At 41.8% G+C, this 72,089-nt stretch overlaps 5 protein-coding genes and 1 pseudogene across 7 annotated transcripts; 5 read left to right on the forward strand and 1 right to left on the reverse strand.

Moving 5' to 3' along the window:
• The first annotated feature begins 1,378 nt into the window (after positions 1–1,378).
• On the forward strand, positions 1,379–5,095 carry p2ry12 (purinergic receptor P2Y12). 2 transcript variants are annotated; one of them, XM_080771967.1, is made up of 4 exons: positions 1,379–1,485; positions 2,129–2,192; positions 2,670–2,933; positions 3,704–5,095. In XM_080771967.1, the coding sequence occupies exons 3-4, from the start codon at positions 2,682–2,684 to the stop codon at positions 4,529–4,531; spliced, it is 1,080 nt and encodes a 359-aa protein (XP_080628093.1). In that variant the 5' UTR covers positions 1,379–1,485; positions 2,129–2,192; positions 2,670–2,681; the 3' UTR covers positions 4,532–5,095. The 2 variants fall into 2 exon arrangements, with proteins under 2 accessions (XP_080628093.1, XP_080628094.1); XM_080771968.1 differs by lacking the exon at positions 1,379–1,485 and having other exon boundaries at positions 2,019–2,192.
• A 4,047-nt stretch (positions 5,096–9,142) lies between these two features.
• Positions 9,143–12,256, forward strand: LOC308321209 (P2Y purinoceptor 13-like; annotated as a pseudogene). Its single transcript has 2 exons — positions 9,143–9,987; positions 12,248–12,256. The product of its transcript is annotated as a P2Y purinoceptor 13-like (transcript).
• A 29-nt stretch (positions 12,257–12,285) lies between these two features.
• LOC308321210 (P2Y purinoceptor 13-like) lies at positions 12,286–13,215 on the forward strand (the record flags this gene model as incomplete). Its single annotated transcript, XM_080772050.1, has 1 exon — positions 12,286–13,215. One exon carries the CDS (start codon positions 12,286–12,288, stop codon positions 13,213–13,215), a length of 930 nt encoding a protein of 309 aa, XP_080628176.1.
• Positions 13,216–19,022: 5,807 nt separating this feature from the next.
• On the forward strand, positions 19,023–22,626 carry LOC308321080 (P2Y purinoceptor 13-like). Its single transcript, XM_080771871.1, has 5 exons — positions 19,023–19,136; positions 19,327–19,382; positions 20,110–20,311; positions 20,530–20,925; positions 22,098–22,626. Exons 3-5 carry the CDS (start codon positions 20,129–20,131, stop codon positions 22,548–22,550), a joined length of 1,032 nt encoding a protein of 343 aa, XP_080627997.1. The 5' UTR covers positions 19,023–19,136; positions 19,327–19,382; positions 20,110–20,128; the 3' UTR covers positions 22,551–22,626.
• A 3,995-nt stretch (positions 22,627–26,621) lies between these two features.
• On the forward strand, positions 26,622–37,464 carry mfsd1 (major facilitator superfamily domain containing 1). Its single transcript, XM_080771764.1, has 16 exons — positions 26,622–26,878; positions 27,091–27,143; positions 27,255–27,367; positions 27,461–27,503; positions 27,613–27,680; positions 27,858–27,966; positions 28,060–28,162; positions 31,117–31,215; positions 31,546–31,657; positions 34,230–34,286; positions 34,465–34,621; positions 34,872–34,969; positions 36,343–36,455; positions 36,562–36,609; positions 36,860–36,926; positions 37,324–37,464. The coding sequence occupies exons 1-16, from the start codon at positions 26,692–26,694 to the stop codon at positions 37,325–37,327; spliced, it is 1,431 nt and encodes a 476-aa protein (XP_080627890.1). The 5' UTR covers positions 26,622–26,691; the 3' UTR covers positions 37,328–37,464.
• A 3,204-nt stretch (positions 37,465–40,668) lies between these two features.
• LOC308321211 (P2Y purinoceptor 3-like) lies at positions 40,669–41,664 on the reverse strand (the record flags this gene model as incomplete). The annotated part of the gene is made up of 1 exon (XM_080772051.1): positions 40,669–41,664. The coding sequence occupies one exon, from the start codon at positions 41,662–41,664 to the stop codon at positions 40,669–40,671; it is 996 nt and encodes a 331-aa protein (XP_080628177.1).
• Positions 41,665–72,089: the final 30,425 nt, after the last annotated feature.

A 72,089-nucleotide genomic window follows, 5' to 3' on the forward strand; every position in this document is an offset into this window, starting at 1 on the left:
ATGGAACTTTCCACTCATGCTTCAAGGCAGCCATCATTGTCCTGGTGTTCCAATAAAGTAAGTAAGGTAACAAACCTAAAAGTCAGGCATTGCCGTCACTCCCATTGAGCAAATGCTTTCAGAAGCATGCCAAGGAGATAATCAGTAGCAGGTTATTGCCCACCATATTGCTTACTGGTCAAAACAGATCCACATCGCCCTCACCCACCTGCAGAAGAACAACTGATGTGAGAATGTTTTTGGAAGACAGCTTAGCCTTCTACAACATCAGCAACAGCGACAACAGCGCAGTGGTATATTAGTATCACAACGCGAGGCTAGGACTAAACCCCAACCTTTGCAGCTGGATACTGATCTTTCTTTTTTCTCAATGCCGGGTAGTAAGTGTAGGAGCCATAATGTTATTGCAGATAAACGCAACACTAATGCATAGTCTTGCGTTTATTATTGTTGACGTATGGTATGCACACTAAATTGATTGATTGGGCACCTCACTGGTATTGGGTAGTGGGCGTTTTCACCAGAGTTGTGGCTCTGGTGATAACGCCCTCCAGAGCCATGATCCTGACGTTTACCTGGCACTAGAGTTGGGGAGAGGGGGTGATTGGGGTTGATTGATCTGTTGACCGCAATAGCGCATGTTAACATCCACGGTAGTATTAATAGCATATGGCTGGGAACTGCTGTACTTAACTGTGAAGAATAATAAAAGGTCAAACCTATGGCTTGGAGTGGACCTGAATTATTTTGCGTGCACGTCATACGAGTGTATCTAAACTTTCATGCTTAGCCCCTCTCAGCCTTTTGAACAGCCTTACAGCTGCAACAGTGAGGATGGGCTCCAGCAACTCTGCCCCACTTACCTTCAATAGTGTTCTAAACTGTTCCTCTTCCATTCTATGAAAGTTATACATATTTCAAGTCGTATAAAACATGAAGAAAAATAAATAAATAGTGGAGGGGTGGAAAAGGCGTGCAAAGTTTGATGCTGATCAGCACTGTGCGCGTGCGCACACACACACACACACACACACACACACACACACACACACACACACACACACACACACACACACACACACACACACACACACACACACACACACACACACACACACACACACACACACACACACACACACACACACACACACACTCTTTCGACAGCTAGCCTCTGACACTGATTATGCAATAAAAGCAAAGAGGATTGAAGTCTCTTTTCCTGTTGATCTGGATCCGGACGGCCAGACACTCTTTCTTCAACACAGGAAGGAGTAAGGAGAAAGCAGAAGAGAAAAAAAGAAATGTCCTTTAACAGAGTTCACACCTCCCACTATAAAGGATGGTAACATTCTGTATAACAGCCACAGATTAGACAGACTACTGTATATAGCCAACTAGACAGTTGGACGAAGTACCATTAGAAGAAACTCTACTGCATGGGACGCAGCTGGAACTTGATGGTAGTGGAACGAAAAGAAAGAGGTCGGTTAAACTAAATAACATATCAAGACATGCAGTACTCGAATAATATTTGGCAACAACCTTTTATCTTTTTAAATAATTTTATCTTGTATTGTTTTGTAAATCTCACCCATTTTGAGTTGTATGTACTGTACATTACTACAGCCGTAAGAAAGAGATTCACAACAGTTTCTGAAAGGTTTCCACTATAGTGACTAAAAGTAAAACACAAAGTTTTTGTTATTTTATATGCTGCATTCAATGGGACGCATGATAAAAAATATAAACAAAAACAAAGAATGAAGTAAATCTTTCAATGCTGTTGGCAAACTCATCCCATTAACTTGTCACAAATCTCTCTCTCTCTCTCTCTCTCTCTCTCTCTCTGTTTCTGTCTTTCTGCTCCGTCCACTCCCACTGTCCCACATTACCATCTCACCTCATTCCCAACACCTGTCTCCAGTTACACACCTGTCTCCATTCTCTCGTCAGTCTTGCCCCTTGCAGTTGCCTGATAACAATAACTCACCTTTCCATTTCACTGTTCAACTCAAGCCTATAAAAATGATTCTGTTCACTCACTGCCAGTTGATGTTACATGTCTTTGCCTGCCCTGATGGTTTCTTGCATCAAGTGATGTAAGCCTGTTCTTCCTTCATTAAAGTAGGCCTATTACTGGACTAGTTGATCTGTTTGCCGTCTGCTTCTGGGTCCTGAACTGACACGTTGTGAGTGACACAAATTATTTTACTTGTTTTTATTTCTATTTTATCATAATGCAGTATCTAATTTTTACTTTTGTTTTATTCATCCTAATGTCATTTGATAATTGTGCTTCTTTTTTGTTTCATGTTCTGGGTAAAGCACATTGAATTGCCTTCTTGTTGAAATGTGCTACCAATAAAAACTGACTGCATGACACTTTACATAAAGCCTTCCCCTTTAAAGAGATGAACCCTTGACAAACAAGCTAAGGGTGGGCCTGAAACCTCTGGGGGTAAAAGTGATGGGCAGATGGCAGACACAGAGATGGATGGCAACAGGAATATTTGCATTAACAATCTCAAAACTTATGTGAATTGGCAATATTTATGAATATTAACCAATGCAGCGTCCAACGTTTATTAACATAAATCCAGAACAGTGTCATTGGGAGAATGAATGAAGAATGAATGAAGAACAGGTTTCTCTGGATTTCTTTTCAGACAACTTGCAGAATGGACAGAAATGCACGCTTCCCCTTCTTCCCTGGGAACCATAGCAACAGCAACAACACGTGTTCCCGTGACAACGTGCTGAAGACTGTGGTGTTTCCTGTTCTCTACTCACTCCTCTTCCTGTTTGGCCTGTCACTCAATGGCCTGGCTGTGTGGGTATTTCTACGAATCCCCTCACGGTCTCACTTCATCATATACCTGAAGAATATTGTTGTGGCTGATGTCCTCATGACCTTCACTTTCCCCTTCAAGGTAACACAAAAAAATACACAATTTACTGTATGGCAGTGGTTCTCAAAAGGACCCCCAAATTGACACTTACAGGCCATGGGTCCTTATTTAAAGGAACACTTCGCCACTTTTCAACCTATCTTCATATAATAGGTCCTCACTAATAATCATGCCACCATTTTTCCCCTACTCTAGTCTGTCTCTTATAGGAGGGCTGTGGGCAGTTCATTTCAGAAACCCGTCCACCAGTGACATCATCGATGGGGAATCCAAGCTAATAGAAACGGCAGGCTTTCTATTCCTGAAAAGTTGCAATGCAATAATGGAAGCCATCGTTCTCACGATAATAAACATCTAACATTTTTGTAAAATATCTTTTTTTAAAACATATCTGCCTAACGATCACCACGTCACTATGGTGGACTTAACTGCCTACAGCCCTCCTATGAGAGACAGAGTAGAAAAAATTGTGCCATTTTATGATTATTAGTGAGGACCTATTATATGAAGATAGGTTGAAAATAAGTGAAGTGGTCCTTTAATGGCATTTCCCCAATTTATACTCAAAGATCAATATTAATTTAACTCTGAGAGTGTACAAATGTAACCATCCATTTGTACACTGAGTTACAGAGCAGACCGGGTATCATTTAGCTGGGGACCCCCTGAAACTCCCTAAAGAACCCCTGGGGGTCCCTGGACCCCACTTTGCGCACCATTGCTGTATGTCACCAATGTGGAATAAGAGTTTAACAAAACGATTATAAAATCCAAATGCTGTGTGCTTCCAGGTATTGTCCGACTCCAACATGGCGTCCATTGGGCTGCGTGTATTTGTATGTCGAGTCTCCTCTGTACTGTTCTATCTCACAATGTATGTGAGCATCCTCTTCTTTGGCCTCATCAGCATCGACCGGTGCAGAAAGACCCTCTGGCCCTTCAGGGGAACTAACACAGCACGGCTGACCCGAAGAAAGCTCCTTTCTGGGGTCATCTGGGTCTTTCTGCTGGTTCTGTGTCTGCCCAATGTTCTCCTAACAAGTCGTACCCCCACCTCGCTATACTTCAAGTGCAGCGAGCTGAAGACGGACGCTGGTCTTTCCTGGCACGAGGTGGTTAATCACGTCTGTCAGGTTATCTTCTGGGGGAATCTGGTGACTGTGATCATCTGCTATGTCCTCATAACCAAAGAATTGTATTCCCGCACAAAAGCCCGCCACTCTGGGGGAGTGGTACGCAAGGCCCCAAGCGAAGGGCCACGTCAATCAAGGAAGAAAAGCGTGAGTGCAAATGTGTTCCTGGTTCTAGCCGTGTTCTTCATCTGCTTCGTGCCTTTTCATTTCGCCCGTGTGCCATACACCCTGAGCCAGACGCAAGGGCGTCGCTTTGATTGCCAGCTCAAACTGTTTTTCTTCCAATTAAAAGAGAGTACTCTCTGGCTGTCATCTCTGAACTCCCTCCTGGACCCTCTCATCTACTTCTTCCTCTGCAAGTCCTTCAGGATCACACTGTTTAAGACCCTGCAGTTACCTCCTGACACTTGCAGCTGCCTCACAGGAAGAGCGTCAGAAGACAGCTCAGCTGGCACCCCACTGGCAGAGTCTTCAGTATGTACTTAATGAGAGAGACAGTGGATGCATGTGCAAGACTATACTGCCCTGCTGTGGAGAGTCAGCAGAAATGTAAATTCAGCCCTTAGACTAAACATGAGAGGTGGTACTGTAGATAGATCACTGGTGTATTGTCAGTCTTAATCAATGTTGATTGGGAATATGTTGTCTTTGCAAGATGGGACAGGAAGCAGGGAGAGAGAGACAGGGAATGACGCAGCAAAGTCCTGATCGGGATTCAAATCTACTACACTCTGTCAGCTGCATTTGAGAATATATGTGGTATGCGCCTGGACCGTTAGTCTGGCAGGTGCCCCAACGAAAGTGAAATGAATGTTTTTATTTAATTTAAACTTAACCTGATATTTTGAGGTATTCATGTTTGCTTGCCTTCTCAAAACAGCATTATGCATTTATCAATCAGCAAAATTATCAAACTAATGGACACATTCTGTTTTTCCATTCATTATAATCAATGTATTCTTTGCAAAACTATTGTAAAATTATAAATATTTTTCATTTCAAGCCAGAACTGTGCCAGGTTGTCGAGTGATGTCTGCCATAACATATCAAAGAGGAAACTAAATAAATTTAATGCAGATATTCCAGATACTTGTATCAGATGTGGTGGGGACAAAGGTACACTTTTCCATTGTCTGTGGGCATGTCCAAGAGTGAAAGAATTCTGGGAAGAAGTGAGGAGGGAGATTCAGAAGATATTGTCGATAGATATTGAGCTTGACCCAAAACTGTTTCTTTTGGGTCTTTGCCCACCTGGCCATAAGATTCAGAGTAGCGAACAAAGATTTCTGGATTTATGTTTACTACAAGCCAAAAGGGCTATAGCCTTATCGTGGAAAAAGATAGGCAAACCCAGTATTGCTCAGTGGTTTAGGGAGTTATCATTGTGTCTACCTCTGGAAAGAATCACGTATACTTTAAAGAATAAACAGGAGTTGTTTGATAGGATATGGGGAAAGTTTATTCAGTATATTACGGTTAATGACTTGTCTTATTTAATGGGGGAAATTGTTTGATCTTGTTCTCTGCAGCTATTTGTTTTTGGTATTGTTTGTTGTTTGACTCTGTTATTGTTGCCATTCGAGTGCCATTATTATTATTATTATTATGTACGTACTGTATGTTGTTGTTTTGTTTTGTTTGTTTTTCATTTTGGGTAATTGTATTGTCTGTATTGTGTATTGTTTTGTTTGTTGTATTGTCTGTTTGTACAAAAAAAAAATGCAATAAATATATTGTTAAAAAAAAAAAAAAAAAAAACATATCAAAGAGACAACAGTAGAAACAAACCATGTTAGTCCATAATATATAAATGGACTATAACAATGTCGTTGAACAAAATGTGCTTACACAGCACAGACCTCTGTCGAGGTGAGAGTTTGTCTTTAAATGGTGTCAGTATCAGTTGCCAGGATACATTCAAATCCTCAGGTGACGAAAACAAATATCCAACCTTTGAATAATGCAAATCAAGTTCAACTGGACAGAACTTGGATCCCTTCCATACTTCCTTCACAGGTGTTACCGATGATACTAATGAAGGCTCCGTTCCAGGTCAAACAGAGGGGGACGGCCCATAGATCCGAAGTCCCATTAGTCCCGTGCTTGCGGTTATGTTTATGTTAGAGATAGGGTTAGTAATTTCGGAACCTTCTGACTAATGACATTCCCTTCTCTCACCTCTCCCTGTAGGGAAGGGGCCCGGAAGTAGGAAGAGTTATTCTGTGTACATAGAGCCCATTAAAACAAAGTAGGCTATAGAGTAAATGTCAAAGGCATTTTATTAGGCTTAGTATTATAGTGGAATTCTGGATAAATCAATATAATCGATGAGGCAAATAGGAGTCGACTCGACAGTATTCTCAGGGGGTGATGTTTATGCTTTATGTATGATATCATGGGTAGAAGCACAATACACTGTATACCCATGATATCATGTTACAAATACATTCCGGTCAGTGGTATGGTAGTTCTGCCAAGAGTGCAAGGCAGAAATCATAGTTATACTGCATGTGGCTGCTCCAAGGACAAATGAACCATAACAAGAGGCTATAACATAAACAATACTAGGCCCATGCAGTGGAGACATCCAGGCTCCCACAGCGACCAAATATCACAATGTATTATACAAGCATCATCAGTGATGGCAAAATACAAAGGTCAGATATAAGCAACCATATAATTCTTCCTCAGTATAAAGTCACTATTAAGCCTACTGAACTTCTCTGTCTTAATATCGGATTATATAATGACAACATGTGTCACTGAACGCCCTCCATTAGTCCGTTCAACTTTGACACAGTTAATGTGGCTGTCTGCCTCTCCTGGTGTTCCCCATATTGCTGCTGAATGTAGTAGCAGCTCCGGTCCACATCTACCTTCATTGTGAAGAACTTGACCGTGAAACTGGCAATCCCTTTATCAGCCAGTAACAATGTTGATGTAATTTTCTTTTGCTGCTTATACAAATATTGCACTCGTCAGGCAAGATATTGGCACATCCTCTGGCAGGTTTTTGAGTAAAATGCTGGTTTTATATTAATCATGTGACCATGAATCATGTTAACCACCTTGATGTGGCTAGTGATTTTTGGAGGTGGATGTTTCCAATTCAATAAAACATGTCTGTAAAAGGTCTGAATGAGTTTTCATGAGTGTGTTGTTTTATTTAACAGGTTTTTCTCCTAGTCTGCGAGGTGATTATGAATAATGTATCATTAGATGTCCCTGATTTACTAATTTTGAGTCCGAAAATAGAAGCAGGCCAATAAATAGGCCAATACAATTTGCTTCTGTGTGTTCCATAAACTTGACTTGTAGTGCCCTCTATTGATCTTTAAGGGACTATCAGCCAGCAGCCACACATCTTATACAGAAAATAATAACCCAAATACAAGTTTGTTTGTTTTTTTGTTTGTTTGTTTAGTTGTCTCAGTATCTAGCTAGTTAGCTACAGTAGTACTTTACAGCAGAGACATCTCTGATTAAACTAGGCTACAGTAGTAGTTCGTACATGTGCAGCTGAAAATACAAGTTTATAAACATGGCGATTCAATTCACAGCATAATGACGTTATACAGGCTTGCTCGTGTCTATAATTATTTTTGAATAACTAAATGTCACTACATTTTAGTGTAAATAAAATCCTACAGTTCCATTGCTTTTGTTTTGGTCGGTTTCTGCTGCTATGGTTCTGTTTACATTCTGACACAGGCCACAAGTAGCCTGCAGGCTAATAAGCCAGACGTGAATCTGCCTTGGGAAAAAAACAGTGTAATATGAGTCTGACTTATTAGCCAGGCTAGGGCATGAGGGCTTTACAAAAGTATATTCTGACATTGTGGCTACCTATTTTTCCTATTTTTGCATCATGCCAGAGGAAGCGTCTGACTTGTCACAGATGAAATATTGTATTGTACATTAGGCAAATGAAAGGTTTTGTGTCACAGTATTAGCACTACTGTGTAGCATACAGTAGGCTGAAGTTGGCCACATCATGATCAAATAAATGGTGAGCACATTTTAGTACCACCTATAAGTTTATATATTTTTAATGAATTGTCTCATTAGCTGAAAATTTTATTTAATTTCAAATACTGTTAACAGATATTCATGTGCTTTGCTATATACAGTAGACATTGATACATCAATGTATGAAGAAATAGTTTATACTTTTTATTATTCGTATTATTACTTAATAATAGAATCACATTTTCTCTATACTCACTGAATGCCCTCCATAGGCAGTTGCCTATACTTCCTGATTGCAGCTCCGGTCCACCTCGACCCTCATTGAAGAACCTAGTAGCTTCTGACCCTCTCATGATATTGACAATGTCAGTCATTAACCTCCCACGAGTGCAGGTCAAGTTATTGCCTGTCATTTTTCTTTGCCTGTCTGTATAAAAATATTGCTTTGATGGCATATAAAACATCATATGTATTGATCGATCTATCTATCTATCTATCTATCTATCTAATTAATTAATTATCTGATTTCTAACTTTGAGGTGAAACTACAGATACAGATACCGTTACTTCTTAAACAAAATGGACTGACATCGTTTGTATTATTTTGTATAACTAAATGCCACTAAATCTGTGTGAAATCCTCAATGTTTTGGTTTTCTGTGGTGAGGCTATCTTCTGTTTACATTCAATACAAGGGCTTAACAAACCTTTTGTGGGAGGCATTGGCTAAGGGCCAGTCATTTTTCCTATTTTTGCATTTTGCCGGATGAAGTGACCAACGGGTCACAGATGAGCACATTAGGAAAATGAGAGGGGTTTGTTCTACAGTAGGCCTAATGCAGTTGCTGTGTGAGTTAGTTTTCAGGTGAGGTCGTGTTCAAGAGGGAAAGCAAAGTTTCAGTAGGCCTACCTACAGTCCACCTGTACAGTAAGTTGTTGAAAGATTTATATTTTCTAATCCTATCAATAGTTGATAACATAACATAAACATAAAATACTAGATTGAGTTGCAGGTTTTGACACGAAACTATGAAGAAACCTTTTTAACTATTTGCATTTTTTCCCCCTATAAACAAAAAAATATATAACTAAATGTATTTGATCTCTGTCTTAATACCAGATTTTATCATGACATCTAACAACACATCATCTCCCTCCACTGAATGCCCTCCATTCAACTATGACACAGTTGACGTGGCTGTCTCGTGCCTGTACTTCCTGATCTTCCCCATAGCACTGCTGCTGAATGGAGCAGCAGCCTGTATCTGTGTGCAGCTCCGGTCCACCTCCACCTTCATTGTATACCTGAAGAACCTAGTAGCTGCTGACCTTCTCATGACACTGACAATCCCTATAACATCAGCCAGTTCCCTTCCGGGAGCACAAGTCGAGTTAAAAGTGCTTGCCTGTCGTTATTTTGACGTAACTTTCTTTTGCTGTTTATACGTGAATATTACTTTGATGGCACTCATCAGCCTAGACCGCTTCTTCAAAATTGGATAGTGATATTTGGTGGCACAGGTTTCCCGACCATGATTCTAACAGACCAGGACCCCGGCAATCTAACAACAGACTTCTGTATGTCCCTAAAAGGTCCCAATGGGCTGAGTCTTCACAAGGGTGTTGTTATATTTGTCGACGTTCTTTTCTGGTCTGCCAGCATGGTGATTATGGTTTGTTACATCTGCATCACCAACACGGTCATCCAATCCTTCAGAAGCTCTGGGAGCAACAACAGCCAAGGGAAACAGAAGACCAAACTGAGAGTGTTCTTGGTTCTCCTGGTGTTCTTTGTATGTTTTGTTCCTCTCCACATAGTACGGATTCCATTCACACTTCATGAACTGACGGACACAATCTGCCCTGACAATTGGCTACAAATCTCCAATTATGTTACCATTTGGCTCTCAACAACTAATGTCTGCCTGGACCCACTTCTGTATCTCTACTTATGCAGAGAGTTCAAAGACAAAGTAGTTAATCTTCTAAAAGCTATCAGAGCCGCATTCAATTCAGACATAACATAAAACTACTGCACTGTAGAAAAAGTCTTCATCTGGACTAACTTTGAGTGAGTGTGTGTGCGCGCGCGTGCGTGCGTGCGTGTGTGTGCGTGTGTGCGTGTGTGTGTGTGTGTGTGTGCGTGCGTGACACACACATTATGCTTCAGTGGACTTGTGTTCCATAAACTTGACTTGTAGCGTCCTCTATTATTGCTCTTAAGCAGATAGACATGTCCACTATGGAATCCTATAGATTAGACAAGAACTCAATTTTAAATAAGTCTGATCATCTGTTAGGATAAGTATTTGATGTCTTTAATACTATTATACTATACATGATATAAATTGTATTTGAAACACATCGTTTATTGTGTTATTATCCGTTCATTTACTACGTCTAACTACTGTACGTCTAACTAGCTATTTACAAAGTATACTAACAACTAATTTCACAGCTTAGAAGTGATGTTGAAGCCTGGGCCGTGGCGCAGCGGTCCAGGCACCTTGGCCGGTAGCCCGAGTCCGGCAGTGTGCCGCGGGCTCGACTCCCGATCCCGACAGCCTTTACTGCATGTCACTCCCCCATCTCTCTCCCCCATTTCCTGTCAGCCTACTGTCTGTCCCTCTATAAGAAAATATAAAATATAAAAATCTTTAAAAAAAGAAGTGATATTGAACTGTTATTTGTGTTGTCTATAGAGCGTTGCAGTCCCCCCTCCTTTCCTTTCAGAATGACAAGGGCCCAGTTTACACCGCAGACCGTGATAAATCATGACAATAAACACAATGTTTTGGGCAGATCAAATAATTAGTAAGAAGAAAAACAAAACAAAAAGTGTTGTACCCTGCCTTTTTTTCCCTTCTTACTAATTATTTGATCTGCCCAAAACATTGTGTTTATTGTCACAACAAGAGTTGGCTTTGTCCGTGGCGTAAACGTCTTTAAATGAAAACTTTTTGAAAAGTCTATGAGGAAAATGAACGGGAATTATTTCCTATGGGACCTCGTCGGGGGCGGGACTGATGCTCTATATGTTGTGCAACTAATTGTGACTTGAGTGTGAATAAAATCCTCAAGATCTGTTGATAATACTTCATTATTTTGCCATTTATTTGTGTGTACTTTCTATCGTATTTACTGTATATGTCTACAGTATCTAACTAGCTACAGTACTTATCTAAGCTGAAAATGTAGCTGAAAATATATAAAAAAGGAAGGAAAAAAACCACGAAATTAAATATTTTCACAGCTTAAGTTATGTTGAACTGTTACATTTATTGTCCTGTGGATCCACTCTTCGGTTTACATTCAGATACAATATGAGGGCGTAACAAATCTATCATGGAATTGGCTAAGGGCCAGTTATTTTTCCTAATTTTGCATCTTCTCGGACGTGGTCACAGGTGAAATATTGTATTCCACATTAGGAAAATGAAAGCATGTTCTACAGCGATACATCTGCTGTGTGATTGCATCGTTAGTCCTCAGTTGAGGTCCTGCTCAAGAGGGTGAACAAAGTTCCAGTACCACCTGTAAGTTTTTTGAAAATATTAGTTTTTTAATCCTCTTAATATTGTAGTAGCGTTGTTTTGCAAGGTGTTTCTGGGGTTTTATTGTATAGTGGTTACACCACACATGTGGTAAATTATAAGTCAGACCAGTCATATATTTAAATGTCCAATATTGGCAATTGTATCAATTTAACTTAGTATATAGTTTTTTATATTGATTGATTAATTTGAAATTGCTCAAAATGTCACATGATTCGAAGTTGATGATATATATAATGTTATATATTACTGTATGTAATAGTGTTTTAAAATTCAATGTCAAGGTCAAGGGTGGATACAAATTGATTAATTAACAAGCAATTGAATTTGAACCAAATCTGGTAGCAAAAAAATAGTAATATTACTATCCATAACCCTAAGCCCTGTGTGTTAACTGATAATGACATCAAATGCCATTGTGGAAAAACGTCAGTCCAGTTTCATGCTCTAACCAGTTTCTCCCATTACTTTTTAGTTTATATATTATAAATAGCTTTTGAGTCCAGCTGAAGTCTATATTCATTGCTTCCTTTTTCAAAACTGCAAACACCACCGGCAACATTGAATGTAAACACATTCCATAAGTCCTCTTATGGCTCGACAAGTAGCCTAGTTCAAATATTTTTAACCACTTTTTAGTGTGGTTTCTAGTTAATTTATGTCTGTCCATTTTTCTCAGGTGCAGTGATGACATCTAATCTTACATATCATGGCCATATGGAGTGTGCCACTTTCAAACCCAACTTCTTGGCTATCACAATCATCTACTTCCTGACATTCCCTATAGCTCTGATTACCAATGGAGTTGCTGCCTGGGTCTCCCTGCGGCTCCGGTCCACGTCTACCTTCATGGTGTACCTGAAGAACCTGGTAGCTGCTGACCTTCTCATGACGCTGACATTCCTCATCAAAGCGGTCAGTGATCTTCCAGGTGAAGCACGCCAGCTGCACATATTTGTCTGCCGCTATTCTGATGTCGTTTTCTACACGTGTATGTATATAAGTATCACTCTAATGGGTCTCATCAGCCTGGACCGCTTCTTCAAGATCGTCAGACCATGCGGAAAATTGTTAGGCCAGAACCTTATTTTTGGCAAACTGATGTCCGCCCTGGTTTGGGTGATACTGTCTGGATGTATGGCTATACCGACTATGATTCTAACTGACCAACCTGCCAATTACACAGGCACAATCACATGTATGTCTCTAAAAGGACCAGCCGGAATTCATTACCATGAAAGCATAGTCATTGCCATGAATGTTTTATTCTGGTTTGTCAGTGCGCTGGTTGTGGCTTGTTATATCTGTATAGCTAAAAAGGTTATCCAGTCCTTCAGAAACTCTGGGAGCACCAACAGCCAGGGACAGAAGAAGACCAAATTGCGAGTTTTTCTGGTTCTTGTTTTGTTTTTAGTGTGTTTCGGACCATACCACATAGTGCGGATCCCATACACTCTCCTACAGACCAAAGGACAGGAGGGCTGCCTTCAAGTCTGGTCCAAGTTTGCTAAGTCATTTACACAATGGCTAACGACTACAAATGTCTGCCTGGACCCACTTCTCTATTTCTTCCTGTGTAGACAGTTCAGGGAGAAACTAATATCTATGATGAACAATATGGGGATCAGATCCCCATACTGTAAGTAGCTTAGAAGGCAGAACAGAGAACATTGCACCATAAAGATGGTGATGATTGATGTTATGTACCTGTAGAACAGTGGTATATTGATGTTATGTACCTGTAGATCTACAGGTACATAACATCAATATACCACTGTTCTACAGGTACATATACCACTGTTCTACAGGTACATAACATCAATATACCACTGTTCGAACAGTGGTATATTGATGTTATGTACCTGTAGAACAGTGCTATATTGATGTTATGTACCTGTAGAACAGTGGTATATTGATGTTATGTACCTGTAGAACAGTGCTATATTGATGTTATGTACCTGTAGAACAGTGCTATATTGATGTTATGTACCTGTAGAACAGTGCTATATTGATGTTATGTACCTGTAGAACAGTGCTATATTGATGTTATGTACCTGTAGAACAGTGGTATATTGATGTTATGTACCTGTAGAACAGTGGTATATTGATGTTATGTACCTGTAGAACAGTGGTATATTGATGTTATGTACCTGTAGAACAGTGGTATATTGATGTTATGTACCTGTAGAACAGTGGTATATTGATGTTATGTACCTGTAGAACAGTGGTATATTGATGTTATGTACCTGTAGAACAGTGCTATATTGATGTTATGTACCTGTAGAACAGTGCTATATTGATGTTATGTACCTGTAGAACAGTGCTATATTGATGTTATGTACCTGTAGAACAGTGCTATATTGATGTTATGTACCTGTAGAACAGTGCTATATTGATGTTATGTACCTGTAGAACAGTGGTATATTGATGTTATGTACCTGTAGAACAGTGGTATATTGAATCTGTTATGTACCTGTAGAACAGTGCTATATGTACCTGTAGAACAGTGGTATATTGATGTTATGTACCTGTAGAACAGTGGTATATGTACCTGTAGAACAGTGGTATATTGATGTTATGTACCTGTAGATCTACAGGTACATAACATCAATATACCACTGTTCTACAGGTACATAACATCAATATAGCACTGTTCTACAGGTACATAACATCAATATAGCACTGTTCTACAGGTACATAACATCAATATACCACTGTTCTACAGGTACATATACCACTGTTCTACAGGTACATAACATCAATATACCACTGTTCGAACAGTGGTATATTGATGTTATGTACCTGTAGAACAGTGGTATATTGATGTTATGTACCTGTAGAACAGTGCTATATTGATGTTATGTACCTGTAGAACAGTGGTATATTGATGTTATGTACCTGTAGAGCAGTGGTATATTGATGTTATGTACCTGTAGAACAGTGGTATATTGATGTTATGTACCTGTAGAACAGTGCTATATTGATGTTATGTACCTGTAGAACAGTGCTATATTGATGTTATGTACCTGTAGAACAGTGCTATATTGATGTTATGTACCTGTAGAACAGTGCTATATTGATGTTATGTACCTGTAGAACAGTGCTATATTGATGTTATGTACCTGTAGAACAGTGCTATATTGATGTTATGTACCTGTAGAACAGTGCTATATTGATGTTATGTACCTGTAGAACAGTGCTATATTGATGTTATGTACCTGTAGAACAGTGGTATATTGATGTTATGTACCTGTAGAACAGTGGTATATTGATGTTATGTACCTGTAGAACAGTGCTATATTGATGTTATGTACCTGTAGAACAGTGCTATATTGATGTTATGTACCTGTAGAACAGTGCTATATTGATGTTATGTACCTGTAGAACAGTGCTATATTGATGTTCCACATACTGTAGCTAGCTCAAGTGTGCCATTCATTAAAGTAACTTGCCCTAGCCTCAACCTTTCAGGCTTATGTAAAGGCTACAATGTAATTTAGATAGCATATTATGATAGATGCCAGGTCATTTGTAGACCTGGCATCCTATAGTGTGTATAGTTTCAATGTACAGAAAAAAGATTTTTTGATATTATACTACTTTCGACTAATGATAAGTTCTTGGTTTACCCCCTGGATTACTATTTTATGTTTTCCTTGCTTACTGTAAATCGCTCTAGATTAAGAGTGTCTGCAAAATGCATAAATTGTAAATTTGTAAATAGTTAAATCGAAACAAAATCAAACGCAAAATTAAATATAAGCTACCGGTAGTTTAAAACATATGTATGCTAAATAGTCAAATGTTCTCCAGGGCTAGTGTTGTAGCGATGTCTGGAGAAGGATACTCCCTTCTTCTACTGCAGCTATAATTTACTTTGCTGTACGGACAGTTAGATAATTGTTATTGTATGAAATAATTCTGAATGTCCAAGCAAATAGTTCAGCCACGTATTCGCCTTGTGCAGGCTGCAGCAAATGAGTTTCAAATATTCAGAATCAAAACATATTCAAAAATTGCGTTGACTTTTCCAAACAAAGGAAAACTTACCTACAGTATGGTATTTCATGGAAGTGTGTCATACATGAAATACGAGAATTGGTGAATTAAGATAAGTTGGTCAACTTTTCTTAATATTCAAAATGGCACCTTACTTCAGTGTTTCCTGCAGGAAAAAGCTTTGGCATGGTGCTGGGCGTGGGGGGTATATGGCGCGCGGCCTAAGGCCGCGCGTCGAAAATTTTGATTAATGGCGCGCGGCCTAAGGCCGCGCGTCGAAAATTTTGATTAATTAATTAATGGGATTAATAAATTAAGATTAATTCGTATTATTGCTCTTGTATTGCTATTGGAGACACTGGGGGGACACTGGGCAGGCACTGGGGAGGCACTGGGAAGGCACGGGGAGACACTGGTCAGGCACTGGGAGACACTGGGGAGGCACTGGGGAGGCACTGGGGAGGCACTCAGGGGAGACACTGAGGGGACACTGGGGAGGCACTGAGGAGGCACTGAGGGGACACTGGGGAGGCACTCAGGGGAACACTGGGGAGACACTGAGGGGACACTGGGGAGGCACTCAGGGGAACACTGGGGAGACACTGAGGGGACACTGGGGAGGCACTGAGGAGGCACTGAGGGGACACTGGGGAGGCACTGAGGAGACACTGGGGAGGCACTGGGAGGCACTGGGGAGGCACTGGGAGGCACTGGAGAGGCACTGAGGGGACACTGGGGAGGCACTGAGGGGACACTGGGGAGGCACTGAGGGGACACTGGGGAGGCACTGAGGGGACACTGGGGAGGCACTGAGGGGACACTGGGGAGGCACTGAGGGGACACTGGGGAGGCAATGAGGGGACACTGGGGAGGCACTGAGGGGCACACTGGGGAGGCACTGAGGGGACACTGGGGAGGCACTGGGAGACACTGGGGAGGCACTTAGGGGCACACTGGGGAGGCACTGAGGGGACACTGGGGAGGCACTGGGAGACACTGGGGAGGCACTTAGGGGCACACTGGGGAGGCACTGAGGGGACACTGGGGAGGCACTGGGAGACACTGGAGAGGCACTGGGAGACACTGGGGAGGCACTGGGAGACACTGGGGAGGCACTTAGGGGCACACTGGGGAGGCACTCAGGGGGACACTGGGGAGGCACTCAGGGGGACACTGGGGAGGCACTGGGGAGACACTGGGGAGGCACTCAGGGGGACACTGGGGAGGCACTCGGGGGGGGGGGACACTGGGGAGGCACTGGGCAGACACTGGGGAGGCACTCAGGGGGACACTGGGGAGGCACTCGGGGGGGGGGGACGACACTGGGGAGGCACTGGGGAGATATTGGGGAGGCACTGGGGAGACCCTGGGGAGGCACTACTGGACATTTCATATCACACACACACCATGATTCACTAGCCCCCTTAAAAAAAATAAAAAAAAATAAAAAATTTGTTATATGATAGCTTGGCATGGCGCAAATAATTCCAGGCATGGCGCAGCGCCATGCCAAGAACATTGTGCAGGAAACCCTGTACTTAAGAATCTGGGTCTCACCCATTGTTAGTGGGTAACCTTCAGTTATGGTTTAATAGTTTTGTGTTAACATTGCAGAAAATCGAGAGGGGGTGCTTATAAATTAATTAAATATGTTGCTGATGTTGCGGTCTCATGATTTAACTCCATTGCCTATTACTTCAAACCTAAAAAACTAATTTATTTTTTCTATGTTCTTCTTTCTTCATTCTTTGCATGACATTTTAGTGTGTAAAATAGTCCAATAATGTAATAAGGTTGTGTCTGTATGAGTAAGATTTTTGAATGGATGATATATTATTTATTGTCTCTTATTGCTTTGCCAAAATACCAATAAAAAGACTTAGAAGTTTGAACAAATGGCATCTTACTATCTATCCATGTGTGTGTGTGTGTGTGTGTGTGTGTGTACATGAACATGCAGGTGAAGTAGAGCATCAGCACTGCATCACAAGTGTAGTACACTGTACATTTAATTGGTCCTTCAGCATGCCTTGTGTCCAAGAAAACACCAAGTAATTTTATATTTCCATATTCAACAATATGTGGAAAAAAACAAAGTGGGTTGCAAATGTAGTCCATCAAAAACAATCATAAATTTAACAGAGAACAAGGACATTATATTTGTTGATGTTGATGGCAAAAGAAGAAGATTATAACCTTTTAATTTATTGAAATGAAGAAACAGATTAATTACTTTTTATATCACGCAAACATGGACAGATGAGACGGAAGTTTCATGTAGAAAAAAACCTGTCAGAACCTTCTCACAAGGTTTGGAATTTACCAATGAAAACAGGTTTGGATTGACCAATCAAAGCTTATTTAGACTATTGTATTCTCTCGGCACAGAGACAGCAGATATTGGAAACCACCAGCGAAATGGATAAAATCATAGGTGTCATAGGATAAATTCACTTGGTAGGTTAGTGTTCTAGTCTAGCTTAAGCGGTGTTGACACACTCATGTGCAAAGAGGAGTGAGGGCAAAGAGGAGGGAGAGGTTATTTTCAGTGTGTGTACTGTGATTGAGAGGCAAACTCCTGCAACCCTGCTACATTAGCTATGCTTGGTGAAGACTGTGATTCCTGTTGTTTTAAGTGACGAGTGCGAGAGAATAGTATACAGTAGTTTTCAAAGCCTACTAGTAATTTTGGTCATTGTTTTGCCATAATAGGACAAAAGCAAATGAGGGCCAAGTAAGTCCCAACAGTTGAGTTGAATGGAATTGTGGAAAGAACTGTGTAACGTTTGTTTGGCCTGTGGGATTGTATGTCATGGCTGTGGTTAGACAACATTGCATGCCATGTACGCTGCACGCGCGCACGCACGCACGCACGCGCGCGCGCACGCACGCACGCACGCACACGCGCACACACACACACACACACACACACACACACACACACACACACACACACACACACACACACACACACACACACACACACACACACACACACACACACACACACACACACACACACACACACACACACACACACACACACACACACACACACACACACACACACACACACACACTCTTTGTGTCAGAGGATGGTGACCTTCATATACAGGTTCGTGAGAAACCAGCCGTGAGAAAAATACATGATAGTTGATACATCACAACCACAGCTGGTATAGCCTATATATGACATTTGTATTTGTCTCTCTTATTTGGAGGTTAGCTGCAGCCGTAGTATTGCAGTATGGTTTGAACGCCGGAAAAGAGGAGGTGAAGGAACTAGGACAAGGCCAGGGGGAGGAGCAGAAGGGGGGCAGGAGGTCTCTAGATCTGGCTTGAGAAATGAGTTCATGCCTTTAGTGTTCAGTGTTCACCCATCAACAGCCGCAGTGCCAGAGACGAAAGCTACATGTGGCAGGCGGACTGGCACGGAGCAGAACAAACCTCTCAGCGGACAATTGGAACAGGAAGCTCAGAAGGAAAGGGTCTTTCACTGAGAGGAAGACTGGAAACCTCATTGGGATTGTGACAAGACAGCCACACATTAGCTTCAGAGGCCGCCCATTGTAAGGGGATCAAACAAGTGCAACACACGCGTGCACACACACACACACACACACACACACACACACACACAGGAACAGGAGTTTTTCTTGGGTGCCGAGTGAGACCAAGAGTGTAAAGTTGCAAGCCAAAGCAAAATTAAAAAGCTTTGGGACAAAACTGAATTGGATATTTAATTTTTTCAAATTTCAGGGATATATTCTTCTCCTGAGGATTGTACATAAACCAAAGAGGACAAGGACACAGAGGTAAGGCTAAATGTGGGTTTTCAACTTAAGATAATATATCAATGGCTATACTAGTCTCATGGTGTATAAAACTGTCCGAATTAGCAAGAGTCTAATTAGACTCTTAAGAGTACGTCTTGGTTGCCCTAGCACCGGCTTCTGCACTGAATGTTATTTGCAACTTAAAGTTTTCAATGTAAAGCTATGTAGATGTAGTGCCATGTTAGTGACAGAGTCAGAATTCATGGTGAATGGGCCTCAGGATGTTAATTGGGGCCCTAACTAGGCTATAGAAAACATCTTTACATCTGCTGGTTTTGAGATTTATTGTATCATAAAACTGTAAAAAACATAATAACAGCTCAGGCTGCAACTGATGTCTGTAATACATAAAGCTCCATGAAATGTCATCTACATAGGCCTATGTAAAACATGTTACTGTACATACATTTTTAAAGGTTCAATGCTATGTCTATTTATTTATTCTATTTACATATAAGGATGCAAAAATACTCCTTTCAAAGGCAAAACAAATTATAGACTAACTTGCAGATAAGTCAGCCAACAAAGTACACTTATTTACTGTTGAAAACATGAACATGTGTCTAATTTACAGTAATTACTAATTCTTACAGCAACATTTCATCCAGTAACTAATTCATCCTCCATCATGTATCCCAAACAATAAATTAATTCCTCTCTCTGTCCTTCATTCCATCATCTCTCTTAACTCCTTTCTACACTCAAGGTCCACCAAGGTTGTGAAGATGAACAGCACAGTATCCAATAACTCTATGAAGTGCTTTCGAGATGCCAGCGTGACAGCAGTGGTTTTCCCCTGTCTATATAGTATCCTCTTCCTAGTGGCCCTGGCACTGAACAGCCTGGCAGCATGGATCTTCTTTAACATCCCCACTACCTCCACTTTTATGGTCTACTTAAAAAATGTGGTGAGTGTAGAGATTTGTGCTATTGAAAAATAGCAGATCTACAAGCTCATAGCGCGCCACCGAGTGGCACACTATGAGCTTGTAAGTCTGCTATTCTTGAAAAAATCATGAAAATGTGGCACAAATCCTGAAATTTCAAATTAGAGCCTATTAAATTTGTGAGTGCAAAACTACAGAAAGAAAGTTATTAATCATTATGATCCCTCGCCAATCAATAGGTGGTGGCTGACATGCTCATGACTCTGACCTTCCCCTTGAGGGTGATGAGTGACGCTGGCGTGGGCTCGTGGCAATTGCGTGTCTTCTACTGTCGATACTCGGCCGTTGTGTTCTACATCACCATGTACATCAGCATTGTTTTCCTGGGCCTCATCAGCCTGGACCGCTACCTGAAGATAGTCCGGCCCTTTGGGAAGTGTGCCCTGCAGAAGGTCAGGGTCGGTCAGGTGCTGAGTGCAACTGTTTGGGCAGTGATCTTGTCTCTAACGCTGCCAAACGCCATCCTGACTGACCAGCCGCCTCCGCCACAGCTCTCTGGAGGCAAACTCAAGTGTGCCTCCCTGAAGAGTGAGTTTGGTCTGCATTGGCACGAGGGATACAACTACTTCTGTCAGGTAACACATCTTAACTTTGTAACTGTAAGTATTACTGTTTTGCATTATAGTAGGGTAAGGAATTAGCCTTGTTACTTCACTCTAACACAGACTGTGCATTATTAGAGTGAAGTATCAGTAGCAGAGGAGGGAGCACAAACCTTAACCTTTGACCCTATGGCCCTTTTGACCCATGACACAACACAACCCAGTATCGTATTATTCCAAACAGTGAATTGACAATTAATTGTTTGGGTATTATTGACATGTATGTAAAAAAGGCAAAAGCATGCTCTATAGAGCATAGAGACGACGCCAAGCCTAGGAAATGAATCCCAATGCATTTTTCCCATAGACATTTCAAAACGTATTTATTTAAAGACCTTTTAAGTGTCGTACGAAGCCAACTCTTGTCGAGACAAATCATGACAACACACACAATATTTTGGACCAAACAAATAATTACAAAGAAGAAAAACAACAAAAAAAAGTGTTGTAACCTGCCGTTTTATTCTACTTTCTAATTCTTTGTTTGGCCCGAACTTTGTTTGTTGTCATGATTTGTCACGACAAGAGTTGGCTTTGTCCGCGGCGTAACCATCTTTAAATAAATACTTTCTGAAAAGTCTATGAGGAAAATTAACATCTTTTCCGGGTCTCTCGAGGGGGCGGGACTGCGACGCTATTGCACTGGCCTAATAATGGGTCCTTAAAAACTGCTTAAACATTCTGAGATTTGTATTCAGTTTATTGGCCACTTGGAACTTGGAACTGTGCACATTGGGCATGCAGTCCTATAGTAGGTAGAGGCAGTAGATTAGGGGGCTCAGAACACATCCCTGTTTGCTGCTAATTCGTGGTAAATAAAAGTATGTAAAAAATAAATGTATCGAGTGCTGCATGGCTGTCTTCTCCTGATACTTTGTAGTGGCATTAATTCAGAGTACTGTACATGTCACTGTTTACTGTATGTTACACAGGGCGCTGTTCCTTTCTGGCATGGGACACCGTGAAAATTGGCAAACGTAGAGTATATCGTACCCCGAAATTATTCCCTTGTAGTAGTAGTATGAGCACAACTTAATTAACCAAAGGCGATTGCAGTGAGTGTGCATGGAAGTAAAACAAGTTCCAAACACTTTTTCAGTGAAGTGAATGCTTTGTTGTGCTTTCTATTGATGTATTGTGTCCAGGTGGTGTTCTGGGGCACTTTGGCTCTGATGGCGGTCTGCTACACCTTCATCAGCAGGAAGGTGTACGAGTCATTCAAAGCCTCCAGGAGCAGCTCCGAAGCAACCAGTCGCAGAACCAAAGCAAAGGTCTTTGTGGTGGTAGTAGTATTTTTCATCTGCTTTGCACCCTACCACTTTGTCCGTGTTCCCTACACACTGACCCAGACCCGAAACACAGAGAAAAGCTGCAGAGCAGAGCACGCCCTCTACATCGCCAAGAATACCACCTTATGGATGTCGGCCACGAACGCATGTCTAGATCCACTCATCTATGTGATCCTGTGCAAGGAGTTCCGGAAACGACTGACGACTACATTCAGCCGCAAGCTTGTTTCAAAAGTCACCATGGACACGGTATCTTCAACGCAGCTAGAGATATCACAGTATGTGACAGGAAAGGCTGTTAAAATGTAGTCATGACTCATGAAGGCTCAGAGGTTCTTCACAATTTTGACTTACATCACTAGTGTGATGTGACATACTGTAGTAATTGTACAACAGATACATATCTGTACAAAGATATATATCAGTACATCAGTGATTCTCAAATGGGGATACATACCCCTAGGTGTATGCGGAGGTGCTACCTGTGGTACGTGAGAAAGAGTGAACATTTTTATATACTGTTAATGCTTAATGATACAACATTGACTAACTTGAATTCTGTGAAATCTGTGAATTGTTGAACCAAATTAAATGAAAATCCTGTCTAGCACAATAGTTAATGAATAGTTAAAGAAATACGTATTTGCTGTTGTGCTCTTTTATTTTGAACATATTCATCTAAACTAGACTTACAGTTTTAAATAAATCTGCTCAGGATGCACCAATTGTAATTCTAATGCTGCTAGTGTAAAATATCTGGAAAAACACACCAAGGTGGACATCTTCAAAGGTACCAGGGAATTTCAGGTGTAAAAACATATACCTTTTTTGTACACAAATGCGGATAACTGTTCAAAACAATATGGTATTAGCCTATAGTAGGTATTCGCTTATCATGTAACTCAGAGTAGTACAGTAGCCTATATGGATAGAGAGATGATACTAGCATGAACAGTAGATTACTCGATGTTGACATAAGAACACCATCCAAGCAAACATTATGGGCATCTGTTCAATAATCTGGGCAATAATTGTTCTTACAGATTATGTTTTTCAAGGGCATTACTCATGCAAACACACTGCTTCTGTGATTTCAGAACTGAACTATGTTGACTCATTTCCTAATTCCTACCTGACCTGTGTGACCTCAGCTCCTATCTGAGTATCTGACAGACATTATATTAACAAAACAGCAGGGGGAACCAAAGCCACACCTAACTCCAGAGGGCAGACTATCTTAGCTGTGATGAATCTGAATGCCTTGCTTTGCTAGACTATCCCTTCAAAGTTTTAATATTGCTCCCAGTCAGTTCTGTCTACTGTGTGTAAAATACTCCAATTTGTTACAAGGTATAGTTTGATTTAGTTGACAGGAATCATCACAGATTCACAGTCACTGATGACTTGCTGTGGAATTATGGTTGCAGAATTTTCTAGCATCAATGCATAAACGCAATAGGCTATAGCCTACTGTATGGTCTCATTGGTCTGGCACAAGTTGTAATGTTGAAGCAGTGGAATACTTCTTAAATGTGCAGTCTGTTTACTCAATTATACATAGTAATGGAGTTGTAAACGGTTCATATGTGTAATGTCAGCCAATTGTGCCAATTTACCTCAGGCCCACCTACATGTCTCTAAATTATAATCAGCCATGCTGTTGTGTTGTACCTTCTACACAGGAAGGGTTGGAGTCTCACACATCGGAGCCTTGTGTGTGACAGGTGGGGTCAAAACCCTCTGGGGCAACACGGAGGGGCATACCTGCCCTACGGGCTACATAGCTTGACGATGATAATAATGGAAGGGTTTGAGACCCGCCTTGTTTCCAAGACATTCACCTCTACCTGACCAAGGTTAATAGATTTAGTTCATTTTGAAGATATTTTTTCTTCATTGAGATTTTTTTGAAAATGCTAATAGTTTTAGTAAAAAAAAACATTTGTTTTTACTAGTCCACTTGCTAGAATGTGAACCATGTTGAGTACACTATTATTTTAGAAATGTTGAGCAGGCCTATGGGTCCCCAGCATGTACAAATCTCACAAATGTGATGTCAACACATTTTGGGCAAGTGGCTATAGCCGTTTTTAGCCCAATGAGTGTTTATATATATATATATATATATATATATATATATATATATATATATAAACCCCTAGTTTGACATGTCACATGCTACATAAAGCATGATGACATGTTTTGCCTTCTATAGGTTGTTAACCACTTGGGTGACGCACGTTTTGCAACAGGGCGGAAGATTATAATAGACTTAAATGGTTGGTTAATTGAAAATATGTTGCTGTTTATGCATTGCTTAAAGTTATGTTTTTTTGTAATCATTTTAACAAAAGGGAAATAAGCAATGCATGTTTTCCCTCACTATCATTATGGGACAGAGTAGTGACACCCTATGGCCACTAGAGGCAGCTCTAGGCTACTATTAAATAAAACATGTATTCAAAATCAAGCCCTTACCAAAAGAAGGCCCTCAACATTCACTGTGGTATAGTGGCAACTGGCAAGCACAACACACAATCTATCCCTAGCCTTTTACTTTTGCAAATGTATTGCACTGATTGCAACATGTAGGTTCCTCTTCAAGCTGTCACCTTGGACTAATAGCTGATGACCCAGAGTGAAAAGCTCCTATGCTCAATTTCACCTCCTAGTTTATGTCAATTCCCATCGTGTTTGGCATCTTGCGTTTCCTGTGTCAAATACAGTGGCTTTGCATAATCGATTATTTGATTTAGCAGTATGTGGGCAGAAGGAGACCAGAAGCAGATGGTTAAAAGAACCAAACTCAACAGAATCAATGGGCTGTGAATTGCTATTGTTAAATATTGTGGTATGTGAAAATATTTGTATGTTGTAGCTAGTGTGTGAACATAAAAGTATTGTTACTTGTAGCAAATTGAATTGCCAACTCGGTTGGCTCAGAATGACTTACTGTAATCATCAAGGAACAAGGATGCAGCAACAAGCCCATCGATGAATCATATAGGAAGGCAGTCGTCAGAGGGTCGGTTCCTGCTCCTTCATGCAGAACAAATGTTAGACAAAGAACAGTCCATTACAGAGCAATGGTGGCATGGAACCTATTTTTTTGATCGCAGAGAATGGCTATAAATTATCAGTTTTAAGAAAAAGTTAAAGTTGTTTTTGTTCACACAGGAGATGTAAAGGAGATATGAGCTATACAGATCCCGATATATAATATGGAATTTGTTTTGATGTTATTGTAAAGACTGAATTGTACTTGGAGCTAGCTATCAAATGTATTAGACATGCTATGAGGTGATGTTTTGTGTTGTATTCTTGTTGTGTTGTGTTGTATGAATGGTGTACTGTACTGTATGTAATGACATGAAAAACTTTGTTTTTGATGATGGTTTTGAGACCCCAGGAAAAGTAGCTGCTGTCATATACAGCAAGCTAATGGGGATCCAATAAATAAATCAAAATCAAATAGCAGATGAAGGCTAATTGTAATTTGTTTTCTGGTTCTCAAGGTGGGGTCTGGGGACCCACAGGGGTTCCAGGGGGTCCCCAGCTAAATGTGTTACTGTGGCTATTTAAAAATAGCACATATACAAGCTCACTGCTCACGGTGTTTGGCCATGTCTCGTGACTGCCGCTGAGTTTCAAGCACAACTCAATACAAAAACTGGACGACACCGCGCATTACACTTAGGGCCCACCATTTTCAATTCATCATAACATACAGATGTACAAATATACACTTCTATAAAGCCAAAAACAGGAAATCATCATAGAGGTAAAAAAGGGGGAAAAACATAGGCCTACACCCTACAGTGAGGGGAAATGGGGGTGGAGGATTCAGATTTTAAGGGGGCCTGCAGTTTCGAATTGCAGCCAAATTGAGGAGAAACTGTTCATTAGGTTGGGCCATTTCTGGCCACCACATCTGAGGGCAGTCCAGTAGTAGCCAGAGTAGTAGTAGGTTATCAATTTGATCTCTAATAGTTTTGATTTTGCCATTACAGATAATAGAATGCACTCATGTCAACTACTGCATGCCCCGTGCCCGTCACGTACAGAGAATGTGGGCCCCCTGTGAAACTCAGGATATATTTGACTAAATACACAAATGGTAACAACAAGCACTTTAGGCTACTCACTGTACTAAATGCAGGTGATACAAGTGTGATCGACGTTCACAGCAGAGCTCAGGAGCGGCCCATGACATGGGCATGGCATCATAGAGCTATACATACATGGCATGCATGCACATTGCACACTCACTGCACTTTCCAGTTTGCGCATTTAGTCTAGGCATTACCTTACAACTGAACTTCCGTAGACTGCTGACATCATGTGACATGATCACGTGGCGTGGTGGCTGGTCATATGATCGACCGCTGCGCCGCTCCATCACTTCGCTCTTTCCTTTATTTACGTTTGGTCCCGAATCGATTAAACGAACATGGCGGATATTGAGGATCGGCGGAGTTTGTTAGGAGATGACGAGGAGGAGGAGGATGATGATGGTGTGTCTTCCTCGGAACCGCGAAGTGCCAGGGGACCCGGTAGACCGATGTCAGCCATCTGCGACCCAAGTCACTTACTGCACCGAATCGTTGTCCTAAGTTTGATGTGCTTCCTGGGATTCGGTGAGAGCAGAGAAAGCCTAACTTTCGTAAACACTGCAGCCCAATTGAAGTATTGAACGAAATGCCTTATCGTTGACGTTTAGATAACACACACTTGAACTGTTTTTGTAGGTTAGACTGCTATCCCACATGAGATGAGACACAAACAATGACTGTTATCATTATGGTTATTGAATATTGAATATTGATACTGATAGTATAGTTCATTTCAGGAAGCTACTTCTGTTATGATAACCCTGCCTCACTACAGAAAGAGATCACCCAGGTAAATCAGCTGAGCATTTGTTTTTAACACATAGAGAGATCTATCATCTATATACACGTTAATAATAAATCGAACATCATATCATTTGTAATTCTTCCCTGATTGTACCAGGATATGAAGCTGAACACTTCTCAGTTCATGCAGCTGTATGCTTGGTATTCCTGGCCCAATGTCATTCTCTGTTTCCTGGGAGGATTCTTAATTGACAGGGTCTTAGGCATCAGGTAGGAGTGTTTTCCAGATAAATTGTGAAATGAAAGTGCCACTGTCATGTATTTCCTGCTAATGGATGTTCTCTGTCATTTTTTACTTTGTAGGCTGGGAACGATCATCTTTTCCATCTTTGTCTGTGTAGGACAGGTAGGTTTGCTTTGCAACTTAGGTCTGTGACTGGTCTGGTACTGAATGAGAATTGCAGTCAATATGTAGGCATTTTCTCCAATAGATATAATCCCCCATCTATGCACAGGTAATATTTGCAGCTGGAGCACTGTTGGATCGCTTCTGGTTAATGGAAGTTGGCCGGTTTGTATTTGGGTAAGAATAATTGTTCTATCTTTTTATTTTTTACAAAATAAAACCAAATAATATGATGTTTTAGTTTTGTACCATCACAGTATTAGCTTCTAAATGCCCAGGAAAACCTGGTCCTATCCTTCATACCTCACCCTGTGATCCAGCTTGAATGATCTTCCTAATGTCTTTTATGGGTAGAATTGGAGGAGAGTCCCTGGCTGTGGCCCAGAACACCTATGCAGTCAACTGGTTCAAAGGAAAGGAGCTCAACCTGGTGTTCGGCCTACAGCTTAGCATGGCTCGATTGGTGAGCACAGAATATACTATACAATGTTAAAGGAATTACATATCAGTGATTGAAAACATGGTGTCACTTCTCCCCTTTGCTCCGTTCGTGCAGGGCAGTACAGTAAACATGAACATTATGGGCTGGGTATACAACAAAGTTGCCGACATTGTCGGCGCCCCAGGATACACAACACTTGGTGCATCACTCATGATAGGTAAGGCGCACATTTCTGGCTGACAATGATATTAAATGGATCCAAAATTATAGATGGGCTATGAGCACACCATTACCATGTTCACAGCAACATACTTGGGGAATGTATCAGGGAGGCCCCTGTGGATTGCTTAAGCCTGAGTTATATTTAGTTGCACCAAAAATAGCCCATCTACAACCTCACAACGTGTCGACGCAACACATTATGAGCTATTTTCTGTGTGCGACCTGTGTTGCAAATGCATTCACACAGAAGCACAGTATTGCTATGACTGATATATCGGTCTAGCTGATATCGGCCATTATTTGATGTTGTGGACATTTCCAATCAAATCGATAACAATTTTGGCCATGACAGATCAGTAATCAGTGGGCCATAGACATCATGACAATGATGCGTGTGTTGCAGGAATGAGCAGAGACATTCGCTAGTCTTCTCTTCAACATTATGACTCCAGTTACATATAATATATTAATATCTCTGACATAGACAGAAACTAATCTTCTCAGATAACTGTAAAAAGAGAAGTGAGAAGTAAAACTGCTGTTGGTTGGCATTGATGAATCACTTGCATAGAAGAAATGTCTGTCCTTGTGCTTTTCTCCACTTCTCTGTGAGCACATTTCTTTCACTTTCATTTTAGACACTACCCGTTCACTGTCCCTATCGGCACTGTTCAAGGCTAATCTGGAATGTAGCAACACAATGCATTTAGGCATGCCGCAATGTCGCATGCACACATGGTAAAGACAATCTGCTGCATTTCAAATCTAACATCAGCAGGGGAAAGAGAGGTTATTTAAGTGACTATGAATGTGGCATGGTTGTTGTTGGTGCCAACTGACTTGTCTGAGGAATTCAGAAACTGCTGATCTACTGGGATTTTCCCCCAACAAGTGGGCGAAAAAGTTCAGAATAGAATGGCCAGACTGGTTTGAGCTGACAGAAAGGCAACCGAGGTATGCAGAATGGCATCTCTGAATGGTCGAACCTGGACCTCAAGGTTCGACCATTCAGATGGGCTACAGTAGGCCAGTCAATCAGCTAATAAGCTAAAAATCACACCCGTGTGAAGTGAGTGGTGCAACTCAGTTACTTACTACAGTAACTTTTATTTCTGTAGTAGAGGACCTAAGTGGAAATAAGTCTTTGGACTTTACTGTGTATTATGATTGCTTTTCTAAATAAATCAAATCAAATAAAAAGAAAGGGCAAACTAATATTGTTTATGCTGTTTGCTTTGATGGAATAATTGATTTAACACATACGCTGTAATATGATTTGGGTGTTCTAAATAAAGTGTTTGTGTTGATTATTGTGTGTAAACTTGAAACATATACTGTAAAAATGTCTATTTCCCTTGATCTTTATCTTTTTTAGTATAATAGTATTAGTTTACTATAATTAGATTAATACATGATAATCAACACTAACACTTTATTTAGAACACACCCAAATCATAGTAGTACGTATTAAATCAAAGCAAACGGCATGAACAATATTAGTTTGCCTCTTCAAGGCTGCATTCTGTCATGCTTGCCAAGCTGTCATTATATCGTACTTATATCGTATTATTTCCCGCCCCAGCCACCACCGCGCTCAGGGCAAGGGGACTTTCTCTCATGCCGAACCAACATGAGGCTCTCTCTGCCTTGTGTGTTCTTGGGGGATAGCAGGCACAGAGGTCTCTAATAATAATAATAATAAAACTTTATTTGTATAGCACCTTTCATGACATGAAATGCAGCTCAAAGTGCTTTACAGAGCAATGGAGAAAGAAAAGCAAGGCATAAAACATAAAAAAATAATAGCAGTGAGGACATGAATAACACAAAATTTTAAAGATCAATTAAAAGCAAGAGTAGAAGTGGTTCTTGAGCTGTGCTTTAAAAATCTACAGAGGCTGCCTCGAAGGTACAGTGGGAGTTTGTTCCACGAATCCACCCCGTCGGCCCGTAGAAGCAAAAAGCTGCATCACCGGATTTTTTTAGTTGCCATTTCTTTTGACAAAGCAAGCAAAAGTAAAAGAATTATAAAATCAATCCTAAAAACAACCGGAAGCCAATGCAGTGAAGCTAAAATTGGAGTAATATGTTCTCTCATCTTAGTTTTAGTTAAAACTCTGGCTGCCGCATTTTGGACAAGTTGTAATCTGTCAGTTGTTTTCTTAGGCAGTCAGTGCATTGCAGTAATCAAGCCGAGGATTATGGTTAGCCTCCTGCCAAGTGTCCTACGTCTCACCAGACTGTTTGTCTGTGTGGTGTGCATTTGTCCGTCCTTGCGCACCGCACAGAGGTAGGAGGACATCACATTAAGTGAAGACGGCTATATCAGTGATGTCACATTCTACTTAAAGCATAATTAAGAATTTGCCTTTTTATATAGGTTTTCAGTGTTACCCCAACGTTCAACCCCTGAATTTACCATGATCCACAATTTATATAATCACATTTTAACGTTATTTGGATGAGCCTAAGGATCATAAAAAACCTTGAACGATTACTATTGCAATTTATTTTGGGTCAAATCTTAGATTGACTGGCCTACAGCAGCAGAACACCACACAGGGTGCAACTCCTGTCAGCTCATCAAAATCGGACAATATAAGATTGGAAAGATGTTGCCTGGTCTGATCGTCTCGATTACTGCTGCGACATTCGGATGGTAGGGTCAGAATATGGCGGCTACAACATGAAGCAATGGATAACCATCCATGTGTACAAATGCCTACCGGTAAATGCATTGAGTTGCTGCTGTGTAACTGGCTGATTTGAAATTTACCTTAACGTGCTGCACAGGCGTACATAATAAAGTGACGGGTGAGAGTGTGTATTAATATATAAATATATATAAAAAAGCAGGCATGTGTTAAAACTCCTTGTTCATTTTTATTGCCAATAACATCCATTAACTCATCCATTCTATCACATTGTTTTTCTTTCTTCCCTCTATAGCTGGATTTACATGTTTATTCTCTCTGATCTGTGCTCTGGTCTTGGCCTTCCTTGATAGACGAGCGGAAAAGATCCTCCACAAGGAGCAAGGCAACGCAGGTCAATAATCCTTTATCGTTAACTCCTTGACCTACACTTGACGATAGATAATGAATAAAGTAGTCTACGTTGTCAGTGTTGACGCAGATAGTGTTTTTGTTTTCCTTTTTTATCTACCTTCATTGACATGCCTTCTAAAGGCTAATCTATACTTTGCTTTCACTTGAAAATACACCATTTCTGTGGAGCAACACCAGAGGGGATTACCGGTATGCAATTAGCTTTTAAAGTTGAATGGAAACCGAATCTTCTTTATTGTATGTTTAGAGAGATCTGATGAAAACAAACATTCTACTGTATTTGTGTTTGTTTGTTTAAATGCATGTTTAGGTGAGGTGATCAAACTGACAGATGTGAAAGACTTCCCCTTCCAGCTCTGGCTCATCTTCCTCGTCTGTGTTGGCTACTATGTAGCTGTCTTCCCCTTCATTGGACTAGGACAGTAAGTAATACCAGTTCTCACCCATACATCATGCAATATACTATAACACTTAGTTGACGATATGCAATTTATTTTATTTCCAAGAACAAAAATATAATATTTATATATAGAAATGTAATTACAGTAATCATTCAAACACATTGTTTGTGCTAGCATTGACAACTGACGCGGATTAGTCTCCCCGACACACGCCTTATTTTTCTGTACAGTTTGTGGTATGTACTGTACCCTTCTCATTATTGGCCGAATAGTCGAGTGCAGTACTTTCTACGCATGTAAGATTTGACAGTATGCACGCAGAGTAGGCATTTGGTAATGAGAATATCAAGAAAGCATCCATGATTCATCCATCTGAAAGCTGGAAGACAGCTGTAACTTCATTAAAATAAAAAATCGCACCTGCGTGAAGTGAGGGGTGCTCTTATCATCATACATCATCATGATGTAACATGTATTTGCTTTGACACATATGATGTAAATTCTCCATTCATTCTTTGTGTAGGACGACAGAAATAGAAATATATATATATATATATATACCTTCTCATCGGGAGCAATTAGGGGTTCAGTGTCTTGCTCAAGGACAGTTGCATTGGGGGGGCGGGGGGTAAGAAAGTACAGTAAAAGTCAGACTCGATGAATTACATCTATGGTAGTCTTGATCCAAGGCATAGTAATAATCACTCGCACATAAAATAAAGCATTTATATAAAGTCACATTTTCTGTGCTTTTATTTGGAACAGCAACTCTTCCTAATAGGAAGGAAGGCAGTGCTTTCTTAAACTTCTTTTTGGATTATTATTTGAATATTATGGCTGTTGTCACTTTAAAACACTTTTAAACACTTTAAACACTTTTTTAAAGTGAAATACACCTTTAGGGCACGGTCACGCCACACTTTTATTCTACCTGAGGGCAGATTCTGCCAATGCATTTAAATGGGAATGGAGTAGGGTTGGCAGCAAACTGCTCCTCCCATTGTCTGCATCGGCAAAATCCGCCCTCATAACCAGAATAAAAGTGCGGTGTGATCGTGCCCTTAAGTTTAAAATAATAGAGGATAAATTTGGGCCTTGGGTTTCACTTCAGAACATATTTTCTTTAATGGACGTGGCTAGCAAGTCAAGGGCTTGAGCCAGACTAGGCTCCGGCTGTAAAATATCTTGACTCCCCCTCATTCTGCCTTGTCTTGTCTTGTTTGGGGAATACGTCTTATATTTTTCTTTTTCCTTTTTATTATAATGTAATCCTCTCAACCATGGAATGAAAAATAAACCCTCCTCAAAAGAACATAATCGTTCAGCTACACAAAGCTCTCTTTTAAAACGACCATAAAGTAAGAGAGAGTTAAAGAGATTGCCTCACAGAGAGAGAATGGTTGGTATAGAAAGAATCCAATTGAGCCTTGAGAGGGTTTATCAAATCCCACATTTCCTTCCCTGAAAGGCACTCTCGAATCACTTGGCAACCAACATGATTTTTCCATTGATGGTCAGTGCTGAGTAAGCACTGCTTACTGAGCAAATACTGTAGATGATATGCAGAACAGAGCAGAACAGTATGCAATGGTGAGTTACCTGAATGCAGAGGCCAGCTTGATAACCACTCGCTGTGGTGTTTACCTCAGTATCATGGCCATGTTACACTCTGTGGTAGACAGTGTGTATATTAAACCCTATACCTGGGCTATATAGTAGGTCTACTTCTATTTACCTCTAAAACTAATCTCTTTGGCTGCGTTCAAATTCATTCCCTATGCCCATAGTGCACTACTTTGGGGTTCCGCCATTTTGTTATGTGTAGTGAGCATTTTTGCACCCTAATGTAGTGGACTGAAGTATCCCACAATGCACCGGGAATTGTAGGGACCATCCGATGGTCACTACAAAAACGCAGCGAAGCAAATTACCCCATTGCGCAAGCTCGCTCTTGAGCGCACATGCACGCGTTTGCGCACATGCGCTGCTTCTGCATGCATGCGCTCCAACTCGGAAGAGGCAGAAGTTGAACCGAAATAAATCAACACAAATGTACTTTTTAAACGTTTGTTTTCCCCTCTCTTCTTTCCTGGCTGTTTTACAAAAGTAGCCGATCTACAAGCTCACCATACGGACGTTACGTAGCTTATATATCTTTTGGCGTATTCATAGCGGGGTTTTTCATATTGTCAAGGTGGTGCACTGTTTTCATATAACATGGATATAATATTAATAGGCCTATGTTATTTTAAGAGAATAACCTTTTTATCATAATTATAGGCCTAAATGGCCTGCCAAACATTTTCATTAACCTATTTATTCATTAATTCCTTCCTTCATTCAAGTACATGAACCCGCAGACCTATAGCGCCCTCTACCGATATTGACGTCAAACTCGGTGCTCCCCATACAGGGAGTATTGTCCGTCATCACTATTAGAGTCCACTGAGTCTGGATCCCCGTATGGGGAGTAGGGAACAACCCTAGCAATTCGAAACACAGCCTTTGACAAAAATAGCATTTACGCATCATAGATCCCAGTATGGGACCGCTTAGGTTCATGTGGTTAAATCATCAATTTTTGTTCTTTCAGGGTGTTCTTCATTGAAAAGTTTGACTTCACCCCTACTGAAGCCAGAGCCATCAACAGGTAAGCTAGGTAGGGGTGGAAGAAGTACTCAGCCAATACCAAGAGAAGTATCAACAATACCTTTAAGTGAAAGGATTGTATCAAAACCTTAAGTAAAAGTACAACAATATTGGCATCAAAATATACTTGCAGTACCAAAGTAAAAGTCAACCTATCTCTGCTTCTTTCTAAATCCCAGCATCGTGTACATCATCTCGGCCCCTGCCTCTCCGGTGCTGGGCTTTATGGTGGATAGGTTGGGGAAGAATGTGATCTGGGTGATGTGTGCTGTGGTCACTACCCTTACTGCTCATATGATGTTGGCTTTCACCTTCTGGAACCCTTGGATAGCCATGGTAAGGCCTACATTTAGGAGAATAAATATTTGCATGTGATGGTATTCGAATTTAAATATGAATTGACCGAGGAGTCCCCCAGGGGTCTATACTAGGCATCCTATTTAATTCATCTTGTCACTGAAAATAGCTGATCTACAAGCTCACGTGTTGTGAGGCTAGACTTCATGTAATTAAATGTTCTTTTGTGTGTGTGTGTGTGTGTGTGTGTGTGTGTGTGTGTGTGTGTGTGTGTGTGTGTGTGTTTCAGTCCCTGCTCGGTGTGTCCTACTCCTTACTGGCTTGTGCTCTGTGGCCCATGGTAGCCTTTGTGGTGCCAGAACATCAGCTGGGGACTGCCTATGGATTGTATGTACCTACAGTATGATCTATGGATTGTATGTACCTACAGTATGATCTATGGATTGTATGTACCTACAGTATGATTTAGGGCTGCAATTATCACTTTTTCATACATCAAATTATAGAGAAGCAGGATATTTTTGATATTTGTATTTATTTGAAAGAATCAACCCTATGTTATACTTTGTCACACAACAGTTTCATACAAATAGTGAAAATAGCCGATCTAAAGCTTGTGAGCTTGTAGATCGGCTATTTTCACCACAAATTACAAAATAATTTAAACTTAACCCTAGTCCAAAATTTGGATCAGTTATTAATTGATTTTTATGATTTATTTTAATCAATTACAGTATAGATTAATGAATTAGTACGATTAACTATTGCACTCCAAGTGTAATCTCACTGGTATTGTGGCAATTGGTGTGTGCCGGTATTGATTGATTGATTTATTAACAGTTTGCAGAATTCCAGTACATTTCAAGTACAACTCAATACAAAAACACTATTAACCTTGGGTTGTAGACCAAAATGATTCATTATCCATCTAGGATCTGGCATGTTTAAAATGGCTGATAAATAATGTAACTTTTCTTGTGACCACCGCGCTCTGACTTTGTGGTGCGTTACCCGTTGAAAAATAAAGGTAATGGAATGACAGACGTTTCGGCAGTCCACTGATGATGGCTGGATAACCGAAACGTCTGTCATTCCATCATGCAAAAAAAAAAATGCAGTCTTGGTGTGTGCCAATTACCTTTATTTTTCCAATGTGATAAATAGATAATAGATAAATAAAGAAATTAAAATATTATATATAATCGTTCCGCATACAATACTGTGCTTCTCTAGCAGTTTTGTTCTGCTTTTCAAAGTGACTGTCGGCAGTCATGAGACTGGATGCAGTTTTAATATGGGATGCACTGCTTCTTCTAACGAAGTCAGCGGAAATGACAGAAATGGCATTGTGCACCACTGGTGACACTACTGATGACAGGGCCAAAAAATAGTTCCTTTTTAGTGGTCTGACATTCTCTGTGCAGTAAAAACCCTGTACTCAACTTAAAACACAGAATATTGATTTGGACATCCAAGATGGTGGCTAACACATCTAAGAAATGATCATTACAGACATATGTTACGTGAAGTGCTCTGATGGAGTTATGTTGAACCATCCTTTAATATTAATGCTATCCTGATTCCTGTGTGTTGTTTCCCTGTGATGTGAACTGCAATTTTAATTGTATTTACTATTTATATGATGTAATTCTATGGGTAACTACAGAGAATGACATTCCAAGTTTACATATTTACAAAAAAGGCCCAATCACCCATTCCTAAATCCCATCCTCATCCAGTGTAACCTAATATTTCCTCAGCATGCAGTCAATCCAGAACCTGGGACTTGCTCTCATTGCCATGGCAGCTGGAACCATTCTAGATGACAAAGGATACCTCTTTCTAGAAGTCTTCTTCTGTGCCTGTGTCTGCAGTGAGTAACTTGTGAGAGCTTCGTCTTTGAACCTTCTCTTAGACCCCTATGACTGACATAATCAATAACTCTTAACAATCTCTCCATCGCCTCTCTTTGCCCACAGTCGCACTAATAGCAGTGGTGATGCTGTACTTTGTGGATTATCTCCGAGGTAAGAGAGGAGAGTGCTGTAGCTGTCACATCATTATACCACTTAGTGTCAAGCGTAGCTTTTGATATTCTCTGAAGCATGTGACCTGCTCTCTCTCATTGGTCTTAATATTATATTTTCTCTTCAACATACTCTTCATTCCCTCCCTTTCTCCAGTTGTCTCCTTTCATGCTTTCCCTTTATATTATTATATTTATTTCTGTCTCCCCTCTCAACCCTCTCTTTTAATGTTTTTTTTCCTCTTGGTCAGGAGGAGATTTGAACCTGTCAGCTTCAGCCAGAGCCAAACTCAAGAAAGAAGCCACGTCAGACTCTGAGTGAGTAGTTATTCCATATTCCATTCTTCATCCCACTTATCACTCACCCACAGACATCTAGTGTCTCAGTGAGACCGTGAACAAACAGTGTTCTTAACAAATGAACTGCTTCTGATGGAGTATTCCGTCATATATAATCCAACCGTCAGCTGCTTCTGATATGCTCCGTCATATACTGTAAGCTTTTTTTAATGATATAAAACGGGGTTGCTGTAATCTTCTTTTGTTTTAGTTTTTGCTTGGCCTTGCCTTCTTCAGCGGACTTCTTGTGTTTTACGCATGTGCACTGCCGTTCACTTCTTGTATACAGGCCGACTGAAAAGGCTCTAAATCTACGGCGCTCTCCATGGTTTTGACTTTAGCTTGCTAGCATTGACACATAATTGCTATTTTCCAGATGATGACGATGAGCGGTAACACACACGTGGTCCTGGGCTTGAGAGCCAGCTGAGCCACGCATTGCATTGTCCACCCCAGACCTGTCAATCAACTGCCATGGGGAAGGACTGCACAACTGACTCTGCCCAGTACAGTCATCTGTGCCTCTTCCCAACAGAACTCTGACTGTCTGGCTGTGACAATTCTAAACGGTGTATTTTTTAATCCAAACTGACCTCCCTATCAACACACTGACAAGTCAAAGTTTAGACTCAGTTGCACTCACATACTGACTCTACCACCTTCTCATTGTGTGTGTGTGTGTGTGTGTGTGTGTGTGTGTGTGTGTGTGTGTGTGTGTGTGTGTGTGTGTGTGTGTGTGTGTGTGTGTGAGTGCGCGTGCATACTAAAAAGTATGAACCTCTACAGATTTCAACTGATATCCTGTGGTATAGATTTTTACCAACCTGGTAGGGCAAGTGCATAATGCATCCTAAATATTATATTATATTTTGGTAACTATCTTGGTTAGGGGTTAAATTTAATTATATTTGTTTTTTTATAAATGTAAGTTGTTTTAGCAGGCATTTCTCTTGCCTTATTTAAGAAATAATGGCTATGAGTTGCTGCATGTGACATTGGCTAGTAATCACTAATTACTATGTCCCTCTCTAGACTGCATGGAGCTCTCTTTTGCGTTTGCACATAGTGAGTTCATATTCAATTTTAATCATATGCATCATTGACCGTTTATGGTGGTGGATCTCCGAAAGAGCATGGCTCTTCGTCGTTCAAATCTTTATGGCTCAATTCCTTCATTTCTTGTATCTCGATCTCTCTCTCTCTCTCTGCTATCTTCGCTGTCCCTAAGGTTCATAAAAGTTTATTTTCTATAGCACCATCAAATTGGACATTAATAAAACAATAAAAAGAAAAAAATAGAAAAGGAGAGGGGCACACTTTTGATTGCACTTACCATGGCATGTAATGACATTCACTCTTCAACTTTTTAAAGCAGTAGTTTTAAAAATACAGCTACATCTTGACCTTTACAAGATTACCTGGCTTGTAATGTCTATAAAATAAGATCTTACGTAATGTTATAACGTATCTATCCATACGGACAATATGTTTTGTTAACCTAATTGCTGTAATTTACTAAATGTACTGAATCAAATCGATGTGGCCTGACCAGGCACAGGACAATTTAAACCATTTTATGGTTTAATTCAGTTTTACCTTGTTAGCAATTTGTATAAAGCTTTGTCTCTTTGTATTGCTATAGGGTTTAACGTTCACTACCTCTGCTCAGCAAAGTAGACCTGAGCAACACATTGGAGCAGTGGAATGAGGCCAGAAAGGATTATAGTATATAGCTTACTCCACAAGAGTTTGAGGATTTAAGTGATTCTAATAGTGGTACCATCTGATGCAGTACTACTTTCTTCGCCAATCACTATGGTATTGTGACTGCAGTGCAGTCTTTATGTAGACTAGATTGCGGGAGAGGCACATTGTGTTCAACCGCCTAGTGTTGCTGATCATTACATTGCTTTATTTACATGTTCTTACTAATTAAAAACGGAAGTGCCAGTACAAATAAAGAAGATTTTCATTTGAATGAATTGACCTTTTATTGTGTTATTCACAAAACAGTGACATCAAGTTTAATATACGTTTGTGAAAGGGAGATTACAGTATAACTGTTCTGCCAGTCTTGCTTCCAACAAGTTGCAACGACCTAGTCCTAGTGATTACTAATTTGCCTAGCCCTGAGTCTGCTCCAATTCTGCTAATTTATATTCACATACATGTGATGATGAAGATGGCAGCATCCTTACAGGGTTAAGAGGTGATTGAGTGAACTGTCTGACAGGGACCTTGACGGACTAAAGCCAATGTCTGCCTTTGGTCTCCGCAACCGTTGCCTCTCGACTCGGGAGAGCAGGTATGTGTTCAAAACGAGACGATACGGGTAAAATTGCTTTGTTTCATTGTATTGTATTTTCTTTTCTTTTATCCAAAAAATATTCAAAAAACCCCACTATCTCACTTATTGGGAGTCTCTTTTTTGCAGAGCCTAGTTTTCGATGGGCGCTGTTGGGACGCTTGTTTTACAGAGCCGGCTGCTACTAGTAGGGCGGGGTTATATAACCTCACAAAAACTATGCCTAAACCTAACCCTATAACCTCACAAAAACTGCCTAAACCTAACCTCACAATAACTACAGTATGCCTAAACCTAACCTCAAAAAATATGCCTAAACCTAACCTGTAAAACAAGAGCCCCCTCAGCGACCATCGACTCCCAGGCTCCGCCAAAAAGAGTCTCCCCTCACACATTGACTTTGAGTCACCATAACCAAGGACGTCTATCAGTTGCAGTTTGAAGTTACAGTGCATGGGTCTGTATGGGAAGGGGGCATGTCTGATAAAAATGAATATCAAATATTCCCCCCACAAAATAAATAACAATCACTGAAATATCCATTTAAGTTATCTGACCTATACTCCCTCCCCTCCCATCTCAGCTCCCAGACCATTGTAATGCCCATCTATCATCCTTGGCCTTTCGGAGTGTTTTAAAGTGATGTAGACCTCAGTATTTCCCTGCTCAGTACTAACCATGACCTTGCTCTCTGTTACTTTGGATGAACATATCCTATACTTGACTAAACCAGGGATGCTGCCAAAGTGCTTGAAACCTACAGTAACTTTATTCCGGGAGAAAATAATAATAAAACAAATTAGAATATCATTTTCTTTATTGTTTTTTCAAACTTGTGATGTTTATTATGACTTTAAATATTCTTTCCATAACATGAATTATTTGTAGACTATAGGCTTTTCTTTACCTTACACTTGAAGATTCTCTGCCTTTTATGGATTGTGGCTTACTTACATATTTGTATATAGGTTTCATCATGTCATAGATGCTGGTTTTAGATCTGACATTAACTGTATGAACAACAGAGGGCACTAATTCTCTGGTCTGTTATTGTCAGACTATAGGATATGTTTGGTAGGCTGTCAAATAGTCATAGTTTTATAAATGCATATGCAGTCCAGTTCATAACTTCACTGTCACGTAACGTTACACATTACAATAGCACACTTTCGGCTTAATTTCTAAATTGTGACCGGTTGAATCTCTTATAGCCTAATGCATTTTTATTTGTGAAATAATAAAACCATTTGCAAAGCAGGTGGAAAATATATTCTGTCTGTGATGTTGTCCCTGCATGTAAACGTATAGGTATATCCTAGCTCTGGTCCATAGCCTAATGCTGGTCCATAGTGCTTCTATGATTCTGCAGGGCAGAATCATAGAAGCACCATGGACCAGAGCTAGGTATATCCCGTGTTATATCCCCATGCAGGGCCCAGGCAGATGCGTGTTGTGCGCTTCCACCAAACGCACTGTTGGATGCACAGTTCTCCTCTTGCACAGCCAGGCACGGAGTTCTCTGCGGTACCGATCAGACCCCAAAAAGTAGAGAAGTGGATTTGCACAGCAATTGAGACTGACGAGGAGTTCCCAGGACTTTAGGGAAACCAGGGTCACATCGAGAGCGTGACAATTTCGGACCATGTACACCCGCACGAAGAGATATACAGTCAGATTAACGTGGTAGGGCAAAAAACACACCACAAATATCACAAACACAACCAGGAGAGTGCACAGGGACTTGTTGCGCACCCTTCCTGTCCTCAGATATGTCCCAGATACACAACAAAGTGCCTTTATCGTTGAACAAGAACAGGTTATAGTCACGAGAAAGGGAAGCAAAAAGCCCACTATAGTGAGAAACATCCCATATGGAAAGTACTTATTAAAATGTTCAGGATCAGTCATTTCGAAACACACGGTCATGTTGTTGATGAAACCTGTGTGCGCAAAGGCCAGTGTCGGCAACACCTCCAGGGTGACCAAAACCCAAATCAAGGATGATACCAGAACGGCGAGCTTTCTGTTTCTGAAACGCAACGCGGCGATGGGGAAACACACCATGAGGAAGCGGTACACACTGACGCAGGTGAGAAACATCATACTGCAGTGCAGGTTGACCAAAAAGAAAAAGCGGACGGTCTTGCAGATGAAGTCGCCGAAGGGCCACGAGCTCCCCATGGTATAGCTGGCGATGAGCGTGGGCAAGGACAGCACGTAAAGAAGATCTGCCACCGAGAGATTGGTCAAGTAGATCACGGTACCACTCGTGCAGCTGCGGGCTCGGCAGTGCACTGACCACAGCAGAGCCACGTTGAGAGTCAGGCCCACGAGAAACACTATGCTATAGGTCACTGGCAGGATAATGTATTCGAAGGAATCTCTCACCGGACAGATATGGAAGTCCTTCATTCCTTTTGGTTTCCAATAAGTCATCTGGATATATCCTTATAGCTCAGGGTGCCCATACTGTATGGGGCAGTTGTCGTGAATCATGTGATATGCATATATTCACAAATCACAATCGACCAATACCCAGTTGTTTGCTCAAATTTTGCCACCCACACCATCCACGCCAGGGCATTGTACATTACATATTCGACTAGTAGGTGAGCAAATACAAGCGTACCATGATTTACAGCGTTGTCAAGACTGCATATTGTCCCGTATAGATTAGATATGCGATTGCCCTTTTCCCACTGAGAGTGTGCAGAATAATTACGCTTTGATTAACGGTGATTGTGTAGTTTAGATGGCACCCCTGCAGGTGCTATATTGCGCGCAACGCGCGCGGGTATATAAGCTCGGCAGTCGGCACCTCATTGGATGTTTGTGTTTCCCAAGTGTGGTGTCTGACTCCTCCCGTCACAAAGTGCTCACTTCACTCCGACCACGGGGAACGCTTCATCACCATGCTGAAGAACGGCACTTATCGGTTAGTCCCACCTATCATTACCCTATATATGCCGAAACGTTATAGGCAACCTGTATTAATTTTCATTATATAAATGTTAAAAGCTGATATACAGTATAGGCAGTATAGCTATATTGAGTGATGGAATTCTGCGTCTGCTTTCAGTAGTAGTGCGATATACTGTAGGTGTTGCCATTTGACGCAGACGACTTGATGCTGATTCAATAGGTTTTGCTCTGTAACTTTGAGTCGTGTTGTTCCAGAACCATGCAGGGAGAGGACGCCAGGCTGCGCAGCGGGGCTCTGGCAGTGGCTCGCGAGAGGAAGCACCTTGCTCTCTGCATTAATAACCAGGTAAGAACCAACTTCGTCTATTCTAGTGTTATTTGTTTACATATATATCATTAATCCCTGGCTCCCTGCAGAGGGAAACCTTGATGCACCTGGTCTGGTGGGGCACATTTGAGCGGGCAATTCTAGTGGTGATGTCATATAGTTTCTGCGCGGAAAGTTGACGCTATATATGACAGAGGCAGAGCATTATGAAAGGGAACACAAGCCCCCAGGCATGACAAACACCGAGAACAAATGGTTTGCTATACATTGCTAGAATAGTGTAGGATCTACAATAAGGTAACGGATAGACACATTCTTAACAGCGGTTACAGAACCAGCGACAGAAAAGTGGCACAAGTGGTTTCAGCACCATGGACAGCGCAGTGAGCGCACCCAGTGCACGGACGTCTCTCTGACTCTCAGCTTTCCTATAGCTTTCCCCCCTCCCTTTGAAATGTTGAAATAGTCTTGGTTTGGTTTTGACAATGGTTATTCCTCTTGGTTATAGATTATTTGCCATGACGTCAGCAGAGCTGAAAACGATTCGTTATGATTAGACTTCACCTCTGCATGGTCTAAATTTCCAAGTAGAAATGTGAAGGACACTGAAAACAGGACTCATTCAAAGTGTGCATGTGATTATTATTAACATACATGACTTCATCGTGGAAATGCAGAAATGTTAATCACCTCCAGAAAATACTAGAACTTGCTGGACATCCATAATATGTGCGCCGTGTGTGCGTGGGTGCGTGTGTGTGTGTGTGTATGTGTGTGTGTGTGTGTGTGTGTGTGTGTGTGTACACACTGTATGTTAATTCACCTGCATGGCTTCTGAATATTTAACACCAGTGATGTAGTGTATGGTGCATTATAAGTGGCCGGGAGATATTGAGCGCGTGTTCATCGAAAACCCATGCAGCTCCACCATATAGCATTCAACTTACTCTGCAATATATTACTGTATTGTGGTGCAGTCCCCTGCAACCCACTCCTGTTCTCTCAGAATGTGCTCCCTCAAGTTTCTGGTCATTATTTATGCAGAACCTTTCCTATTTCATAATATGAGCCACAGTATATGCAGTGACACTTTCATAGCTTTCTTCCAGGGACCATGTTAACAAATTGATCCAAACCACACGTGTGTGTGTGTGTGTGTGTGTGTGTGTGTGTGTGTGTGTGTGTGTGTGTGTGTGTGTGTGTGTGTGTGTGTGTGTGTGTGTGTGTGTGTGTGTGTGTGTGTGTGTGTGTGTGTGTGTGTGTGTGTGTGTGTGTGTGTGTGTGTGTGTTTGTGTGTGTGTGTGTGTGTGTGTGTGTGTGTGTGTGGTGTTTCAGAAGAACAGAGCAGAGATGATGTGGGGTGAATGGCTGATGGAATGGTCTATCCAGTAATTGGAATTTGAAATATGAACAAGGACATAAATGCAGGTTATGGAGGTCTGCTTGCTGTGTTTGTGAGTTAGTCAAATTCACTGTTGAGCAATGAGCCCCCCACCCCACCCCGAGAAACACATTAATCTATCCAGCTAGCCACCCAGCTAGCCATTACCTCGTAATCAATGGGACAGCTGAAATGTTACCCTTTTACACAAAGCTTATTTAAACAGCCTGCCAGCCCCCCCAGTATATGCAACCTTATTATGTGTACTTTATTGGGGTTAAACATGGAATACATTGCATGGGATGCTCTCAAGGTAGCACTTAATTTTGGAATCATAGCAACATTACGATGGTCCTTGTTAGTGCTACTTGATTTATTAAACGGCTTGGAGGGAGAAAAAAACTATAGTGGCATATACGTATATGTCATACTCATACTGAAACTTCTCCAATGTTGAGTGGATTTAATGTATAGTCTTTCAGGATCTGTTTAATGTCACTTGGCAAACAGAAACCATGAGAATCGTGCGGTCGGAGAGCTGCCTGTCACACAGAGGGGTAGACAATACAGTGGAAGTATTATGCCAGGGAAGGGTGTCATATTTCAAGAAGTGCATTATCGTCTCTGTATCTCCCGGCGGGACGGTGCTGTCTGCACCAGCTCACTCAGCCGCTCTGCGATTGAGTTGTAATGACCTGTATATGAGCAGACCAAGCCTGCATGCTGACGGATAGAGCTTTTTCTGTCTGCCTTGGTCATATGACTGCAAAGTGTGTGTGTGTGTGTGTGTGTGTGTGTGTGTGTGTGTGTGTGTGTGTGTGTGTGTGTGTGTGTGTGTGTAACCACAAGAACATGAAATACCTTCCAACCCCCCATAGCCATTTCCATCCCAACCCATTACCATGTCCTGGAAGACTGGTCTGGTCTAAATGAGGGAGCTCAGTTTTTGATCACTGAAAACCCCAGTTCACTAGATGACTGGCAGCCTGTGTGTGATGTGTGTATGTGTGTGTGTATGTGTGTGTGTGTGTGTGTGTGTGTGTGTGTGTGTGTGTGTGTGTGTGTGTGTGTGTGTGTGTGTGTGTGTGTGTGTGTGTGTGTGTGTGCACACGTGTGTGTGTGTGTGTGCACTCGTGCGTGTGTGTTCGTCTGTGCATGCGTGCGTGTATGTACGATTGTGAATGCATACATTTTTATTTGTACTGCTCCTCTTCCATCCCTTGCCATATGTTAACCAGTGCTGTTCTTCACTGGTTAATAGTAGCAGGGAATAGTGCCAAGCACTTCATTTTGCATTTTGATAGTCCATCTGATCACTCCTCAACAGCCAATCATCCCATTTTCCCATGGTTTCCTTACACTTTCTTGTCTTACTTAAAGGACCACTTCACCACTTTTCAACCTACCTTCATATAATTGGTCCTCACTAATGTTCATGATAAAATGCCACAATTCTTTTCTACTCAGTATGTGTCTCATGGGAGAGCTGTGGGCAGTTCAGAAACCCGTCCACCATTGACATCATCAATGGCGAAAAATAGAAGCCATCGTTCTCACGATAATAAAAATCGAAATATTTTTTTCAAAGAATCTTGTTACTGGTGGACAGGTCTCTTAACTGCCCACAGCCCTCCTATCTGAGCAGGTGGCGCCTACTGCTCAGCATTGGCAAGACAGTGTCAGCAGCTTACCACCTCAACAACAGCGAAGCAAGAAGGGAACTGGATGTCTTCGTCAACAACAAGCGCCTGGACTTCCAGCAAGCCCCGCGGTACCTTGGTGTACGTCTGGATAGAACACTCTCCTTCAAACAACATCTTGAAGAACTGACGGCCAAAGTGTCATAGGGTCTCACTAATCCGACGTCTCGCTGGTACTAGCTGGGGTGCATCTGCCAAGGTGCTTCAAATCTCCACACAAGCCCTTGTCTTCTCCACAGCTGAGTACTGTACCCCAGCCTGGTGCAGAAGCCCACATGCCAGGAAGGTTGACGTTGCCATAAACAACGCTCTACAGACCATAACAGCCAACCCCTGTGTTCCATCTGCCAGTACTAGCAGGAATTGCCCCGGCCGGCCTCCGACGAGAGGCTGCTACCCTAGCCTTAGCAAAGAAAGTCCAAATACACGACTGGCATATCCTGCACCACCACAACAGAACTGCCTCTAAATAGATTAAAAGTCCCACCACCCGTACAACTATAGGCGGCACAAGAGCTGCTCAGGTCCATCCCTGAGGACCTGTCTACAGAGGCATGGCTTGCAGCAGCCAGGAAGCAGGAGCGGGAGTCAGCCGGGCCAACACGCATCCACGCAATCCAGGCGGCATTGAAGGAGAGGAACTTCCACGCCGGCAATGGACCCAGCTGAACCGCCTGCGAACTGGGGTTGGACGTTTCAAAACATCCATGACGAAGTGGGGCCTGACGAGTGTGGGGAGCCGGGGCAGACCGCTGACCACATAATCACCACCCAACCCTTAACGCACCCCTCACCAACCTTAATCCGGTCGTCTTAACGCACCCCTCACCAACCTTAATCCGGTCGTCTTAACGCACCCCTCACCAACCTTAATCCGGTCGTTTTAACGCACCCCTCACCAACCTTAATCTGGTCGTCTTAACGCACCCCTCACCAACCTTAATCCGGTCGTCTTAACGCACCCCTCACCAACCTTAATCCGGTCGTCTTAACGCACCCCTCACCAACCTTAATCCGGTCGTCTTAACGCACCCCTCACCAACCTTAATCCGGTCGTCTTAACGCACCCCTCACCAACCTTAATCCGGTCGTCTTAACGCACCCCTCACCAACCTTAATCCGGTCGTCTTAACGCACCCCTCACCAACCTTAATCCGGTCGTCTTAACGCACCCCTCACCAACCTTAATCCGGTCGTCTTAACGCACCCCTCACCAACCTTAATCCGGTCGTCTTAACGCACCCCTAACCAACCTTAATCCGGTCGTCTTAACGCACCCCTCACCAACCTTAATCTGGTCGTCTTAACGCACCCCTCACCAACCTTATGTCTAACCAATGCTATGACTAACCAAATGCCTCCCACTGCGCACTACTGAGCTGGACATCTGATGATGACACATGAAAGAAGAAGAAGCCCTCCTATGAGGCACAGACTGAGTAGGAAATAAAAGTGGTATTTTATCATGAACATTAGTGAGGACCAAAAAGAAAATCAACCAGGTGCTCGATAGAGATCCAAAAAATTATAATGTAAAGTAGGCTGGTGCTTCAAAGATCAGTGGGACTGGAATACTAAGGACGATCCGAGCACTCAAAAAAGTAAAAAATGAGGAGAGGCTGATAAAAATAGATGTACTTTATTTATAAAAGTTAAAAGAAGCCAACATGTTTCGACTCTAACAGAGTCTTTATCAGGGCAAGTATATCTATGTACAGTATATATTAGTGAGGACCAATTATATAAAGAGAAGTTGAAAAGTGGTGAAGTGGTCCTTTAATAAAACCATGTTCTGCTACCCATCATCCCAGGTGGCTCACACTTAATGCATTATGTTTTTGGAGTATATAAAATGTGCAGAGGTTTGAAGATGTGATTGTATGACCTATGGTTCAAGAGTTATAGGCCAAAATGTGGAGCGACATGCATATGCGCCACAATTTGAATAATGTGGGGTGGCAGTTATTCCTGCGACCGACAGACAGACAGACAGACAGACAGACAGACAGACAGACAGACAGACAGACAGACAGACAGACAGACAGACAGACAGACAGACAGACAGACAGACAGACAGACAGACAGACGTTATATTATTATGCTACATGTCTTTGTGTGACTACAATCTCAGACTTACGAGACATTTTCTTTAGATGTCTCACTTCACAAGTTCACAAGTTTTTTCAAAGTCGTCTAGTGTGTGGCAGATGTGAGAGGGTGTCAGCTGTTAAGTCTTTCCAAAGTCTTTTCAAAGTCTTCTATTGTATAGTAGGCATTAGGAAACCCAGCTCTGCCACTCACTCTGCTACCGTCTGGGAAATTGTACAGGAGCAGTTTCTATTCTCAGACCTTATCCCAGACTGAGATTGAAAGAAAATGTGATAGACTGCAATAGGACTCCAGTTTATAGATATTATATGGAATGGACTGTACACATACTATTACACTTTGAATTGCTTTTTTGCTATTACTCCTGTATTTCACTGCACTTTAGAATGTGGAGCTACGACTATCGATTTTCTTCATACTTTTATGACTTTTAAGTGAATAGTCAAGAAGCAGATTTTTCTTTTTTATTAACGAATCGACACAAAACTTAAAAAAAGCTAATAGATTTTTAATAATTGACTAAACCGATTAGTCTGATTAACCACTCAAGCTCTACAGTATTTTAAACGTCATACAATGGTTTCATGCAAAAATTGTGAAAATAGGCTCACAAAATGGCTATTTTGCCATGTTTGAAAATAGATTATTTTATTGATTGTATAATGGATTAAATGGATTCGTTTGTTTATATACAGTGCACTGCATACAGTTCATATTATAGACTGCATACGTGCATGCACATATAAATCTAAGGATAGGCCTAGACAGAGCAGGAATCCATTCTCTTTGGATCAAATTGTAATCTCAACAAGGCAGACAGTTAAAGTGGGTGGCAATATTATCACACGAAAAGATGAAATTGCCTACCTAGGCTCCATCCTGGAGGAAAATCTTTCCTGTGATAATATGGCCACCAATGTAATAAAAAAGTAAACGAAAGAATGATCTCCAACAAAAACACTTTGAAGACCCTAACAGGAGCCCTCGTTTCTTTGACTATTAATGCACCACTTGGTACCACAACACCTCAAAGGCCCTTAAAACAATTAAGGCTCCAGACTTCCCAAAACAAACTGGGTAGGCTACTGGCCTCACTCCCAGAACCCACCTCACCCCTGCCCATTCTGATAGGCTGGAATGGTTTAGGATTGACGACAAAGTACAGCATCTTGCAATGGGCCTGGTCTACAAGATTCGCTACACAACCCGATGTACCTGTCTAAATACTTCCTTAATGTCAACTAAGTCCACACTCATAACACCAGAGGGAGTTCAACAAACCATGTGCAACCAAAGTTTGGCTCAAACGAGGGATTAAACTAATTTAGCTCCTATGCCACTAAAATGTGGAAGGCCCTATACTAACAGCCTTCAAAACCGCTCAAAGAGCACATTTGTCTCTGAGATTTGTACACTCTCAGAGTTACACACCCCTATCGAGCCATTTGGAACACACTCAAGGACACTTTTGAGACCCACTAGTGTAGCAGAATGTTTCCTGCATTGGTTAACTGAAGTTAGCTTCAGTTAACCAATGCTATAACAGCATGAGCAATTGGCCACATAACAACAGAAACAAAGCATATTTAAAATGTCTAATGTGTGAAATTGATATATTTCCCCATATACTAGGCTACACGCCGCTAGTCTTACATTTAATGGATATTTGCAAAATATATATACAAAAATCAACCCTTATAAGAATGAAATAATGATGGCTTATACAATCAGAAATGTAACTTATACTCTATCTTTGTAGGCCTACTGATGAACGCAAACAGCTCTGTAGCGTAGCCTACTCTTTCTCCAGCCTGCTATTAGCAGTCAGCCTGTCCCTGCATGCAGTAGGCCAGCTATTACAGCGCCCCAAGTGTCCAACACTGACACTGCTTGGTTTTACAACACTTAGCCTATTTGTATTTGTATTCCTGTTGTTGTTGTTGTTGTTGTTGTTACTACTACTACTATTAGACCAGACCGCCTGTTCTTATTTTACTGTTGTCCATACGTAGCCTACTGTTGATGATCTCATTGTGTGTGTGTGTGTGTGTGTGTGTGTGTGTGTGTGTGTGTGTGCGCGTGCATGTGTGTGTGTGTGTGTGTGTGTGTGTGTGTGTGTGTGTGTGTGTGTGTGTGCACGTGTGCACCTCCTCCGAGATGGAAAGCCCCCTGCATGGTGACGCGACGTTACAGTAGCCCGGCCGTCAGTAAACAACCAGCTGTCTGTCAATCAAGCATGCAATCAATGTACATTATTGACAGCTGTACAGCTGTAGCCTGTTCGCGAGCGGCGAGTCGTTACTTTGTTTACGCAAATTACGAACATGAAGACAGAATATTATAGCCTACCACCCTCTAGCTTGCTGCTTGCATAATTTCTTCTGGACAGGTAAAAGCTCTTATCTTACTATAGCTGGCTTATTTGCAACATTACATTTGTAACTTGTGACATTATAAACTACCGGTAGATGTAATAGTGTCTGACAGCTACACTTAAAGTTAGCGAAATAGCTAACTTCCAAGACCCAACTCATGCTACCTACCTAGCCTTAGATTTAGACATTCAATATCAAAATCGATAAAATACATATGAGAGTCTAGGCAACTTAATTTAGTCAGTCATATGCACCTTATGACTGCACCCAATAAAGGGATAGTTAGGTATATTAAACTCAATACAAAACTGTTAACTGTGGACGACACCATAAAGTATTACACTTGTTTACAATAGGGCCCACCATGTTCAATTCATCATAAAGAGCTGCCTGACGTACAAATATACTCTTCTATATAGCTACCGTATACTGTATACAGTGGTGGACAAAGTACTCAACTCCAAGTATAGTGAATACAAGTGAAAGTTCCTCAGTCAAATTTGTACTTGACTTGAGTTAGTAATAGTAGGCTACTGTTAGCTTGATTTAAAACACATTTTAAGTATTTGAATATATAAATATATGAATATACTAGTACAAATTACAATTACATTTTCTTTTTAATATCAATGCATTGCTGTATTGAAATTTTGACATAGTGAAGATAGCAGATGGAGCTCCTATTTGCCATTTTCATTATTTTCAATAAGCCTTAAAAGGTTAATTCATAATGTACTTGTTCCCTTCCCAGAAATGTAGTGGGGGTCCAGCTAGCATTCAACACCATAGGATCTGACCACATACATGGGTACAAAAAAAAAGTATAAAACCTACAGTAAGTGTGATTTTAGTGGGATGGGCCTGTCTGCTTTTGATGAACTGTTTAATTATAGATATAGGAAATTAATTCCATATAATATCTGCATACTTGCTGGTAGCCATGCCTTATCTCTCCTTATTGGACTAGTTAGAGGATGCCTGGATTGGCCTGCTATAGAGGATGAGGGAATGTTTTGGCTTCAACAAGCAGTGTTTCCTGGCCAGATAAATGCTCGTCTGTCTGTCTGTCTGTCTGTCTGTCTGTCTGTCTGTCTGGTGGTAAATCTGACATTTACCCTCTTTTTTTCTACCCTCCATCCACTTCTTCCTAGGATTGAGGGGATTGTGTTAGATAAAGATGTCCTTTCCCTCCTGTTGAAAGCAGCTGTGTTGCCCCATAGCTATAACACCCAGGTGAAATGGCCACTAAGTTGTGTAAATTGTATGATGGTGTCAATTATACACTGTAAAATCTTGAGTGGCAGGGTCTGTTTTTGCACGCTCCGAGTTAAATTGACATTCAGGATTTCACAGTGTACCAGTACCGTAGTCAGTCAGTCTGTTAAGGGTCTTTCCTCACACACGACGTAGGTGAAAGAGTAACTGTTGTCTTGCGGACTACCCCGTTTGAGCGCTGCTCATGTAAATTGATTTCCAATGCTACAATTAACAAGCAAACTGGTACTAGCTCTTTCACTGATTGGACATTTCCCTGGGCTTCTGCCTAGTGGTGCGCCAGGCAGCTAACCAGTCTGATGCAGATGTTAGAACACATCATCTCACAACTGTAATGAAACACCCTGGGATCAAATGTGTGTGTGTGTGTGTGTGTGTGTGTGTGTGTGTGTGTGTGTGTGTGTGTGTGTGTGTGTGTGTGTGTGTGTGTGTGTGTGTGTGTGTGTGTGTGAGTGTGATGTGAGGAAAACACACTGCTGTCTGAAGGGCATCCACCAAGACTATTCCTCACACACAGGGAATTAGCTTTTGTCTTGGCATGTGTGTGCATGCCTGTGCATTAAGTGTGCATGTGCCTGGTTGCGTGCAGTCAAGTATGTTTCCCATCGATCTCAGTGATAGAAGTAGGCCTCTAGGAAATTATCATTTCAATAACGCATCAATACTGAATATAACATGCACAACACATTCAAGTTATTGCCTTTACTTTGATTATGATAGTAATTCAGTTATGTGACTGACAGCATTAAAATTCCTGCCAATAATGTTGAATTTTATTTTGTGTTGCTCCCTTGGACTGTGGTGCTGTTGTATAACTTTTCCATAATGCAGCAGCCGATGCTGCTAAGATGTCAAGGGAAAGAAGTTAAATGCAAACTCAACTAGTCTTCATTTTTATTTCCTTAAAAAAAAAATATATACATACAGTAGTCATAGTTCTTTCTATTGCTCCTAGAGAGCACAATTATCCACCCACCCACTGCTCTTGACTACCCATCAATGCAGACCGTACCACCTTATGACCTCGTGTCACTATTTTGGGACACATACTTTTGTCAATATAGGTGAAAATGCTCTAAAATATTATTCTAAAAAGCACATCTACAATCTCACAACTGAACTGAACTCACGATGCAACAAATTGTTAGTTTGTTCATCGGTTATTTAATATTTGTCACACAACCAAGTATAAGGCTTAGGTTAATTGTTCCCATTGTTGGCTTTAGCCGAGTGAAGAAGCTGGAACACTCAGGAAGTTGGAACTCGCAGGAATAGTACTGCATGCACGCGAGACCCCTTTCCCCCCACACACACACACACACACACAGGCAAACAAACCCACAGCTTGCACCCTGCTGGCTTGCAGATAGTCCAGTGAATGAGCGAGTTGGAGAGGAGCGGCTTTGTGAATACATCCATCTGTCCTGTCTAAGTGAGCTTTATGGCAACAGCCCCAGAGCTGCCCGGGACTGTCCCCCCACTCCACCCACCCTGTCTGGCTCCTGGTTGGCACCTTCCAAGTACACTGGCATCTGCGCCGCCTGTTTGCCAAGAAGCTGTTATACATACATACACACATGGATGCAAAGACACATGGGCACAATGCAAATATAACACAATAAACACATCAATATTCTAGTTATTCTACCATGATGGGAAACACACAAGGGCCCAGGATTAGGCATCTTTAGTAGCATGAAGGTAGGCTTGGCAGGCTGTCTCCCTCAGCCATACAGTGAAACGTTGAATAGAGGGCAATTAACACACAGGATTTTGTGGTTTTCTTTAAAGCATGCGTATTTGTGTCTGTTAAACGTTACATTTGTATTGGCAACAGAGCAGGAGAATCTGCCATCCTGTGTGTGTGTGTGTGTGTGTGTGTGTGTGTGTGTGTGTGTGTGTGTGTGTGTGTGTGTGTGTGTGTGTGTGTGTGTGTGTGTGTGTGTGTGTGTGTGTGTGTGTGTGTGTGTGTGTGTGTGTGTGTGTGTGTGTGTGTGTGTGTGTGTGTGTGTGTGTGCGTGTGCGTGTGTGTGCGCGCGGCACAACCATTACAGAAACACCGAAGACTGCAGATATATAATTTGTTCTTATAGAGGCACAGCTCATTCTCCCTCGTATCCTTATATGGAGAATGAAACCATGTGTTGTGGTTGTGGTAGTGGGATAATTCATTTCTCTTTCTGTGCAGGAGGAAGGGAAGCGCTACCATCGCTATTGTAACCATAGTGGAGAAGGGATTCCCAAGGTGGAAAGGTAAGTCGCTAATACTATACAATGAAAGAACTCTCACTGTTGCATGAATCTATTACTTATAAATTACAAAGCCTATATTCTAGTACAAGTAGCCCCAACTCGGATATTGCAAGTCCCCTCTGCTACAGGAAGGCAATAAAGATGGTTTTACCATATAGGCTTTACACTTGCCTTTATGCTGCAGTTTGCATTAAAAAGCCTTCTGCCACAGATGAAAAGCACTAAAAAGCCTTCTGCCACAGATGAAAAGCACTATTCTGCTCTGTTTACTGTTCCAGAGTCTTAAACGTGTACATCTTGTTGCTCTGATAGAGAGATGAGTTGAAATCTGTTCAGGAATGAAAGTATGCTGCTGTCAACACATTGACTATTAACAGCTTCAGCCAGTGTACATAAAACATGGGATAATTTCCCATAATTATTTTTATTTAGCTTTTAAATGTCACTTGACTAATTTACTCAATGTTGACTAAACATCATGGTGCACTTAAAAAATAATGGATATAATTAAAAGACGACTATAGGTCAATGGACTAAACATGCCACATCACAGGTGTGGTCCTTTAAGAATGGTTTTCCTTTGTCAAACATGTCCCTGTCTGACCTCACATCTTTCTGTCTCCCTTCCTATTGTCATAGAAACCGTTGCCGTAAGAGTGATGAGGAGGATAACAATAGCATCCATTGCAGTGAGCAACAGCAGCACCGAGAGAACAAGGCCATCGTGTGAGTGCAACCTGTAGATTTTGTGTAGTGTACATCTGCGAGACATTTGAGTGTGTTACCGTGTGGGTGTCTGTACCATCTTTTTGTTCTCGCACACATTGTGTGTCCCTTCTCTCTTGCATAGCATTACCTCAAAAAGTGCATTGTTGTCTTGTGATCAATCTAAAGTATGTATGACTTTAATTCAATATTCCCTGTGCTCGATTTTAAATGTTAAGATCAGAGGTCAGTGTGGAGTCTGTGAACCCACTTAGGTAGCCATCTCATGCTATTTCCCTTGAGCACGGGCACAAGATTTTATAGCTGATGTCTGAGGGGAGGGACAGCTCTCGCCTCGGGCTTTCAATTCTTTGAAAGCGGCGGATGAAGGAGAGGGAGGCAATGGAGCCTGGTAGAATAAAAACGATTGGGGTTTGGAGAGGTCAACGCCGCAGAGGAAAAAGTGTGCAAAAATAAACTTGGAGAGTGGAGGCTGAGCAACAGGGCAGAGAGAGAGAGAGAGGTGGGTGAGGAACAGGAGCAGGAGGAAGAATGTCTCAAATATTCTTATTATGAACCATTGCAGGTAAACATGGGGGAGGGAGAATGGAAAGGGTAAAAAAGGCAGTGAAGGTTGAAGGGAAGGGTTTTTTGAGCTAAAGGAATATGGCTTAATTGCATTTGTTCTATTTGGCTCTGTTCTCTCTCTCTCTCTCTCTCTCTCTCTCTGCTCCACTGGAAGTGTATGTTTTTCTCCATCAAGTAATTGATCCTATACACTCCATCCCAGACCTCAGTGATCAGAGGAAAGGGAAGAGAGGTGGAAGAGAGAGAACAGAAGGAGAAAAGAGGTTGTGTGGCAAAACAGAGGTGGTGGTGGTGGGAGGGGTTTGGGGGGGGTAAGAAAGCATGTAACCAAAATTCAGGGTAGTAAGATACAAGTAAAGAGAGAGAGAGAGAGTGAGAAGAATGGAGATAATTAGAGGCATAGTGAGAACTGGAGAAGTGTGATATGGTGCACGCCTTGCACGGTGACATTGTTAACCCTGATCCTGTGCTTGTCAAATTGTAATGAAACCAGCGATTTGATCTGCAATGCAAAACAAGATATACTCTGTGTATCGGTGTGGTGGTGGTGTTTATGTTCAAGTACAATACAAGTCTGTCTGAGAATTCACAGTAGTTTGGGCTGAAACCTATAGTATGTAAAAACAGTTCGTGGTCAGTCAGTCCATCAGTATTTTTGAGGGCCCCTCCTATATACAGCTTTTTGTCTTTAACTCGAGTCACATTTGCCATTGACAATGAAAGGAGAATTTACGTCATGTGTCTGAACAAATCGGCTTTTTGTGGCAACACAAACATTACATGCCATTGACAATGAATGGAGAATTTACGTCTTATGTGGACGAGCAAATCATCTTTTCTAAACACAGTGTAACTGTTTTAATTCAGTTCTGGGCTTGTATCATGGTTAAAAGATAATAACATAAGTTGACGAATTAATTCATGAAGAAGTAAATACATTTTCTATTGGATGATGTACGACGACAAGAGTGGCCCTCACTTCACATGGGTGTGATTTCTTTTAAATATTGTATATTCTTTCCTTTCATACTTCCACAGGATTCAGCGAGCCTGGCGTGCTCGCAGAGGCAGCTGGCAGAGGGAAGGCCAGACCAGCACGCATCATCAAGTTGTGCCAGAACCTCTGAAGAATATCCAGACCACTGCTGTGATGACTGCAGAACTTTCTCTGGTAAGAAGGAAATTACTGAAGGATAAGACGGAGATATGTTCATCACAAACATTTCTCTGCTTTGAGTTGAGTTCACTTAAATGACCTGCGGTTGTGTGATTCAACAGAGAATGAGAGAGACAGATGGATGGATGGTTAGACTAATAAGGAAGAGAATGAAAGAGGGAGGGGTGTTCTGTTTACCCCTCGTCTCATTTGGGGCACGGCGGGGCGAGGTGGCAGTGGCAGTGCGTGGGATGGCATCTGGCATTGTGCCTGGATCTGTAATTAGTCATTAATTAGGTGAATTTTCCAACTTGGTTGATTGATTAATGAAGTGCCGTTGCCCTTGTAACCCCCCCCCCCCCCCCCCCCCCCCGCATCACCCACTCCCTTTCCCTTGGGGAAGAGCTAGAGAAGAGAATTAAACAGTGTTCATGGTGCATGGCAGCCAGACAAAAGATAGAGGGTAGAAAAACTCTGAACGGCAGATAGGGAACAACAAAAGTATGCACGCATACACAGTGCACTTCTCTTGTGCTTCACTTCATTTGTCCTATTTTGTGCTTGCTCTTAGTCTTAAAGGCTTGATGTACTTCGCACCGTATCGTGCACCGAAAAGATTGTCTATTCACGGCTATTCGGCTATTTACGGTGCACAGCACCGGCCTTACAGGTCTTAGCTCTCGGTTATCATGTACATACAGTATAGGCCATGCCATAATACAAACATTCAGTGAAGATAGACTCAGTGCATTACGATGTGAGTTTTCAGTGAAGAGATTTGGTGTAGTCTAGAGTGAAAAAAATTATAGACCCCTGGGGGTCCCTAATCCCCTATCAATGAAGTATACATGTATAGAGTATTGCTGTGCACACTGCACATACAGTACCCAAGCTACCTTTGAGTGCTAACTGCACTCTGGAGATGTAGCATGGAGATACAGTATAATATGATGTCTGTGTTCTCACTAGTGTGTGTGGGAACTGGGAAGTGATTCTGTTTATTTATCCATTGTCCCATGATGGGCTGGAGAGGGAGCAAGATTCTCTCCACAAACATATGGGGCTCCATCGTACGCCATTCTTTATCCGCAAGTAATAAACATTTTCCGTGAATTACGCATTTAGAAGCTTCCACTGTGTGTAAACGTTATCTTGCGCCCACACAACCCACTATTCATTTTGCCGACACCTATATTTGCGGGTGGAGGTGTGTCTGTAGGCGTGTTGATGCGCTTTCCCTGTATTTGCTATCTCATGCACACAGGTTTAGGACAACGGAAAGTGCCTCTTCAAACCACCCGTAATGCGATAATGATAAAAGAATGGCTCCTGATTTGGAGCTGCCTCAACGCAGAACATTCACTGATTCTCCTGATTTGGAGCTGCCTCGACGCAGAACATTCACTGCAGCTCAGAGGTCTCTCTGTCTTAATTCTCCACAAATCTTCGTGATTGTAATTTTCAATTCAGTGTCAATTCCTTGTGCTCATTGTGTTTAATTGTCTAGTCAATACGTTTTAGTTTAGATGTGTGCCAAGGCGCATTGTGCGCAATTCGTTCAGTTTCATCACCGCATTACGCAGCAAATATGTAATGGATTTAAATAATGTAAAATTCCCCATAATCAGTAACTCATGCTGATAGTACTGAAAAGCAATTAAATGCTCATTTCCAATGTGATTTCACCATAGTTCAGTCAGTGCAAGTTCATTGAATGAATCTGATTTCCCGAACTTCCGTTTTCGTTTGATACCGTTTCGTAGAGAGGCAGTATACTTGCGATCTATATACCAGATGAAAGACCGAAATTTACAGATTACACAGCACTTTGAATTTAAAAAAATTGTCCAGATTTGAGCGAGCTGTGAGTCAATGAAGTGGTGGGGGGGAGTGAGTGGGGGGAGCAGCACAACTTAGCTGTGTTGGTCGTGGAGTGGATGGCAGAATAGTCGGATACTGGACACAAAACAACCCCATGTATTCCATGCAGCACGTGTTGCTCTTCCATAAGGCAAGATCCATAATGGATTATGGATAATAGATCTCTTAAAGGGAATGGAACCTGGCACACTGATATGGTTTAAGTTGTGTAACGCCCAAACCACACTTATGCATAATGTAATCAGCGGAGGTGTTTTAAGGATTTAGGTGGTGGCACAAGATAGCATGTTTTACAGGGGAACGCCTCTTACACAATACTAAATCCCAAAATGAAGGAGATAGGGCTCCTGGCGCGAGATGGAGCCCATGATATCCTGTTGAGACTGTGTGTGTGGGGGTGTGTGTGTGAGCAAGATGCGCGCGTGTGTGTATGTGCGTTGTATGCATCAGTGAGTTTTCTGTTCATTAGCACAGCACAAAATGTATTCTTAATTAGAAAGAGTTACTGTAACTTCCCTGTCTCTCTCTTTTCATACAGCCCTTTTGTGTTAATAGGGATTCATAGGGCCGTCCTCAACTAAGTCATAGGAATGTGTTAGTTAACACTTTTTTATTGGCTTTTTCTATCATGTAACTATGGTTTCCTTACGTTGTTTGGTCGTATTGCAGTTGTTCATGTCGCAAAAACGAGGGCGAGGCTTGATTTTATAGGCCGTGCCAGATTGATTTCAGCCGTCACATTTATCAATGCTAGGAATGAAATTAGGCAAGGACCAGCTGTTTGCGATCACTTCATAAATGCCGTGCCGACGTGAGCGTACTCCAAAACCCACCCTCGAAATTCGAAGCTCGTCGAAAGACAGATAGAGACGGAGAGTGGGAGTGGCTGTTCATATTGCATAAGCTCCTGCTAGTCCAATGGGGTTAAGGGACCTTGCAAGTGGCCTGCAGGGGAGGGGGAAGGTATCAACATACTTCATGCATATTTCATGAAGCTATGTGATATTAAACGGCACACACATAAAGTATACCCATATATGTATATGCACTGTCACACACAGACGTTTGTACGCACGTGTGCACACACACACACACACACACACACATGCACACACACACACACACACACACACACACACGAACACATGAACAGATTTCTGACTGAAAGACATACCATATACTACCAGTAAAACGCCTGAGGGCGAGAAGCGACCTCGCCCTCACGCATCCGCCTGGATGACAGCAGACTATGGGAGAGTTCTGGCGCTTTGGAATGGGGGGTCAGATCAACATATCCGAATAGGTGACAGTAGACTGCTGGGCGAGCACTGGCACTTTTGCATGGGGGGGTCAGATCAACATATTGAATGAATTATGTACTGGCTATATATGGAGCGTACAGGGTTTGATGAGGTCAGATCAACATATGGAATGTCAGAACACGTCAGCTCCATATATGGAGAAATAAGGGTCGCGGCGGGGGCAGTATCTTCTGTACAGTACAGTACAGGTGAGTGTACCTGTACAGTGTACAGTACAGTTTTCCAGTCTAGAGTTTGAATGGACAGGTAGACATCGAAGAGGAAGGATGGATATAGGATGGACATACAGTATATCCATAGAGATCTAAGGGTTTGAGGTTTAAGGTCAGATGTAGAGTTGCTGGCCAATATTGATGACATCAGGGATCTCCATATGGGCTTAATTGCGACAGCACGTCGCATTTACTATGACATCAGGGATGGAGATCCCTGATGATGTCACCTGATGTCACGAGACCTGGGCACCAGCATATATGGGGACTTTCCCATGTATGGGGATTTTTTAAGATTTGTTTTTGGCTTTATTGATAGTTCAGTCAGACAACTCACGAATAGATTTACCCATATTTATTGAATACATGAGAATACAGTGTACATGTGATAATAATCCTGGCGTTCGGCTCTGCTGCATTTTCTCCCTGCTCGGAACAATTAAACACCATTCTGAAATATTAAGAGCAGGAAGATAGATATACAATAAACCCCCATGGGGAACATAAATACAGAGCCCACCGGTGGTGCTGGGAGCAAACATCACATAACAACCAGGAACCATATGCAGAGGAAGGCAGGAAGAGTATGCAGACTGGTGAGCTTAAGTAGCTCGCCCAATTGGTCAGCTGACTGCCACATCAGCGAATGACGTGTGGGACTTGCACACACTTATACGACCACATAGTAATACAGCATGTTAACCCCTTGAGTATAGTATGCGCCTTTGAGCATGGCATGAACCCCCTCGAGTATGTCTGCATAAACTAACTCCGCAAGCTATGCTCCATTTATTAGTGAAGATAGACAGGAAAATGGAAGAGAGAGAAGGGGAGAGACATGCAGCAAAGGTCGTCATGAACGGGACTCGAACATGCAACACACTGTCAGGCCAGAGCCTATTATGTGGCATGCGCCTGGACCACTAGTATGTATGGGGATTTTGAGTGACTGACTGACAAAAATGTACGATTTCATAGTAAATGCGACCTGCAGTCACAATATTATACAGTTAGGCAAGTATGCACGCAGCCACGCACACGCTTCCGCACACTCACTCGCACATGCAATTGCCCCTGCACATGCACAATTGCACATGCATACACCTCTCACCACAACATTGACCCTTGGCTTATCAAGGATTCTTCTCTGTCGCTATATTCCACTTCAATGTGACGTTCACCGCAGCTTCCATGTATTATTTACAGCGCGGGTCAACCTCTACATGTTCTGGTGTGCTCGGCTCTGGCCTGCCCATAAATCAACGGGTCCTTCTGGGCCACACAGGGCTCCGCTTTGATGGACCGCACTCTAGGGTTGTCACAACTATGACATGTTACGTGTTGATTCATTGTCACTCACATATTTGCGATCAACAATTTAATTGTTTTTTTTCTGATGTTGAACATTGGAACATTATGAATAGAAATGAAAATTCTGTTTAGCTTTTATGCTTCGTAAACAAAAGGCGCACAGGGCAATGACAAACTACTTACATAATTTAAATACTTTATGTGAATAGTGGAAATGGCCCGATCTACAAGCTTAATCATCATTATCATTTTGCTGCACATCATCGATGTTGCAGAGCTGTGATTCCTCATTAACCCTACGTAAGCATACGATTTGACTCAAAGTGGATCTACCACGTGACGTCTAAATCCGTTTTGATTGTTTCGGAGTAGAGGCTCAACGAGGGGGAGAAGACGATTAAGGATGAGTTTGTTGTAAAGTTTTGCAGCAATCAGCATTAAGGAAATTCCTCTAACAAGCAAACAAACAAGCTTAAAACGCGTCACATCGTAACGCGTCACCATGATGGTAACGCATATACTGTAGCGTGTAGAAAATAGTTTAAAAGTGTGATGTACAACAAGTATATACAGTACTATTTTTCCACGGTTAAGCAACCTTTATCTGGGCTAAATATAAGCACATTCAGGATCTTCACTGATATTGATCAATTTGCAGTAAAAAAGATTGACTGGTTTGTGGTCGTGGTGATAAATATAGACAGGGCTGCACACAACTTTTTTGGTCTAGTACTCAGAGGAGCACCTGGAGGAGTTTCTTGGTGCTCCTAAAATGCGGCGACCCGTCTCGCCGGATGGATAAAAGAGGGATGAATAACTTATAGCAAAACGATATTTATTGGATGAGTGGGGAGTCAATGGAGAGTATTGCAACTCTAGATTTAGCCCTAGAATGGCTCTTGTTGTAGATTTATCCCATTATTAAAACAATCTAAATTTGCTAAAACCATGTGTGGTCAAGCCCTATGGAATGCATATTCTAATAAAAACAACTTAATACTTCCTAAGGATAATATGAGCATCAAAGCAATATTTAGATGTTTTATTATTTTGTATTTAAATAACCGATCTACTAGCTCACAACGTGTTGCGATACGTTGTGAACTTGCAGATAAGCTATTTTTTTAACATGCGACACATCGTACGGCGAAGCATACATCAGGGTTCCCTTTTGTTTTTAGCTGAGGCGACGTAGTCAGACAGTCAGACAGACAGACACACATGGCTCCTCGGTGCAAAAATAAACAGTGTACACTACCCGACTTTACGATAATAAGGGACAGTATGTCGAGACACGGTGTTCATGTTGGGCAGCAGCAGTGCCAGTCCGCAATGCTTTAAACTCTTCCCACTCCACTATGTCGGAACTATAACCTTAGTACCCGTAAAAAGTCGGTGGCCGGTGCCTAGGCTGTGAGAGACTGCATCGCACACGAGCAACCATGCTGCTCCAGCACCCGGAAAACAAACACAAGCACAGCGGCAAATGGGAAGAGTGCAAAGCATCCAAAGCATGCCCTTTTACACCGGGGACTACAGTAGTTTGCTATCTGAAACGGAGAAGACGAAACTATTTGTGTCAGGTTTTCTCAGTAGTGTCCTTCTGTCAACCGCCCTCCTACCAGCAGAAAGCAGCATGGAATCCTCCCCCTTTTGAGTAAGGACTGGCTGTGATTGGCCACAATGGCCAGTGCACTTGTGCAAGACGTGCTGTGATTGGCCAGTAGCCACTTTGAGTGGCAGTCGGTGGAAAATGCTCTCGCCACAGAATTGACTAGTATTCTGGCCATAATAATCATTCTAGGCGGCCCCGGCTGTTGGTACGCAGAAGCGCTTCCCGGCGCTTGATTGACAGCGCATTTTGAATTTTGACAATGAATGTCACGGAACTGCTAGCCTATCTGTTGTGTGCACATAAATAACTCCCAAGTTGTAGCCAGCAGCTTAACATTCAGACAAAAATATAAACGATTATGAAACGCCATTCATTTCCTCTCTCAGGATTTAAAAAGTCAGCCCTTTTTGTATTGTCTTGTCTTTTGCTTGTATACGTTTATGTTTTTTTGTTTGTACGGTTTGTTTTTGTTCTTGAAAATGTGCGTGTGCGTGCGTATGTGTGTGTGTGTGTGTGTAAAATATGTGTATACTAGCTGAAACTGATTTGAGTACATGTTCATGATTGACAGCTGACTCCAGCCCTCTAGGGATATATTGGTGAGCTACAATCCTGTGATCCAACCCAGTGTGTTGGAGATGTACACCGATGGAATGCATTTCAAATAGCTTATTGTCACAGCAGCTCCACCATTACCTGGGCTTCTTGATCACTCATGGGAAGGGTTTCACTGAAAGATAGAACCCAGATGAGAACTGTCTGTCAGAGAGAGATAGTGAATACAAATTAAAAAAAGAATAAGAAACTCAACATGAGACAGGTATTTCGTTGTGAGATGTGCATCGTTGCTGTTGATGCGCCCACGCCTGTGTTTGTTTCCCCTATACAGAGGGCGAGTGAGCATGGATTCATTCCCATGACATGTTTGCTCTTTTCTGTCTCCTTTGCGGGGGCCACGCGAAAGGGAAAGTGTTGGAGTAAGCATTCCTGCCGCATGCGTGGGATATCATCCCCTCATCTCTCACTGCCCCTGCATCTCTGTGTGCAAAGTGATGGCTCCATCCATGCCTCAAGCTCTCCATCCCTTCAACCACCCTCCCCTTTTCATCCCTCACGGTTCGTCCTGCTGCCACTTGACTTGACACGCGTGCGTGTGTGCAGCGTGAATGTGCGTGCACACGACAGACAGGAGCATATTGTCGCTGCCAGGTGGAAACCTTGGAAACCAAAACCATTTTTATTATGACTTCAAAAACATTTTATACAAACTGGTCGTGACAGAACGTTCCGCCAATTAGAATCCAACCGGCAACCGCTATTGGTGAAACGTTACGTCAGATAAGCTTTATTATTGATATCAAACCGGATTGAAATTATTATAGTGATCCTAGACCGGTTTTGGGCATCCGTAGTGTCGTTCACTTCTTGTATGCAGCCGGACAAAAAATGGAATAACTCTAAATCTACGGAGCTCTCCATTGTTTTGATAAACTGCGCGATGTTCGGAGGTCTTTGCTTATTATCCGGTGATCCCGATTGGAACATTGACGCTTTCTAGAGCAAGGATGGCTTCATTTTAGCTCGCTAGCATTCACGCTAATTATTTTGCATCTAAGATGGCCGCCCAGCGTGCAACACACTAAAACGAAGTTCATCCGGGTCGGCAGTCTAGCGTTGGCTCTTGCGTCAACTTATTAAGATGGTGAAAATAACCGATTTACAAGTTCACATGCGACATGTTAGCTTGTAGATCTGCTATTTTCACTACTTTTGTGTGACTTGTATGACGAAGTAGGTTATTCATTTACAAAAAAGAAAACCCAGAAAAAGTTTAAATATGGAGATACGTGGTTTCCATTCGACACCAATGATATACCGTATGTATTTTACACACTTGCCAGCCCACATATCTGCAGATGGATGCTAACAGATGACTTGTTTTATTGCTGTCAGTTGGTGTCTCATTTTGAATGAATTTATATACCTCTGCACGCGCACCGACATCGATCAGGCTTAACTCATTTAATAGCCGCATGACATTTGCCTATTGGCTTATTTACTGTCAAAGCAGGCTGAGCTGGTCTTCTGGGAAACACTTAGTCTCACGTTGTTGTAGAGATAAACTGATGATCTCACACACAAAATGAAAAGCCGTATGTAGAATTGTGAGTGTGCATGCATACATACAAGTACTGCCCTGGGGGCCTGGGCTTAAATACAAACAACCATTCACATCTTGACGTGGTGTGCACATGAACACACACACATACACACACACACACACACACACACACACACACACACAATGGGCATATAAAGCGGCGCTCCAAATTAGCCATTGATTTTGCCATCGGGAAGGTATCACAGAGATTTATCATGGCCATGTGGTTGAAAGAGAGGAGGAGAGGAGCGAGAGCTCATATGTCCAGGTAGAGAAGCAGATGGATGGATCTTAGGGCTCTAGGAAGAGGTCAGAAAGCTAGAAGATGATGTGGCGGATATTAGAGTAATTATGGGGATAATAACTCTGCATTAGAGTCTCTGTGCGCAAGGACTGAGGCTGCAGGTACGTGCGTGTGTGCCTGTGTGGCTGCGTGCGTGCATGCGTCATTTCATCCTCATCACTGCACACACACACATGCACATGCACATGTGCACACGCACACGTGCACTCGCACACATGTAGACACATGTAGACAAACACACATAAAACCGTAATTGGCACATAAAGAGCATCTTATGCCCCCCTCCACCCCACCCCATAAAAATCAATGAATTCTTCCCAAATGGAAACAAAGCTGTAATGGCCAATGTAAAGACATAAATATAGAACAAACATTACCTTGAATTGCACATCTGCTCTTTTGTGTAACGCAGAATCTATCTATCTATCTATCTATCTATCTATCTATCTATCTATCTATCTATCTATCTATGTATCTATCTATGTATCTATGTATGTATCTATCTATCTATCTATCTATCTATCTATCTATCTATCTATCTATCTATCTATCTATCTATCTATCTATCTATCTATCTATCTATCTATCTATCTATCTATCTATCTATCTATCTATCTATCTATCTATCTATCTATCTATCTATCTATCTATCTATCTATCTTGTATCGTAGGTGGGTGTGAAGGAAGTAGGCCTGACCTACAGTATCGATATACTTACATATCAGAGGTTCTGACAACTCTTTCATTTGACTCAACCAGGATTTCTGTGTTCTTTTTTGACATTTTGTTTTTAGATTTACACACTCCATGTGGTAGGTGTCATATGCTGATATTTACAGCAGCCTGTGTGTAAAGTATGTTGATGGCAGTGGAAGTTTACACTGTGTATAGAATAGATTGATTGGATGCTTTGGCTCACAGTGTACCTCTCCTGAGGTTTCAATAGGTTATTTATTTCTAAAGCGTGCTATTTAAGTGACAACAATTACAAAACACGTGTTTCTGTACACGCGTGCGAGCACACGCATGTACTTTAAACACACGCGTGGCACACACACACACACACACACACACACACACACACACACACACACACACACACGTGCGCCACACACACACACACACACACACACACACACACACACACACACACACACACACATCTGCACAAAACACATGCATGCAGGAGCTCTAACGGCACATAAATCTGGTAGAAGTGTCTCACAACCATCTGCAGCAGTAATATCAACCAGATACCCGAGGCTATGCTTCTAACAGAAACCCACTGCCAGCATCCAAATCTGCTCACACATTATCCCCATTTTATGTACCATCCCTCCTCTCTCATGTGGCACATTTCCAGTCACCCTCAGAATGTATTCTTCCTGTACGAGCTACCTTTTTACACTTTTCTCTCACTGTCTTTCTCTGTCACTCTGTCACTCCCTGTCTTTCTCTCTCTCTCTCTCTCTCTCTCTCTCTCTCTCTCTCTCTCTCTCTCTCTCTCTCTCTCTCTCTCTCTCACACACACACGCACACGCCCCATCGTTCTCTTTCTTATACACATAAGGCTTGTGCCCCTCTTTAGCTGATCCCCCAGTCAGATAGGCAGAGTCCTATGGTCAGTGAGTGTGCTGTAATGAGCTCCCCGGAGGAGAGAGAGGAGAGGAGGAGGGAGGAGGAGGAGAGTTGGGGGCTGATCTCCTTCCTGACCTGCTGTGATAGGAAACCTCTGGAGTAGTTTCTCTGCTTTAGCACCCACCCTCCTCACACGCCCATCCAATACCCCCCCTCTCTCTCCTATTATTTATTTCTCTCTCTCTCTCTCTGTCTCTCTGTCTCTCTCTCTCTCTCTTTTCTATCTCCTCCTCCCCTTCCTCTGTTCAGACAGCCAACATTACTGTCCATTAACTAGATCAGAGGATCCATGGCTCCTCTACGGACAACATTTCCTTCACTTGGTTTTGTGTGCGTGCGTGCGTGCGTGCGTGCGTGCGTGCGTGCGTGCGTGCGTGCGTGCGTGCGTGCGTGCGTGTGTGTGTGTGTGTGTGTGTGTGTGTGTGTGTGTGTGTGTGTGTGTGTGTGTGTGTGTGTGTGTGTGTGTGTGTGTGTGTGTGCGCGACTGCGTGTGCGACTGCGTGTGCATGTGAGAGAGAGAGAGAGCATGAGGGAGAGGGAGGTGGAGGGAGGGGATTCAGGAAGGAAGGAGTGATGACAGAAAAGGGATATCATGGTAGAATAGAGCAGGTTCAACAGAAAGGGCTTTAAGAGAGAGAGAGAGAGAGAGAGAGAGAGATTACAGTGTTTCTCAAACTGGGGGTCTGGGGTCTTACATGGGTCCTTGAGGGGTTTCTAGGGGGTCCCCAGAATCTACAATCACAACTTCACATCATGATTTGTTGTGATTGTAGGTCGGCAGAACATATCTTTCTGATGGGAGGTCTGTTATACATTAACTTGTCCATACCCAGGGATGTGTGCACTGAAAGTATTTGCAGAATTTGGGTTATCCACTGCGTACACAGTATAGAGTCAGGGGATATAAAACCTGGGAATACATTTCTTACCAAGAATTGTCTTCACCAATGTGTTTGTAAAGGTGTCTACTAACATATCCCACATTGGTTTATATTCAACCTCCCTAGGGGAATTTTTGACAGCTGCTGAAAGTTAGGGTACCATCAACAGCCAATATATGGCAACATTTAATTATTAAAAAGGCCATAGACGTCATCACAAATATGATGAGGTCAGCACATTAGGGCACATTTGGGAAAGTGTCTATGGCCGTTTTTAGCCCAAGGAGTGTTTTTCATGCAAAACAAACAAATGGATTCAGAATGATGAAAACCCCCTAGTTTGACACATCACATGCTATTTAAAGCATAATGAAATGTAGAACATGTTGCCATATCTGCTGTTGATGGTACCCCAACTTTCAGCAGCTGTCAAAAATTCCCCTAGGGTGGTTGAATATAAACCAATGTGGGATATGTTAGGAGACACCTTTACAAACACATTGGTGAAGAAAATCCTCTATTTATTCCCAGATTTGACTGGTAATACTGATAATATTCCCTGACTAATATGCTTAGTTGAACTTTAGGAGAGGAGGCTGCTCATTTGAACATAGCTGTGTGTAACAACCCCATGATTACCTGTTGAGTCGTAAGTCATTACCACAACCATGAGAAGTCCATGCCTACATTGTTTCTGTCAGCTAAGCTATTTGTGATATGTTCATGCAAACATTGCATTTGCGAATAAACCCTCTGTTCTGTGTGAGCGCTATGGACATGATATCCAAAGCGCATACTCACTTATTAAACATGTTGCGTTGACACAGCTCCAAAATTGAAGTTTTTTATGACTGTAGTGATGTCGCTGTGTTGCGGTGTGTGTACTGTGTAGCCCCTTAGCTAAGTCCAGTTGGCTGGGACCGTAACAGACAACCCACTGAGGAGAAAAACATGTTCAGACAAACAGCCTGCGACTGCCAGCATTTTTAATAATCTTTCATGACACACAGAAGAATTTGTTCTATGACTATGTAAACACCAAATATCTCAAAAGGAAGAAGAGAGATACCGGGATGTTCTGTTCTTTAGTTATTGGCCGTTTAATATAGCTTGTTTTCACAAAGAAATGCTGTCTGGGAAAAGAAAGCCGTCTTGCATTTGTTTTGATCAAGTTTTTTCCGTTTGTCTGTCGTAGATTAACTCACAGGTTGCAGAAGAGCGCCCTGCTGCCCTCTATCATAAACACTGAAAACAGCAAATGATTTCTATATGTCAATGGCACTTAAGCGTTGGATTTGAAATTATCCATGTATACAACTAAATAAACCTGATCAAGCCCAACCCGATTTATATTCGTATCAGGTGCAGAGGGGTAATTTCTTCCATGTATACACCTTAACCCGTTTAGAATCTGATATGTTCTTTCTCCACGTTCAGCAGTCCCTCCTCCCTCCCCACAGTGGACAGTGGAGAGAGGTGAAAGATGAAAGGGGTGTTTTGAACATAACCAATTAGACCGTTTATCCCCTAATCTCTTGCTCCCTTTGCTTGGTGCATTAAAACGCCATTGGCGTCTACGTAAATTAAATCATCTACGTAAATTAATAAATGTTATGCTTAACTCCAATGCCGTAGATGTACGGCAACACTTTATCACGCAGCAAGTTTTTGTTAAAAGGAAGTAGCCTATATAAAATTAGATTTTATGGACATTTTTATTTAAAAATACACAAAAAGGAAAATGTTCCCTTTTTTGGCATCCATTGTTAGGTATGTCCATATGATGACCACGGATATGGTCTAAAAGTGGGTCATTAAAACCAGCAGTGAAGGCCCTCTGCAGCCTACTCCTCTCTCCATCGACCATCAGCAGGGCAGGAGGACTAATGCCATGAACAAATCAATGGTTGTTAAGCTAAGGGGCGAGGCTCTGATATCATAAACACCCTAATGGTGGCAAATAAACAGCGCCTGTCTCGTTAGCCTGGAGTACGGAGACCGAGGCCACTCGTCAATGTTCTAACGGTGTATTAATGCATTGAGCAGTGGAGCAGCAGCATTCTCTGCTCATTCACTGAGGGAGTTGATTGTGTTGAAATTAAACACACACACACACACACACACACACACACACACACACACACACACACACACACACACACACACACACAAATGCATCTCATCTCACCTCACATTAATGATAGTTACAAAGGATGCACACACACACACACACACACACACACACACACACACACTAGGACATTATATCATGTAATCTCACTTTTTCTCCATCCGTGTAATCTTCGGCACCGGCCCGATCAATGCCAATCTGTGTACACACATCCTTTTAACATTGCCCTATTATAGCGCCACCAGGAGGCACAGCTTTAATAAATAAACATTTATATTACTCCTACACGTTTTGTCCAAACGTTCCTTACCTGGTGGAGCTCTGTGTGAGCACTTTTCTAGTTCTCTCTCATTCTCTCTCTCTCCCTCCCCACCCCCTCCCTCTCTGTCTCAAATCAATGTCTTTGGAGCTTACCTGAGGTCTTCACTCTTGATGATAATGCTAATGATTTGCTGTGGTGCTATTGAATATTTCAGTGGCTACAGTGTGTGTCTTGGCTGGTTTCACTTGGTAAGCTTCCAATTGATATAATGTGCTTTCTGGAGGACCTCTACATCAATGGTAATGTGTGTGCATGCGTGATGAATGTGTGTTGTTTTATAGTCAGAGTAGTCTTCACAATACGATAACCATTCAAGAATGTTACCAGATTGTTTAGTTATGCATGTGATGTCTTTGTTAGCATCCCGAATACACCTTATTAGTTTTTCTTTCTCCTTGTGACACCAGTCACAAGGAGGTCCTGATTCTGAAGGTAGGCTGTGTCTTTGGTTTGTACATGGACCATGTACAAACCGTGCGTGCGTGCATGACACGTGTGTGTCTAATGGCTACTGTACAGTATGTGAATAGTTCAATGGATGTAGAAGCTCTGGGGACAGTCTATGGGTGGATTCCTCACAGGCACATTTGATCTCAAGCCAGCCTTTCTTTCGTTTGATTTTGATCTATAAGAAAGGGATGAAAATGGATCCACCCATACTTTCCATTCCAAAGGAGAAAATAAAACAAGAGATTAAACAAGTGAGGAAGAGGAACGGAGAGAAGATTACTGTAGGCACTGGGCAGACCTCCGCTTGCATTCTAATGTGAGAGAGCGTGCAACATGCTTGTGCGTGGGAATTTGTCAGAGTTGTTGTGCGTGAGTGACTTAACGTGTTGGGGAATCTCTCCTTAGCCAGCCCAAGAGGAACGCCTTTGCTTTGAAGTTTGGGCCTTTTTGAAGCTACTGTGAAAGCGTGCATGTGTTTGTGTGGTTCTAAAGCTACAGGGCATATATGTGTGTATTTATGCATTCCTGTGTACAGTGGTGGAAAGTAACAATTTTTAGGTATTTGTACTTTACTTGAGTAGTTCCACTTTCCAATACTTTTACTTCTTCCTACTCCACTACATCTCAAAGACACATGTACTTTTACTCCCAATACAATTATTTGAAAACTTTAGTTACTAGTTACTTTGTAGATTTGAATTGTTATTACAAAACATACAGTAACCACTTCAGCGATTCGACGCATTGTGAGCTTGCAGATCAGCTATTTTCAAAATATTTGTATACATTTGAAAACTTCAAATGTGACATTCTGCATAGTGAGTACTTTCTACTTATGGTACTTTAAGTACATTTTGATGCCAATACTTTTACTCAAGTACATTTTGAATTCCGGACTTTCACTTAGTTCTACATTGCAGTATTGATACTTTTACTTAAGTAAAACAAATTACTACTTTTCCACCACTGCTCATATACAGGAGTACAGTACGTACTCCTGAAATGTCAACAACGGTTTGATGTGTCCGCATAATAATCTTCCCTCACCATGGTAACAGTGAACTCTCTCAGGACATCCTTATTTATTTATGCAAATGACAACCCGCAACTCCCCTGCCTGTCAATCACAATTCTAAATGCATTATTAAGAAACCCATCCAAAAAGGTCATTGCTGTCATTCTCATCTGCCAGTTTTATAACCAAAGTACACTACGCACTAGATTGGCCTTAATAGTTCCAGATGCTGCCTGTATGAGTCCATTTCTTAGTACTTTTCAAACTAAATTCACAAATCGAATGGCAACGTTGTTCCACTGATACTATTAAGATGCATTATCGTTGCTGACTTGTATATCGGTACTTTTAATTTTAATTGGTATGTATCTTTCTGTTTATTTTAACATACTGTAGGCTACTATATAGCTTACTGTAAATAGCCTACTGTAACATTGGTGAAGAAGTCTACAACATACTATCTAAATATCTTATTTCTGGCGCCGGTTCGGGGGCGGGTCCCTTTGAGGCCAGAGTGGCGATCACCGGCCGCCGCTGGGCCCCGGTCGACCCATGGGTCTCCCGGTCTCTCGTCGCTGGGCCCCGGTCGACCCATCGGTCTCCCGGTCGGCGTGTTTTTTTTTTTTCAATCAGGGCCCGCTCACTTGCCCCAGCATTTTTCATCAATAAATACATAACCTCCTCCTCACATATTAGGACAATACAGTCACAAGAGCAAAATATGTGTTTTTTGCTTAATCTAACATGGTTAAAATATTACGTTCAAATAAGTTTGAAGTCACAATGTGTTATTAAAGGGGCT

The sequence above is a fragment of the Protomyctophum bolini genome, assembly GCF_963924005.1.
Source record: "Protomyctophum bolini genome assembly, chromosome: 9".
Taxonomy (NCBI): Eukaryota; Metazoa; Chordata; class Actinopteri; order Myctophiformes; family Myctophidae; genus Protomyctophum; species Protomyctophum bolini.

Excerpts from the sequence above, each read along its gene's own strand:
- p2ry12 (XM_080771967.1), top strand. The coding sequence starts at position 2,682 with ATGGACAGAAATGCACGCTTCCCCTTCTTCCCTGGGAACCATAGCAAC. Across the intron at positions 2,934-3,703 it reads CCTTCACTTTCCCCTTCAAG|GTATTGTCCGACTCCAACAT; the intron begins GTAACACAAAAA and ends GTGTGCTTCCAG.
- LOC308321080 (XM_080771871.1), top strand. The coding sequence starts at position 20,129 with ATGAACAGCACAGTATCCAATAACTCTATGAAGTGCTTTCGAGATGCC. Across the intron at positions 20,312-20,529 it reads TGGTCTACTTAAAAAATGTG|GTGGTGGCTGACATGCTCAT; the intron begins GTGAGTGTAGAG and ends GCCAATCAATAG. Across the intron at positions 20,926-22,097 it reads GATACAACTACTTCTGTCAG|GTGGTGTTCTGGGGCACTTT; the intron begins GTAACACATCTT and ends TATTGTGTCCAG.
- mfsd1 (XM_080771764.1), top strand. The coding sequence starts at position 26,692 with ATGGCGGATATTGAGGATCGGCGGAGTTTGTTAGGAGATGACGAGGAG. Across the intron at positions 27,681-27,857 it reads GTTGGCCGGTTTGTATTTGG|AATTGGAGGAGAGTCCCTGG; the intron begins GTAAGAATAATT and ends TTTTATGGGTAG. Across the intron at positions 28,163-31,116 it reads TGGTGCATCACTCATGATAG|CTGGATTTACATGTTTATTC; the intron begins GTAAGGCGCACA and ends TTCCCTCTATAG.